General features: G+C 47.9%; 1 protein-coding gene across 2 annotated transcripts; it reads left to right on the top strand.

The window, feature by feature from the left end:
- The first annotated feature begins 27,522 nt into the window (after window positions 1-27,522).
- Window positions 27,523-68,971, top strand: LOC119977662 (kelch-like protein 24). Of its 2 annotated transcripts, none has more exons than XM_038818827.1 (7): window positions 27,523-27,782; window positions 37,547-38,442; window positions 40,276-40,460; window positions 44,030-44,148; window positions 47,503-47,691; window positions 64,814-65,002; window positions 68,428-68,971. In XM_038818827.1, the coding sequence occupies exons 2-7, from the start codon at window positions 37,568-37,570 to the stop codon at window positions 68,614-68,616; spliced, it is 1,746 nt and encodes a 581-aa protein (XP_038674755.1). In that variant the 5' UTR covers window positions 27,523-27,782; window positions 37,547-37,567; the 3' UTR covers window positions 68,617-68,971. The 2 variants fall into 2 exon arrangements, with proteins under 2 accessions (XP_038674755.1, XP_038674756.1); XM_038818828.1 differs by having other exon boundaries at window positions 27,523-27,878.
- Window positions 68,972-72,089: the final 3,118 nt, after the last annotated feature.

The following is a 72,089-nucleotide window of genomic DNA, read 5'->3' as shown; positions in this document are numbered from 1 at the left end:
GCCATCGGGTACAATAGAGGTGACCCCGTAGAAGGATTGAATAAGTGCAGGCAGAAGAGATCCGAACACCCCACAGCATTCGCAGGAAGGCTGTGGATTCAGTTCAGCGCAGTTTTCGGACAGCTAGATAGAGCGCATTTAACCCGCGAAAACATGGTTAAGTGGACGCGCACAATTATCTCACACGCAACAGAAGCAGGACAGAGCGCTTGCAATAGTTACGACCCCTCAGAAGAGGCCCATAACGAAAAATGGGTCCTGAAAAGATTGTCCCGCGCTTGGGAGCAATCGCTTCAGGGAAAAGGAAAAGTTAGATCCCCAGAAGAGGCTCAGGCTGCTGCAGATATCCAAGCAGTCAGAGAGCACCAGAAGCCCGCATGGGTAAATGAAGGCAAGAGCAGCCCACAACAGAAAGGACAGGAATGCTATAACTGTGGACAGTTAGGGCATTGGGCAAAAGAGTGTAATGCACCCCAGCGATCTCAGAGAGGCCAGCAGACAGGCACTCTGAACCGCAGTAAAGCAAAACCCATCCACAATGTAGCAGTACAGTCAGGACCCACCAATGTGGACGAGACGAACTGACGGTGTTCGGGCTCCCCCACTTGGGTCTGTGACACACTATGGGCCTCATCAGGGAGGCCCGTAGTCACAGCAAAAGTCAAAGGGAAGCCCATAGAGTTACTGTGGGACACAGGAGGATCCCGCACCACCATTAACTCCACAACCACGGCACACTCAGACACGTGGCCGACCACCTCCACCATTACACTTAGCGGGTTCACCGGACACTCGCAGCAGGGACATATCACAGCACCCGTAGCGATCCAGCTAGGGAACATTAGCACAAGGCACCCCGTAGTTCTAGTAAACCTTCCCAGGACAGCAGAACACATCCTGGGGATAGATTTTATGAACGCTCACAGCTTGTCGTTCGACCCAGTGAACCAGTGTGTCTGGCGAATGGCTAGATCAGACAGAGCCCCAGCCACCCTCACAGTAGGAGACTACGCTAATCGGATTAGCGCAGTGGGAGAGTACTCATTCGACCTGACTACACTCCACACCGACCGACAAATTAAGGCCCTACTAAACAAACACAGGACAGCATTTGCAAGTCACCGTCATGACTGTGGCAGAATGACTGGACAAGTTCATGTTACCGGACAGGACCCCCGACCGTAAAAGCAATATAGATTTCCCCTCGAGGCCGAGGTGGAAATAGAAAAAGTTATAGGTAGCTTGTTGGACCAAGGTGTACTGAGAACGGTAGCCTCCACCAACAATGCCCCTATTTGGCCAGTGAGGAAGCCCGATGGATCATGGCGTCTGACCATCGATTATCGGGAACTCAATAAAGTTACCCCCGCAGTAGCCCCAACGGTAGCTACTAGTCCCGAGACCATGCTCAAACAGGGTCTCAACGCCAAGTACTTCACGGTATTGGACATCAGTAATGGATTCTGGTCAATACCATTGGCAAAAGCGTGCCAATACAAATTCGCATTCACTTTTAAAACTCAGCAGTACACGTGGACATGCCTCCCACAAGGATTCCACAATTCACCCTCCATTTTCCACCGACAGCTGGCAAGTGGATTAGAAAAATTTTCCCGACCCGAATGTCTGGTACAGTATGTAGACGACCTACTACTGCAGACAGACACAAAGGCAGAGCACATTTCGCTTCTGGCCGAACTCCTGGAACTCTTAACTGAAATTGGCTGTAAAGTTAACCCGAAAAAGGCCCAAATATTGGAAAGTAAAGTGATGTATTTGGGATCAGTCATCACGCACGGCAAACGCGAGATCGAATTCAAAAGAATTGATTCGATTGTCAAATTGCCCCTTCCCCAGAATGTTTCAGCCCTCCGGTCGTTTTTAGGACTGGTTGGCTATTGTCGGAACCACATAGACGGATTTGCGACAAAAGCCGCCCCACTTTCAGACCTCCTTAAGAAAGGAGCCCCCTGGGAATGGCTTCCGCAGCATACAGGCGCTGTGGAAGAGTTGAAACGAGCCCTTAGTGCAGCACCCGCGCTGCTAGTCCCCGACCAACTTTCCCCGTACGCAATCGAGGTAGCTAGCACAGATCTAACCCTCTCGGCCGTGTTGCTTCAGGAACGGCACGAGCAGCTAAGACCAGTGGCTTATGCCTCCCGACTGTTAGACCCGGTAGAACAAGGATTTTCAGCCTGTGAGAGGCACCTCCTTGCTGTCTTCTGGGCAGTACAGTATTTCTCATACATCACCGGACTAAACCCCATCACCATTCTAACCGAACATACACCCACACAGCTACTACTAGACGGTCGACTGAAGGACGGTTCAGTTAGCCAGATTAGGGCAGCTAGGTGGACCCTACTTTTACAAGGACGGGACATTACTGTAAAACGGACACGCACACACACATACTTAGCAGACAACCTCCAATACCCCGGACAGCCCCATGACTGTGAAATTGTAGCTCCCCTGCATAACACAGGACCCTTTTTAGCAAAAACACCCCCCAGGAAGATAGGGAACCCGAAACAAAGCCCCCAGCCCACAGACACGTGTGGACCCTTGAGGATTTATGTAGACGGTTCCTCCACAGTTTTAAATGGTGAGCGTATCACAGGATGCGGCATCTATGTAGAGGACGCGCAGGGGCGCGCTCTCGAAGAGATAGCTCTTAAGTTACCAGGTCACTTAGGCGCGCAGGCAGCAGAGCTAGCAGCCATAGCGTACATAGTGGACCACCCCGATTCTTTCCCCAGCCCAGCAGACATATATTCAGACAGCTTATATGTCTGCAATAGCCTAACAGATTTTCTGCCCCTGTGGAGGACACGAGGTTTTGTCTCCGCAGACGGAAAACCCCTTCCATCAGCCCCCTTACTCCAGCATATCCTAGAGAAAGCGAAGGACAGGACCTTCGGCATTATAAAAGTTCGCAGCCACCATAGGTCATCACCCCCTGGGAATGTAAAAGCCGACGCATTGGCTAAGGCAGGTTCCAGGAGAGGACACTTATGGACCCCCCCAGCTAGCGCACCAGCTAGCGCCCCTGTGAGCGCAGTACAAGTCTCACAAACAGAGGTTAAAGATCTCGTGGCAGCACAGAAACAGGACGGAGGCCTCAGGGAGGTTTTCAAGGGAAACTTTGTGCCTGCGTACGAGCACTTTAAACACGCACTGACCACACATGAGGGTGTGATCATTAAGGACCAACTTTATGTGGTCCCACAGCAGGACAGGAATCAGATGATTGCCTTGTTCCATGACGGACACGGGCATCAGGGAATTGATGCAACAACGAGGCACCTCAGGCAACTCTGTTGGTGGCCTAATCTCAGGAATGATGTAACGCACTACATAGAGAATTGCCTGATTTGTGCTCAGAATAACCCGGAGCGGTATTCTAAGAAAGCACAACTTCGGCATACTCGCCCAGTTAACGGCCCTTGGACAAACCTCCAGATCGACTTTATAGGTCCATTGCCCCCTTGTCGGAATGGCTATAAATACGTTCTGGTGGTGATAGATACCTTTACCAAATGGGTAGAGGCATTTCCCTCACGAACAAACACAGCTAAGACAGCTGCAAAGATCCTGACCCACCACATCTTCACGAGATGGGGTTTACCCCGAAGTATCGATTCGGACCAGGGATCTCACTTTACAGGACGGGTCATGAGGAACGTCCTGACAATATTCGGTATAAAACAAAACTTTCATATTGCGTATCATCCACAGTCCAGCGGGATTGTGGAGCGCATGAATCGGACCCTAAAAACGACCCTTAGGAAAATGGTTCAAGAGAATAATTCCACATGGGATTCAGTGCTCCCATTTGCACTTATGTTCATAAGGAACACTGTCTCCACATCTACAGGATACACACCACATACACTCATGACCGGACGCCCTATGAAAGGTACAGAATTCCTTTTAGGACTGGACATGACAAGCCCCGAAGTGACGGCCCTCACACATGAAAAGGCAGTTAAAGATCTAGTTGAGACTGTGAGGTCTGCACAGCTCGCAGCCGCAGTCCAGCTAGGGAAACGCCGACAGCAACGTACTGCCTGTTTCAATAAGACCGTCCACACCACAGAATTCCAGGTTGGGCAACAGGTAATGTTATCTGTTTATAACCCCAGCAGTTTTTTGGCTCCAAAATATTCCGGTCCCTACTCAATTTCGGACAAAATTAGCCCCTCCGTTTACAGGATAAAGTATCCTAATGGGAAGACCGCGTGGTTCCATATAAACCAGTTAAAGGCATATGGAACACAGGCCAACCATGCCCACCATGTCCTGCTAGACGCAGCAGAACACTTCACCCCGCCCACCAGAAACACTTTTCCACCATCCCCCTCACAGACCAGTTCATCAACGGACTCGCCCACGACTCCGCCCACTGACCACAACAGACCACGCCCCGACACGCCCACAAGCTGCCACAGCAGAGACAGCAGGACTGACACTGACTCTGAAGACAGCGACACCACACAGCCATACAGCCCACATTGCACCAACTACGACCCCGACTCCAGTGACCCCATGGAAGTCACCTACCTCAAATATCCAGAACCACCACCCGACCCCGACTACCCCGACAACACACTCGACACTACACAATGGCACAGGGACAATTTCTACAGACTTGTCCGCAATGACGAGAGTGACCCCCGGTCACACAATTCCAAAGTTGCATGCCTGATCCACACAAGGGTGTGGGATCCGGGAGAGCAGGACGACACGGTGTCTGACTCCCGACACGGCAACCCCTTTGTGACCCTGTTCACAGAGGCAGAATCAAAGTGAGGTGTCCAGATGATGTAAGATAGGAATCGTTTGAGGGAAACGATGTCCTTTCTGATGGAACCTGCACGTATGTTTGTCTTCGTTTTATGTTTGTTTGTTTTCAGGAATGTAAATGTTTCAGTTGGAGGATGGACATCTTCTTTTCAGCTGAAAAGATTGTGACCACCTCACATACACGTTAGCTTGTCTGCCGAAACTTTTGAGAACTTCGGTTTGATTGGAGATCTTTTCCAAAGTTGTAAGGCCACACGCCAAATAGTTTATCTGCAGATATCTCTGAGAACTTCAGTGATGTCCTCAGTTGGAGCATCTTGGCTCCCTTGGTTTTTTTAGGTGCCCCTCTATTCGGCGAAATAGAGGCTGCAAGTCATGGTCAATACATTCATACCCGTTTCTTTCCAGGTTACTCAGGCAGTGGACAAACGGCACTGAGGACCCGCCCTGTCTGAGAACCAACCCTTGGTCAGCCAAGCTCGGGTATGGCACAGCACGCCCTACCCGGGGATCCCATCCAACTCGTACCCGTCGCGGCCCATACGCAACTCATTCGGATGTTTATTTCAAAGTTTGTTTTCATTTTACGTTAGGTAGCCCTTCGGCCACCATCCCACATGCTATTTACATCCGGGAACATTCGGATGGTAAATCAGCAAAGCCTGCGAGACGGCTCGCAGAAGGAAGGATTGTTAGGTGTATGCTGGTCTTTAAATTCGCTTTTTGAAAAAAAAATGAGGGGAGTCACAGGGTGTGACTTAGCCAGTCATTTTAAAGGGTCAATTGGGTTTTGAAAGACAGATGCACTAACAAGTAAAGGTCTTAAACTGTGTATTGACAGATACTGTGCTTGATCCCAAAGGTTTCAAAGGACGAGACAGAGGTCGAAGCCAGGATTGTCAATACCGGAGGAAGAAGGAAGAGAAAGAAGAAGAACAACAAAAGATGATGGAAGCCCACTTATTACTGTTTAATGTCATATGTATATGTGTGGAAACAAGACACGTTTCCCCCACAACCCCCACCGTAAATGTTTCAATTACAGCAAACCCCCAGTGCTCAGCTCTGATCAGCGAGGTTCAGACCTGGTGTACTAAATTCATGACGTGGTACTCCATGTCCTACATAATCGAATCACTGTTGGTGATCGCGATCCTCATCATCCTAGTGCAGACCCTCAGGTTGAGGAAATGGAAGAGGAGAGCCTCTCGTTCCAGCACCTCACCCATCTATAGAGTTCAATCCCCCATCTTCGGATTCCACTAAACCCCTCAACCCCTCACTGATTACAACACTCTGTAAATAAAAATTCAGCCATGTATTATATTGTTCCATACTCGACTGCCGAGTTGGGAAGTGTGATGTTGTGGTGTGAATGGTTAAGATTTTAGAGTGATTAAATGTTTAAGTTAAGGTTAAGGTTAATAGTGATAGGTAGAGGTTCCCAGTTGTAGTAATGCATGTCCCTTTGACATAGGGCCAAGTAGAAATGTTAGTTAAAAAATTTTTTCTCTTCTTCCCATAGTTTAGAACAGAGTAGAACAGGAACTGGCAAGAGGTCAGAACACAAGGAAGGCAAAGTACATAGGTGATCCTTCACAATAGTATGATTGTGAGGATCACAAGGAGGGAATGTAGCCATGCTGGCCACGCAAAATGGACACTGAGCCAAACTAAAATGGAAGGCAGCAGGGAAAGCCTGTTTAGTAAGAACAGACAGCCTGCTCTCAACTAATTAGCATTTTGCAAGCAGCAAACCAGTTTTCTGGCCAGGTGCAGATCTCCAGGCCAAAGGTGTTAATGGCAAAGCGCTTAACATCCTGATGAGGCGGCCCAGATCCAGACACACACAATGGCAACATTTCCATCTCAATGTAGCAGTTAATTGGTGGAGTAGACAGGATGGCACCAGAGTAACAAATATCGAAACCACCCCCCAACATCGAGGAAAGCCCCGCATTGGAGGATTTCGAAGGTAGCCGTTTGGAAACGTTCCAATCGGTACCGAAAGGTAGAGCCCGCCTAGAAGGGGGCAAGGACATTAGAGAGGGGTATAAAAGCAAATCCCCCACAGAGCCCCGGTCTGTTAAAACCCGTGCTCCGGCTCTGACTGACATCTTGCATCCTGACTCCAGCCGTTGAGCACCAGCCGCCGAAACCGTAAGTTCAACGCTCGCTACGCGATCCAAGCCCACTAGACTCCCAAGTACCAGAACGCTTGCTGAAGGCTGCAGACAAAACCAGGACGAAGGCCTCGTTCTCTGACCTTGCCTGTTCCTGTTAGATAAGTATTCTGTTCACTTAAGTTTAGTTATAGCTTAGTCTCTTAGTGTGTGCATGAGTATTTATTATAACTGTATAATAAATATTGATCGTTTGAACTTTACTAATCGGTGTATCGTCTTTATTACTTTGAACTTGACCTTGGAATACTTGTGACGTTGCCTATACGGCAACTGGCGACTCCAGAGCTAAATAATTACATAGAACAGAGCCTAGTAGTGTTAAGCACACGTCGAACTCGGAGGCGTGTTAATACACTCCAATAAACGCGTTTTACGCCCATAGTAAAACGTGCAACACCAGGTACGTCACTTGTGGGGCCAGAAAAACACATTTTTCCCTTTTTAGCCGTACGCCTGCCTTTGCGAAACGCCTGAGCACTTCCTCCAGGTTCCTTAAGTGTTCCCTGTTTGTCCTACCCGTGATTAAGACATCGTCCAAATAAATCGCCACCTGCGGTAGTCCCTGCAGAATATTTTCCATCATACGCTGGAATATAGCGCAGGCTGATGACACTCCAAAACATAGAACATAGAACAGTACAGCACAGAACAGGCCCTTCGGCCCTCGATTTTGTGCCGAGCCATGATCACCCTACTCAAACCCACGTATCCACCCTATACCCGTAACCCAACAACCCCCCCTTAACCTTACTTTTTAGGACACTACGGGCAATTTAGCATGGCCAATCCACCTAACCCGCACATCTTTGGACTGTGGGAGGAAACTGGAGCACCCGGAGGAAACCCACACACACACGGGGAGGACGTGCAGACTCCGCACAGACAGTGACCCAGCCGGGAATTGAACCTGGGACCCTGGAGCTGTGAAGCATTTATGCTAACCACCATGCTACCGTGCTGCCCAAAAGGTAGCCTAGTATAACGAAAAGGGCTCTTCAGGGTGTTGATCGTAGCGAACTTCTGGGAACCCTTGTCCAGTTTTAACTACAGGTAGGTGTGGCTCATGTCTAGAACATAGAACAGTACAGCACAGAACAGGCCCTTCGGCCCTCAATGTTGTGCCGAGCCATGATCACCCCACTCAAACCCACGTATCCACCTGCCAATTTGGCATATAGGTCGTCTATTTTCGGGATTGGGTATTTGTCCAGCAGTGCGTATTTGTTTACTGTCTGTTTGAAATCTCCACAGAGACGTATCGAGCCGTCTGGCTTCAAAATTGGTACCACCGGCACTGCTCATTCCGATAATTGTACTGGTCTGATAATACCGTCGCGCCGTAACCTTTCTATTTTGTCATCTACTTTCTTCCTTAATGCAAAAGGTACCGGCCTGGCCTTACAACATTTCGGAAGGGCTTCTGGGTCCATGTGCAAAGTTGCTTTGGCGCCTATGATTTCCCCCAAACCTTCCTGGAAGACCTCCGGGTATTTTTGGAGTACTCCACACAACTGCCCGCTTCCACTCTGGAAAATTTTCATCCAATCTAATTTTAGCTCTTTCAGCCAGTTCCGTCCAATTAAGCTCGGTCCGGAGCCCTCTACTATCGTCAACGGTAATCTGAGCAATTGTTTCTCATATTCCACAGGTACATGAGTCGTGCCTCGAACTTCCAGGGGTTCCCCCATGTAGGTTTTAAGTTTCGTCGATGTTTTTGTTAGGGTTAGTGGCTGGAGTCCATCTTTGATTTTTCTAAATGCTGCCACTCCCATTACTGATACGGCCGCACCCGTGTCTATTTCCATTATTGTTGGCCGCCCGTTCGCCCGTGGGGTAATCCTCGGGAGGCAGGAGTTCCATCACCACACCAATATTTATTTACAATAACGATGTTACAGGAGCAGCTACAAACAGTGCTGCCAGCAGTCCAGTCAACTTAAGACTGGCTCACAAAGCCTACACAGATGATTATATGGGCCCCCTCAATGAGCTATCGTTGAGGGAGTTCATACTCCAATTGGCCAACCAATAAAGCTAATTGGAGTTCATTACAGATCCCTACTGTGCAGACAAGGCCATTCGGCCCATCAAGTCTGCACCGACCCTCCGAAAGAGCACCCTACCTAGGACCACTCTCCCACCCTATCCCTGTAACACCACCTGACCATTTGGACACTAAGGGGCAATTACCACTGCCAATTCTTCTAACCTGCACATCCTTGCACTGTGGGGGGAAACTGGAGCACCCGGAGGAAATCCACGCAGGCACGGGGACAATGCGCAAACTCCACACAGTCACCCAAAACCAGAATCGAACACGGGTCCCTGGCACTAAACATTGAGCCACCCTCCTGCCCAGAATGTCTTCCACCTTCACACCTCACTTGCAAGTGCATGTGTCCTTGTAGTGGAATATGGATGCCAGGGTATCGTGACCAGTGCAGAAGGTCTTTGTCTTTATGGCCATCGTGCATCAATTGACCCTGGCCAGCCAGCTCAGACATTGTTGCAATGAATGATTACTGATGGAATTAGCATGCTCCAGGATCTCAGTGTTGTTGATCTTGTCCTGCCGAGATGTTGTGGATGTGCCTGAGACAGTGAAGGTGGAAACTGTTCAATCTTTTCCCCTGCCTGGAGTTGTTGTCCAGGTTTCACCACTGTTGAGGAGCGTGCTGAAGATGCAGTGCTGGTGGACAGTTGTTGCTATTCCACAATCTCTTGGTCAGCTTGGCCACAGAATAATAATATTAACACTGCAATGAAGTTACTGTGAATATTCCCTAGTCGCCACACTCCAGCACCTGTTTGGGTACATATAGGGAGAATTTGGAATGTCCAATTCACCTAACAAGCACGTCTTTTGGGTCTTGTAGGAGGAAACCGGAGCACTCGGAGGAAACCCACGCAGGGGAATGTGCAGACGCCCTACAGACAGTGACGCAAGCCGGAATCTAACCTGGGACCCTGCAGCTGTGAAGCAACAGTGCTAACCACTGTGCTACCGTGCCATGTATGTGTTGATTTCAGTATCAAGTGACAGATTGCTGTTTATTGTGAAGTCCAGATTTGTAAACCTATCAACAACCTCCTGCGTAGTATTGTCACTGCGGATACATGGTGGTATGGCAGCATCCTGGGCCATATGTTTCTGACTTTACTACTTACTAAACTCCTAATCTCTATGTCATTGGGAATTTTAGACAAATTATTCAAATGTGTTATTGGAATCATTAATGTATAGTGAAGAATTGAGGTGTCAGCAGAGATTCTGGTGGGACACTTCTGTCTCAGTTACACAAATTGCTTTTTCGTAGTGCAGGACTTGAGTATTGCTGAAAAAAATAGATATTCTGTCGAAGCTTTTTGCCTTGCACTTACCGGGACTGATTTGTAATAGTAAATATTCTAAAGAGATTGACGATCAGAGTTCACTTACCAACCAATCAGCATTCTCTTCTTGTGCAGTCTAAATTGTTCACTTTAGAATTTATATTCGTGCAAATCTGATGAGTGCAACATGAAAAGCTTTGACAGCATTTTTTTTTCAACAAAATTGAAGCAATTCGAGTACAGACCTTTATCCCTACAATCTCTTTACTACCATCTTGCCAATCTGCTAATCAGGTCAATAATTTGCTTTCACTTCCATTTGTTTCAGTTTTAGCTCTTCTATGGAACCTTATCAAATACCCTTTGGATTACGTATAAATGATATCCAAAGATAATTGCCTTTCTCATGTTTTAATTCATACTCAGAAAAAACAGATACATTTGTTACACATAACCTTTCCTTTACAAATCCATTTTGATTCATCATTTCAGCCAATCTTTGATTGTAGAAACCAATATGCAACATGAAAGTTTAAGGGAGATGTGCAAGGAAAGTTTTTACGCAGAGGGTGGTGGGTGCCTGGAACGCTTTGCCAGCGGAGGTGGTAGAGGCGGGCACGATAGCATCATTTAAGATGCATCTGGACAGATATATGAACGGGCGGGGAACAAAGGGAAGTAGATCCTTGGAAAATAGACGACAGGTTTAGATAAAGGATCTGGATCGGCGCAGGCTGGGAGGGCCGAAGGGCCTATTCCTGTACTGTAAATTTCTTTGTTCTTTGTTTAATATCATCCCAGGGCCTGGTTTAGCTCACTGGGCTAAATCGCTGGCTTTTAAAGCAGACCAAGCAGGCCAGCAGCACGGTTCGATTCCTGTACCAGCCTCCCCGGACAGGCGCCGGAATGTGGCGACTAGGGGCTTTTCACAGTTACTTCATTGAAGCCTACTCGTGACAATAAGCGATTTATATTATTATTATATATTATATAATATACGCTGGACTAGCTTGACCATTGTTTCCTCTTTCTCTCCTGCACCTATGTTTTCAATGGAGGCCGAAATTGTTTTTTTTTATGACTTCCTTCCAATGAAAATTGGACTTGTCAGCAAGTTTAGATAACGTTGTTATAACTATATTCAAACATTTGAGGCAATAAAATGTAAACAAGTTCAGGTTGAAGGTTTAGTTAATACTGTCTGCATAATACTGGTGAGAGCAACTTAATGTGGAATTAACTTGTATTGGATGACGTAAACCATATTCCCTGGAATCTGTGCACAGACAGGGGACAGTGAGTTACGTTTTTGCTCAGCATGCCTTTCTCAAGTTTTCTACACCCACAAATCAGCAATTATTTGCATTTTAAGCTTTCCGCTTTGAGTAATTTGCATTGACAAAGGTATTAAGATCTCTCCTCCCATTGTGGAAACCAAAATAAATAGCGGTGATAGGGTTAAAATCCCTCACAGCTTCTCGCTAACTTACCCTGTACCTCCAAACTTCCACATTTTATTCGTGGAAGTGGGAATTCCAGAACATTCACACCAGCGGAGTGTGAAAAAGTTCACTCTCTGTTCTTAATTTTGTCTCGTCTTTCCTGCACATCTCTCTTTGTTGGGCTGACCTGTCCGTTTGAGGGACAGCAACGATAACTCCTTCACTGTCGCTAGGTCAAAATCCTGGAACTCCCTCCCCACCAACATCACATGGATGCTGGCTTTGAAAGCAGACCAAGGCAGGCCAGCAGCACGGTTCAATTCCCGTACCAGCCTCCCAGAACAGGTGCAGGAATGTGACGACTAGGGGCTTTTCACAGTAACTTCATTTGAAGCCTACTTGTGACAATAAGCGATTTTCATTTTCATTTCACTGCAGCGGTTCAAGAAGGCGGCTCAACACCAGCTTCTCAAGGGCAATTAGGAATGGGAAACAAAAGCAGGTCTAGCCCACATCCCATGATGCATTTAAAAAAAAGGTTTGGTGTGGGGCGGGGGGGGGGGGGGGGGGGGGCAGCATATAGCGCAGTGGTTAACATTGCTGCCTATGGCGCTGAGGGCCAAGTTCGAATCCTGGCCCTGGGTCACTGTTCGCGTGGAGTTTGCCCATTATCCCTTAATTAGAAAAAAATAATTGGCTACTCTAAATTTATTTTTAAAAAGCTTGGGGTGTCTGCCCACAATCCAGACTGAGGGGTGGGGGTAAGGCTGTAGGGGGGGGAGGGGGGGGGGGGGGAATGAGACCGAGAAGTGTGTAAAGGGTCCGATGGCAATCAGTTTATTGATAATGAATGGAAATTGCTTATTGTCACGAGTAGGCTTCAATGAAGTTACTGGGAAAAGCCTCTAGTCACCACATTCCGGCGCCTGTTCGGGGAGGCTGGTACGGGAATCGAACCGTGCTGCTGGCCTGCCTTGGTCTGCTTTAAAAGCCAGTGATTTAGCCCAGTGTGCTAAACCAGCCCCGGGTTTATGCGGGTGAATTACATACTGGGGATGATGTCTGAATCCCTGGAAGGCACAGTCCACCGTTTCTTGTGATCGAACAGAAAAGTTAGGACTGTTAGGACTGTTTTCTTCTGGGTTTCTTTGAAATTGCTCAGTACTAACCCAAAATCAACACGGGTAGTGGGCTACCAAAACTAGTTTTGATTGATAAATTATGTTGCAATTCATCTCACTGATATCTGTATATTCCATGATGCAAGCTAACTGAAACATTGTACCTGGCCCATGGATGATTACTGCCACACTCTAATCACACATAAATGGAATGATGTTTACAAACACTGGAGAAACGTGAGGCGATCACAGCATCATGATCAATGGAATCCACCTAACCGGATATGACAACCCTCCTGACAACATGGAAACGGAATCAATGGAATGTGGCTCATCAGGAACAATCCATGTCAATGATAATAAAAACAACAAGCCAGGCAGCCAGGGAAGGATTTTGCAAGAGTTCGTTGTGATATGTTCCTGTGGTTGCATATCCCACATAACATATCAAATAATTTGGGTGCCTTACAATTTTATTGTAACCAATTTTTTCCTGGCCCACTTGAAGTTCATCAATGTTGTGGAACGGCGTAAGGTAGGGATGTGTGGTGGTGTTGTGCTGGAGTGATGGAACACCGGCTTTCCAGTATATTACACCCCGGCTCGTTGTGACCCAATGGATAGAATGTTCCCGCCCCCCACCCCCCACAAGTGTCAGGCTTAGTCTGAAAACCGGGACGTAGTCTCCGGCTGCGCATCCCTGTTTTCTCTCCGGATCTTGAGCCTCTCCGAGTTTAAAAAAACAAATGAGTGTGCGGAGTTTACACCGCCACTCTGGCAGGGGTGGGGCCTGATTGAGCGGCCGAACAGAACTGAAGATCAAGCAACCCCCGCCCCCTCTCCACAATCACCACCACAGATGTTCCCCTCCACCAACTGGTGTTCCCCTCTTCTCCCCCCACCCCCAATCCCCACTGCACATGCATCAGGGTTTCTCCCCCCACCCCACCGTGTGGAAGTATTGCCATGTGTCCACTACCTGCTCTACCCCATTTACCCCATGCCCGGACGTTGCTCCCACATTGGGCTCGACGTTCCCATCCCCTGCTCATAATGGGAAAGCCCCCCCAACGCATGAGGTACCTCAGAGGATCCACCCTGGCACTATTGTTAGCACCTCCCCCCTTGGCACAGGTTGGCACAGTGCCAACCTCTGCCAAGGAGCCGTGCAAGGGAGAAGAGGTGGGACGCTGTCTGGGCATGCCCCTCTCCCCCTGAGGGCTATACTTAACTTTGCTCCCTCGGTGGGGGGGGGAGGGGGGCAAACCCAAACCCAAACCCGTAGACACATTGATGCCTTCACGTAGCTGCACGTCAGTGAGGGTTGAATATTCTGTGAGAGAGGCGGTCATGTGGTGGGGGTGGTGCTGGGTATTGCATTCAAGCATTCCTAAAATGAGGCACTCACCCTTAGTGGGCGTGACCTCACGGGTGGGGGGGGGGGGGGGGGGGGGGGGGGGGCGGGAGGGGCGTGGAAAATCAGGAAATGTGATTTTCCGACCGTGTCGGCGCACCCCCCCCCCCCCCCCAGAGCGCTAACACGGGCTCAAAATCAGCCCTTCTGGGTAACGCTCTTCTGATTTAGAATGTCATGGGTTCAAGCCCTGCTCTTAAGCACAAGATCGAGCCTGGTACTCACCGTGCAATTCTAAGTGAGTGCTGTCTTTCAGACGAGGTATTAAACCCGGGGCACCATCTGCCCTATCAGCACACTGTGAAAGTGTTTTTCGAAGCTGAGTTCCCGCTAGTGCCCTGGGCAATGTTTATCCTTCGACCAACGTCGCTAAAACATGTTATCTGGTAATTCCCCCATTGCAGTTTGTGGGGTCTTGCTGTATGAAAGTTAGCTGCTGCATTTCCTAAAACACTGCAGTTTAAAAAAAAAACAGTCCCGGGATGTGGGTGTCGCTGGCCAGGCCAGCATTTATCGTCCGTCTCTAATTGTGCTTGAGAAGGTGGTGGTGGTGAGCTGCCTTTGTCAGCCACTGCAATCCATGTGGTGTAGGTGCACCCACGGTGCTGTCAGGGAGGGAGTTCCTTCACTGTAACTGGGTCAAAATCCTGGAACGGCCGATATTTTTCCGAGTCAGGATGGTGAGTGACTGGGAGGGGAACTTACAGATGGTGGTGTGCCCATGTATCTACTGCCCTGGGAGAGGTCGTTGGTTTGGAAGGTGAAGGCGGTGGGACAGGACATACCCAGGAATGGTGATGGTGCTGTCTGGGACATTATCAGTAAGGTATGATTCTGTGAGCATGACTACATCAGACTGTTGCTTGACTCATCAGTTAGACAGGCACCAGCCCCATATGTTAGTAAAGAGGACTTTACAGGGTTGACAGGACTGGGTTTGCCATTGTTATTTCCATTGCCTCGATCAATATCGGTGGTCTGTCTGATTTCATTCCTTATTCCAATTTCTGTGACATTTTGATACAATTGAGGTGAGCTTTTACAACAATCGACAATGATTTCATGGTCATCATTAGCCTTGTACAGTAGTACCAGGTTTTTATTGAATTCAAATTCCATCACTGCCCTTGCCATGAAGGGTAAGTTATTCTTCACAAATTTCCTTGAGTTCTTTGAGAACGCAACAAGCAAGGTTGATAATGGAAAACCTGTGGATGTGGTATATCCAGACTTCCAGAAGGGGTTTAATAAGACGCCACATAAAAGGTTGGTCCAGAAGGTGAGATCACAGGGGATGGGGGTAGAGTACTAGATTGGATTGAGAATCGGCTGACTGACAGAAAGCAGAGTCGGGTTAAATGGGTCCTGTTATATTACGTGATTGTAATACGTCGTTACTCTTTGCTTACTTCCAGAACCCAGAACTCCCAGTTTGAGGCCATTCACTTTCAGAAACAAATCCAAATCTTTTCTAAACATTGAGAGATGAGGAAGACTGGAAGAGCAAAGGGATTTTTAAAAAATTAATTCAAGGATGTGGGTGTCACTGGCGAGGCTAGCATTTAGAGTACAGAAAAGGTTTATCAGGATGTTGCCTGGTATAGAGGGTATTAGCTATGAGGAGCGATTGAATAAATGGAGGCTGAGGGGCGATCTGATGGAAGTTTATAAAATTATTAGGAGTATAGTATAGATAGGGTGAACAGTTGGAGGCTTTTTCCCAGGGCGAAAATGACAATTATAAGGAAGCACAAGTTCAAGGTGAGTGGGGGAAAAGTTCAGTGGAGATGTGCGGGGGGGAGGAGTGAAGGAACAGAAGGCAGTGGTGGCCTGGAATGCACTGCCAAATGAGGTGGTTGAGGCAGATATGGTGGCAACCTTTAAGACTTATCTGGATAGCACATGAACAGACGGGGTATAGAAGGATACAGGCGGTTGGTCTAGATAGGACACGTGAATGGCACAGGCTTGGAGGGCCGACGGGCCTGTTCCTGTGCTGTATTGCTTTTTGTTCTTTGTTCTTTATTGCCATCGCTTGTTGCCCTTGAGAAGGTGGTGGTGAGCCGCCTTCTCGAACCGCAGCAGTCCATGAGGTACTGGTACACCCACGGTGCTGTTAGGGAGGGAGTTCTGGGATTTTGACCCAACGGCAATGAAGCAACAGAGATATCCTTCCAAGTCAGGATGGTGAACGACCTGGAGTGTCCATGTACACAAATTAATAAAAGGTGAGACATCGACAAAAGGTAGTCGAAAGGTGAAATGGGACCTTTATCTAAAGGAGATTGGAACAAAAAAGTGAGGATCTGATCTTCAGATCTAGAGAAACTTGTTCAGACCTGGAGAATGTGTTCAGTTTTTTGTTACTGAATCTCAGGAAATATACACATTTGTGTGGTACAGAGCACAATCACAGGAGGGAAACTAGGTTTAAAAGGTTTTGAAAACTGGTTACATAGATTGGTTTGTATTGCTTTGAGTTTAGAAAATTGAAGGGTGATCTAATGATGAATTTAAGAGGTCAGATAATGAAAAACTATTTTAGTTTCCTCAAAATTAGATCGAGGCCGTTCAGAAGTGAAGTCAGAAAATGAAGTGAAATCCGCGGAAACTGAAAGCTTAGAATCCATAGAATCCCAACAGTGCATACGGAGACCATTCAGCCCATTGAGTCTGCGGCGACCATCTGAAAGAGTACCTGCCCTATCCCCATAATCCTTTATCCCCACCTAACCTGTACATCTTTGGGCACACTAAGGGGCAATTTAGCATGGCCAATCCACCTAACCTGCACATCTTTGGACTGTGGGAGAAAACCGGAGCAGCCGGAGGAAACCCATGCACACACGGGGAGAACGTGCAGACTCCCCACAGACAGTGACCCAAGGCCGGAATTGAACCCGGGCCCCTGGCTCTGTGAGGCAGCAGTGCTAACCACTGTGCCACTGCACCGCCCAAACTCGCAAAAGCTTGTACATGTTGACACTTTCACGATTGAAGATAAGGTTATCAAACGGTGGGTCAATGGAGTTGTAATTTTATAAGTTTCATAGGTACATAAAGAGGAAAAGATTGATAAAAGCGAATGTAGGCCCTTTACAGTCAGAAATGGCTGAGGAACTAAATTCGCACTTTACTTTGACCTTCACAAAAGGACATGAATAATGTACCGGAAGTTCTGAGAAGCACAAGTTTAAGTGAGGAGCTGAAGGAAATTAGCATTAGTATTGACATGATTTTTGGCAAAATTAATGGGATCGAAGGTGGACAAATCTCCAGGCCTGATAATCCGCATCCCAGAGGATATAAGGAAGTTGCCCTCGACCATAGGTGGTCATTTTCCAATATTCTTTGGACTCTGGAATGGCTGCTATATATTGGAGGGTAGCAATTCAAAAATGGAGGTAGAGAGAAAACGGGGAACTAGGGGATTGTCACTGTAACTTCATTGCAATGTTAACGCAGTGGTATAAACAGACAAAGTCAGCATGGATTTATGAAAGGGAAATCATGCTTCACAAATCTACTGGAATTCTTCAAAGATGTCACGAGTAGAGTTGACCAGGGAGAACCGGTGGATGTGGTTTATTTAGACTTTCAGAAAGGTTTTGCCAGGGTCTCACATCTGATTAATATGTAAAGTTAAAGTGAGTGGGATTACGGATAGTGTCTTGAGATGCTGGTTAGCCAACAGAAAGCAAAAAGTTGGAATACATGGATCGGTTCCCAAATGGCAGGCAGTGACTAGTGGGGAACCGCAGGGATCTGTGATCAGATCCCAACTGTTCACATTATATCTTAATGATTTTAATGAGGGAACTAAATGTATTGTTCTGGATTCTCCGATTTTGGAGCTATTTTGGGGAGGATTTGTGGCGTTTTATGTGGGAAAAAGCGGCGAGGCTCCAACACCGATCCTCCTACTGGTGACGGGCTCGCAGTCACGTCACGTTAAAACGCACGGCCTTCCTGATATAAATGGCGGGTCTGTGGCTGCGCATGTGCACGCCGACGACCATGGCGCCGTACAACATGGCGCCAGCCGTGCGCGGACTCGGCCTGCCAGATTGTGGTCCCCTCGCCACATCGGGCCACCACCCACCAGTCCCCCTCCCAGCCCTCACCGAAACAGCTCCCACCCAACTGTCCGCAGCCACCACGCCGGGTTCCTGACTGCAGAGACCACGGCCGGAATTCTCCGCCACCCGGGAATCAACGGGAGTGGGAATCGCGCCACGCCGGTCGGCTGGCCCCCTGCGATGATTCCCCGGCCCGCAATGGGCCGAAGTCCCGCCACTGTCAGGCCTCTCCCGCCGACGTGGTTTAAACCACCTCTGTGCCGGCGGGATTGGCGTTGCGGTCGGGCTCCGGGTTCCTGGGTGGGAGCGCGGGGCGATCGGACCCCAGAGGGTGCCCCCCACGGTGGCCTGGCCCGTGATCGGGGCCCACCGACGGCGGGCAGGTCAGTGCTGTGGGGGCATTCTTTTTCTTCCACAGTCTCCACCATGGCGGAGGCGGAAGAGACCCCCTCCACCGTGCATGCGCCAGTGGTGACGTCAGCGGCCGCCGACCGGCGAAGGCCTTTCGGCAAGCCCTGACGCTTGGTGGCGTGGCGCCAAAGGCAGTCGGCGGAGCGGGAGCCACTCCAGCGCGGGCCTAGCCCCTAAAGGTACGGAGAATTCCGCACCTTTGGGGAGGCCCGACGCCGGAGTGGTTGGCGCCACACCGCTACGCCGGGACCCCCCGCCCCGCCGGGTAGGGGAGATTTCCGCCCCACATGTCCCCCACGCGGCCAGGACGGAGGATCGGGGGATGGCCTTCAGGTAACTTCCTGAGCCCAAGCCAATGGCGTGCAGCGTGCTCCTCGATTATGCCGTTTTGGAGGGGGTAGAGCATCTGAAATAGGCGCCACCCCCGATTCGATCGTTCAGAAGGGATTCTCTGCCCAATCGAGCTTCGCGATTTCGGCGTCGGTAAGCAGAGAATCCCACCCATTACCTCCAAATCTGCAGCTGATAAAAAGGTGAACAAAGAGAACAAAGAGCAATGCAGCACAGGAACTGGCCCTCCGGCCCTCCAAGCCTGAACTCTGAGGAAGGTACAGAGACCCTTCAGCGGGATTTGGACAGGCTGAGTGAGTGGGCATATGCATGGCAGATGCAGTATAATGTGGACAAATGTGAGATTATCTGCTTTGATAACAAAAGTCGGTAGGCAGATTGAGTGGGTGCAAATTGAGAAAGGTGAATACTCAGCGAGACCTTGGTGTCCTCGTGCATCAGTCGCTGAAAGTAAGCGCGGGTACAGCAGCCAATAAAATAGGCAAATAGCATATTGGCTTTCATAGCGAGAGGATTTGTGTGTAGGAATAGAGATGTTTTACCTCAATTGTATAGGGCATTGGTGAGGCCACACCTGGAGTATTGTGTGCAGTTTGGTGTCCTTATCTGAGGAAGGATGTTCTTGCTATGGAGGGAGGGCAGCAAAGGTTTACCAGGCTGATTCCTGGGATGGCAGGACTGTTATATGTGGAGGGACTAAATCGGTTAGGATTATATTCATTGGAGTTTAGAAGAGTGAGAGGGGATCTCATAGAAACTCATACAATTTCAAACCGGATTAGACAGGGTAGATTCAGAAAGAATGTTCCCGATGGTGGGGGAGTGCAGAACTAGGGGTCCTGGTTTGAGGATAAGGGGTAGACCTTTTAGGGCTGAGGTGAGGAGAAAGTTCTTCACCCAGAGAGTGGTGTATTTGTGGAATTCACTACGACAGAAAAGTGAAAAAATGTTTTCCAAAGTGAAAACATTGTGTAATTTCAAGAACGAATTAGATATAGCTCTTGGGGCTAAAGGGATCAAAGGATATGGGGGAAAGGTGGGAACAGGGTACTGAACTTGATGATCAGCCATGATCATAAGGAATGGCGGAGCAGGCTCGAAGGGCCGAATGGCCTCCTCCTGCTTCTATTTTCTATGTATGTTAGTACAGATCAGCCATGATCTAACTGAATGGCAGCAGAGCCTTGAAGGGCTGAGTGGCCTACTTCTGTTTTGAGGTGAAATAAAGATTTCCAAAGGGCAGATTTTGCTCCCATAATAACATTTGGTAATTTGAGAGTGCTAGGTGCTCAGTATAGCATGCTTGGGATGAACAGGAGGTTTGGGGCCTACAGCTCCCAAAGATCTCCACCACAGGAGGTTTTCCTGGCCTCCTGTCAGTCTGTTGTTAAGTAATTGCTAGAGGTTGATGGCTAGGATTAGTCAACAACTCCATTCTCCATCCCTACAACCACACCTAGATCCATCAAGAACAACCCTATTCACTCACTATCCACCTCTCAAAGCTGCATCTTAAATGAGGAAAGTGTCGCCACAGTTGAACTGTGGGGAAATGAGGCAGCCATTTTGTGCACAGTAAGCTCCCACAGCCAATGATGGGAATGTGCCCAAATGATCTCTTATTGATGATGTTGGTTAAAAGATCAGCATTGGCCAGGACACTGAGAGAGCGCCCCAGTTCTCCAAAATTGTGCCATGGGATCATTTATATATCTGAGAGGGCAGATAGGGTCTGGGTTTAACCATCTCAGTCAAAAGACAGCACCTTGGAGCAGTGGCGTGCAGAGGTCTGGTGATGCCCGGGGCAAATCTTGAGTGTATGCCCCAAAGACTCAAGTATAAGGCCTAATATACTGAGAAATATTGTGAGAAAGGAAAACATTTTGAATATATAAACACAGATGAAACATGAAATAAACGCTTTATTCGATTTTAATATAAATCAATCAAATTTATTAAGTTCTTTTCCCCAAATGATACCTCCTGTCACAAAACACCTAAACTACTTCACTTTTTACATCAGCTGTGAGAAATTCTTTTTCAATGCTTATTAAAGCCAGGTTGGTCAGTCGCTCCTGTGACATAGAAGACCTCAGATATGTTTTTATTAATTTCAGTTTTGAAAATGACCTTTCACAGCTTGCGACTGAAAATGCGATTGTAAGCAGTAATCTGTATGAAACACACAGCGTCGGAAAGACATCCCTCCCATACTGCAGTAAAGACTCCAGAGCATCTTTAGGATCAGGGGGAACTCTATTCCCTCCAGCTCGAAGGAGCATCACAAAATCAATAATTTTGTCATATAACTGAATTGCAACCACATCATTGTCATAATAATTTGCAAAGTCTGAACATTCCTTTTTTAATTTCTCTCTTTCTTGTTCATCTTCAATCACTCCTGAATTCAAGTTCAGAAGAAAAGAAAATCGGTCACTGAGTCTTTGAAGACGGACACTGCGGTCTTCAATTTCAGTTTTTAATCTGTTCACAATCTCTACCATTACTCTATTCATTTCTTCTTGTGCCGTCAGTCCACTATCTCTTGCTGACTCTCCAGGCATTATTCTTCTTCTCCTTGTTCGTGCAATTGGTATTCCCCAATTTTGACAATATTCATTGGCTAAATCTATTGCATTGTGGATAATTTCGTCATTCTTCAAATTCAAGATATGAATAAGTCCTCTCAGATCACAAGAAGCTTCATGGAACCCCATTTTCGGATCCTGCAAACGTTTTGAGACTTTATCCACTGATGATAAAACTGAGTACCAAAAATTTAATAAAGCTATAAACGGGAACTGTTGAATAGAGTTCAGTAGCGATCCTGGATCAGATTTAGTTTCCCTTGAAAATTCTCCTTCCAGCAGGTGTTGAAGGCTTGCAATAACGTTGTCACACTCTTCGTGGATTACTTGCACAGCATCATGGCTGGAACTCCATCTTGTGTCACACTGTCTTTTCACAGTCCGAGTGACAAATGATTTTAACACTTCCCAACGAGAAGTAGATGAAGAAAAAAAAGTAAAGAGTTTTTCTAGAATGCCAAAAAATGTAACAACAACAGGTTGCACCTCACTTGCATGGACACAGGACAAATTGAGGCTGTGGTGCTCGCAGTTCACAAACACAGCTTTTGGGTTAACTTCAAGAATTTTTTGTTGAACACCTCCTCTCACTCCAGCCATAACTGCTGCGTTATCATATGCTTGACCACGACAGTCATTCATGGAAATTTTGTCTTCTTCCAATTTTTCCTGAATTTTATTTACCAGGCTGACTGCATCTTTCTTGTTGACTTGAAAAAATCCCAGAAATGTCTCCTTTATTTCTACTTTTCTGTTTTCATCAATATGAACGTAACGCAGAATTTCAGAAACCTGATCTTCATGGGCAATATCTGGAGTTGAATCCAGCATTATGCTAAAATATTTTGCGTCCTTAATTTCGGAAATTATATTTTTCTTGACAGTTTCACCAAGAAGATTGATTATTTCGTTTTGAATTCTGTTGGACAAGTAGGTGACACTTTTTGGTTTCTCTTTCCCTCTCTGCAAGTGTTTTGCTAAGATGTCATCATATTTGGCCAAAAGTCTGATTGTTGCTAGAAAGTTTCCTGTATTTTCACTGACTGTCTCCCCTGGCTCTGATAACCCAGATATTCCTTCTCCTCGATGTCCACGATAGGCCAGATTCTGTTTTGCCAGAAAGGATATAACCTCGACAATCCGTTCAGTTATAGCTTTCCATCTTTTCTTTTCAGCAGACATTTGCTGTTGAAGTTTAGCATCTATCGTAGTTGAATGATGGAGTCGAACTACGAGGTTCAGGTAATCCCTCATGTGAGCTCTATGAGAAGGGCTTTTTTCATGGTCAGGTATTGTTGGATTTAATTTTCTCCAAGTGGCGAAACCGTCTTCCTTTCCAAAGTTTAACACAGACGACAAATGCTCCTTTGAAAACAAAAAGCAAACAAAACAGTAGCATGCTTTCCGATATGGAGAGTATAACAACTATTTTCTCTCCACAATTTCTCCGTTTGTGGAAACTTTATCAAACCACTGTTTGGAAAATGATCTCCCATCCTTCTCAGCAAATGGACCACTTTTATTCTGATATCTTTCAGGGCCATGTTGTAATATTGTCATCTTCAAATGATCTGGAATCGGTTTCTTCAAACAGCCAAAATCGCTTCTTTGCAAAAATATGCAAAAATCTTCTTTATTTTCTTCACATGGATCATCATCCTGACAACGAGACTGAGGAGAGAGAGTATTATGTTCTGACCGAGCTGAATCCGTATCAGAAAAATCCTTCTCTGCACCCACATCATCTTTTACTTCTCCAGGTTCTCCTACTTCTTCTTTACTTCTTTTTATCCATGCATCTAATGCCCCTCTTTGATGGGACTCTTCTTCGACTCTGGCCCTCTTTTCTTTCCTGTTCTGTGCTCCACTCGGTTGTACACGAAATACTCGTAACATTTCATTTTCTATCTCAAAAACCGTAAGACGCATGAGAAAATGGGAAGAAAATGGTAAACAATCGGTCAGTTGCAGACGGATAAACCATATTTCATTTCTTTGTTCCTTCGTATCAAATTATTTCACACTGATTCTCCACTGATAATTTTGTGCAATTTATATCATAGACTTGCAAATTAGTGGTATCTGTATTCGAATATTAGCATGTTAAGGAATAAATGTCTCCTATTCGGAGATTAAATGCCACAGCAGTCCTCTGATCATCCAGGCTTCACTCTTACTACATCCCACGTAAATATTTCATTAAATATCGCCAAAAAACCTATAAAAACTGTAGTTACACCTGTTCTAGAGCTATTCACTGACATGAGTAGGTAAAAGAACTAATCAAGATGCATTTAAAGCTGAAGAAAAGACGAGTTATGACTCGAGGAAACGCAGGAACGAACAGCCATGTCTGCTTGTTGCTTTTGATGGTTGCACCACATACATCATCCGCATGCGTGTGGGGGGATGGGGAGAAGGACCATTTTCTCTAGACAGAAAGGGTACACCATGTTAAAGGAATAAAGGGCTAACAACTGCCTCTGCAGTGTGGTGAGCCTCCAAAAATTGATTTATCACCGCTGAAATTTTAAAATTACTATCTTATTTCCTTCTCTGGGGCAGCGCGGTGGCCTAGTGGTTAGCACAACCGCCTCACGGAACTGAGGTCCCAGGTTCGATCCCGGCTCTGGGTCACTGTCCGTGTGGAGTTTGCACATTCTCCCCGTGTCTGCGTTGGTTTCGCCCCCACAACCCAAAAAATGTGCCGAGTAGGTGGATTGGCCACGCTAAATTGCCCCTAATTGAAAAAAATAATTGGGTAATCTAAATTTTTTTTAAAAATTAAAAAAAAAAACAAATTAAAAAAAAATTTTTTTTTTCCTTCTCTGATTGGATGCCCCCATCCAATGGATGCCCGGGGCCAATGCACCGTCGGCCCCCCCCTCTGCACGCCACTGCCTTGGAGAGGGTAGTGATCCCTCAGTACTGCACTGGGTAACATGCTCATGTTGTTAGATTGGGGATTTGAAATCATGTCCTTTTGACCGAGAGTGCAGCCTATTGGCTCAAAGCTAAGACTGGAAAGGGTTAAATATTGTGCTGGTGTCTTCAGTTCGAGTCATACCCGGCACAAAGGAAAATGGCTGTGGTGGTTGGAGGTCAATCATCTCAGCTCGAAGACATCACTGCAGGAGTTCCACAGGGTAGTGTCCTGGGTCCGACCATCTTCAGCTGCTTCATCAATGACCTCCCTTCCATCATAAGGTCAGAACTTTTTTTTTTTTTTAATTTAGAATACCCAATTCATTTTCCAATTAAGGGGCAATTTTAGCGTGGCCAATCCACCTACTCTGCACATCTTTGGGTTGTGGGGGCGAAACCCACGCAAACACGGGGAGAATGTGCAAACTCCACACAGACAGTGACCCAGAGCCGGGATTCGAACCTGGGACCTCGGCGCCGTGAGGCAACAGGGCTAACCCACTGCGCCACCGTGCTGCCCATAAGGTCAGAACTAGGGATGTTTGCAGATGACTGTACAATGTTCAGCACCATTCGCGACTCCTCAGACACTGAAGCCGTCCATGTCCAAATGCAGCAAGACCTGAACAATATCCAGGCTTGGGCTGACAAGTGGCAAGTTATGTTTGCACCACACAAGTGCCAATGACTATCTCCTACAAGAGAGGATCTAATCATCCCCCTTGACCGCCAATGGCATTACCACCACTGAATCTACCACAATCAACATCCTGGGGGTTACCATTGATCATAAACTGAACTGGACTAGCCATATTAATAGTGTGGCTACTTAGAGCTGGTCAAAGGCTGGGAATCCTATGGCAAGTAACTCACCTCCTGACCCCCAAAGCCTGTCCACCATCTACAAGGCACAAGTCAGGAGTGTAATGGAATACTCTCCACTTGCCTGGATGAGTGCAGCTCCAACAACACTCAAAAAGCTCAACCATGGGCAGCATGGTTAGCATTGCTGCCTACGGCGCTGAGGACCCGGGTTCGAATCCCTGCCCTGGGTCACTGTCTGTGTGGAGTTTGCACATTCTCCCCATGTCTGCGTGGGTTTCGCCCCCACAACCCAAGGATGTGCATGTTGGGTGGATTGGCCACGCTAAATGGCCCCTTAATTGGAAAAAATAATTGGCTACCCTAAATTTAAAAAAAAAGAAGCTCAACCATCCAGGACAAAGCAGCCCCCCTTAATTGCTCCCCCTTCCACAAACATTTAACCCCCCCCCCCCCACCGATGAACAGTGACAGCCGTGTGTACCACCTACAAGATGCACTGCAGTAACTCACCAAGGCTGCTTAGACAGGACCTTCCAAACCCATGACCACTACCAGCTAGAAGGACAAGAGCATCAGCTACCTGGGAACCCCACCACCTGGAGGTTCCCCTCCAAGTTACTCACCACCCTGACTTGGAAATATATCGCTGTTCCTTCACTGTCGCTGGGACAAAATTCACGGGTGGCCGGAGGGGAGGAGGGAGGGGGATCCTATAGGCCTCCAAAGAGCGAGAGAAAAAGAGGATCGAATCAGCAGCAAAGTCAGGGAGACGTGCAAGAATTATAGGACGTGATTCAACTCAATGGGAACAAAGTGCCATAGCGATGTGTTTCCTGGTACTCGCACCGGCGGGAGAGACAAGGCTATACAACACCACTCACATTAAATAAGGGGCCTCAGCTGAGGCCGCACCCAGCCCCGTTTTCTCTACTGAGGAGCCCAGCTCGCCAGAAAGCCTCAGCGTAGCGAGAAAACGGATCGCCATTTTTAAATAGTGCCCCAATCTCCGAAGCCCCTGACCCCCCCATGCACTATGTGAAGGGGATAGATTACAACACCTTGGGTACTTCAGGAAACTGCACATTGAAGTGAGACTCGCTGTCTCGCTGTAATATGCACATTTGCTAAAAAGTGATCCCACCCACAATGGGTGGGATTTACAGCGCAATGTCTCGCGAGATCTCTTAGCTCACGTGAGCTGTTGCGAGCCGGGTAGATCCGGGGAGCGGGGTCCTCTATTTTGTATTGGCTGCTCTGAGCCGCGGCGACTGCTTTTCCGGTGCGGCATTGCGTTGGGTTGTGCCGATAGTGTCCAAAGGTGTGCCGGTTCGGTGGATGGCCATGATCAATGTGCGAGGTTACAGGGATAGGGCGGGGGGGAGTGGACCTACATCGAGTGCTCTTTCGGAGGGTCGGTGGGTGTCGCTGGTTAGGCCAGAATTTATTGCCCATCGCAAGTTACATAGAAGGTAGGAGCAGGAGGAGGCCTTTTGACCCTTCAAGCCTGCTCCACCATTCATTACCATCATGGCTGATCATCCAATTCAACAGACTAATCCTGCTTTCTCCCCATCGCCTTTGATCCCATTCTCCCCAAGTGCTGTATCTAGCTGCCTCTTGAATATATTCAAAGTTTTAGCATCAACTACTTCCTGTGGTAATGAATTCCACAGGCTCACCACTCTGTGTGAATGATGTGGAGATGCCGGCGTTGGACTGGGGTGAGCACAGTAAGAAGTCTTACAACACCAGGTTAAAGTCCAACAGGTTTGTTTCAAACACAAGCTTTCGGAGCGCAGCTCCTTCCTCACCTGGTTGCCCTTCCGAAGGTGATGGGTGAGCTGCCTTCCTGAACACGCGGCAGCCCCTGAGGTGCAGGTACACCCACGGCGCTGTTAGGGAGGGAAGTCCCAGGACTTGATGGGCCGAATGGCCTCCTTCTGCACTTCAGGGATTGAAAGAGAGGCACAGAGGGGAGCTGTATCCAGGACCAAATGGGGTTAGGTGGATTTGGGAGGGCAGAGTACCCCGAGAGGGAGGAAATGCAAGAGAAGGGATTCTTAAAAACGAAAGCCAATCCCCACATTCCTGATCATGAGGATCTTCCAGAACAAATGTCAAATCACAGGGTGTCTCCAGGAAACAATGATCGGAGCAGCGCCAGGGAGGCGGAGTGAGCGGTGACTGATGCAAGCACCGCTGGGGTCACATTTATAAACAGAACTGGCTGCAAAGAGCGAGGATTGCGGAGTGGGGAGTTTGTGCACAAGGTTTCCGCACAGGAGGATTCAGGCATAGGAGGTGAGTCACAGAGAGAAGCGGATTACAAACGGGAAAGGTTCGCAAACTGGAAGGACATCGGCACCTAGCCGTGTTGGTCAATTCCACTGTCAATTGGTAAATTTCGCTACCGTTCTCACTCCTACTTTTGTTACACTTTTCTGTGTTCAATAGAGAGCAATGAGACCGAAACTTTATTAGAATGATTCTTTAAAAAAAAAGCCATTTCCTTCACCCTATGTCCATTTTAAAATCATTTGCCATTTAAATTGGTGCTGAAGTGGTTGGGGGCTGAGGTGTGTGTGGTGGGGGCTGATTCTTGGAGGAGAGAGGCGTCAGATGCAGAACATTAACTGAAGTGGAATTCGGTTTGCCAAGCTTAACCTTGTCAGTCTGTTGCATTTTCATATCCGCATTCAACCGGCTAGGTTAAGATAATTGCCTGGTGTTTGTTTTTTGAGTGTCAGTGTTTTGTGTGTGTGTTCAAATGTTCTGCTCAGTACCAGTCTCTGATCGAGCAGACAAAAGGACGAGATGGAGCTTTTTCTCATGTGTCATGCTGTCATCCAGCTCCCTCTTAAGCAGACTGCCAACCTGGTCCAACTTCATTGTCTAGGGGAACAGGGCCACTGACTCCTGTGCCCACCTCATCTTCTAACCAATCCTGTTACTGTCTGGGTCCCAGCCCTGATCCCTATCCAAGATTAATCCTCCTTTTGCTGAACAGTGATAAATTAGCTGCTCGGTTTCCCTCACTCCCCCCTTAACCCCAGGCCTGGCACCGATTCACAGAGTCTGACAGCTGAAGGCCAACAATGGTGTCACTCGCCCATTTAGTTTTTTAACACAAGTGTGTCTGTGCCCCTGAGAGAGTGGGTGGCAGAGCTGGTGGTGGGATTGGGAGGGGGGGGGGGGGGGCGCACAGGGAGAGACTTGTGAGGCCCTCTGTCAGCAGTTCTGTTGTTAGCCGTGGGTGACGGTGGCACAGTGGTTAGCACACTCACAACTCGAGGGACCCGGGTTCAATTCTAGCCTCGGGTGACTGTGCGGAGTTTACACTTTCTCCCCGTGTCTGCGTGGGTTTGCTCCGGGTGCTCCGGTTTCCTATCAACAGTCCAAAAATGTGCAGGTTAGGTGGATTGGCCGTGCTAAATTGCCCTTAGTGTCCAAAGATGTGCAGGTTAGGTGGGGTTACTGGGCTACTGAAATGAAATTAAATGAAAATCGCTTATTGTCACAAGTAGGCTTCAAATGAAGTTACTGTGAAAAGCCCCTATTCTGGGGATAGGATGGAGGTGTGGGCTTAAGTTAAGATTTAGGTTTAGATAAAGGATCGGGATCGGTGCAGGCTGGGAGGGCCGAAGGGCCTTTTCCTGTGCTGTAATTTTCTTTGTTCTTTGTTCTTAAGTAGGGTGCTCTTTCTAAGGGCAGGTGCAGAGTCGATGGGCCGAATGGCCTCCTTCTACACTGTAAATTCTATGATCTATGAATGGGCAGTCAGCAGGTTGTGGATTACCGCCCCCCCCGCCCCCCCGGGTTGGACTCCTCCCCCATCCCGCCAATTCCAGGTGACTTCAGTACCTACTCCAGGGTGACACTCTCAGTGAATACTGAGGGACCTCCACATTGTTGGAGGTGCTGCCGTTCAAATGAGACCCGAAATGGAGTCGCCGTCTTCCTGCCCAGGTGGATATAAAAGAACCTTCCCAATCGTTGTGGAAAAGGGAGACATGACGTCGAAGCTTTCTATCTTGCACCCGTCAGGACAGATGCAAGAATGCCAAATTTCAAAAGGAGCAACAATTTCCGCTGCATGAGAAAATGGTGCTGATTGGCTGGCAAGTTGACTCTGATTGCTCCAAGGTGTTGCCATGGAGAATGCACGGTATGGAGTGAATAAATAAGGAGAAACTTTCCTGCGGCAGAAGGGTTGATAACCAGAGGACACTGATTTAAGATAATTGGCAAAAGAACTAAAAGAGAGATGAAGAAAAAAATGTTTATTCTTCCATAGGATGGGGTTGTCAAGGCCCGCATTTGTTGCCCATCCCTAATTGCCTTTGAACTGGGTGTCTCGCTCGGCTATTTCAGCGGGCATAGAACATAGAACATAGAACAGCACAGAACAGGCCCTTCGGCCCTCAATGTTGTGCCGAGCAATGATCACCCTACTTAAACCCACGTAACCCGTATACCCGTAACCCAACAATCCCCCCATTAACCTTACACTACGGGCAATTTAGCATGGCCAATCCACCTAACCCACACATCTTTGGACTGTGGGAGGAAACCGGAGCACCCGGAGGAAACCCACGCACACACAGGGAGGACGTGCAGACTCCACACAGACAGTGACCCAGCCGGGAATCGAACCTGGGACCCTGGAGCTGTGAAGCATTGATGCTAACCACCATGCTACCGTGAGGGCAGTTAAGAATCAACCACGTTGCTGTGGGTCTGCAGTCACATGTAGGCCAGACCGGGTAAGGACGGCAGATTTCCTCCCCTAAAGGACATTAGTGAACCATATGGGTTTTTACAACAATCGACGATGGTTTCATGGTCATTAATCTTTTAATTCCATATTTTTATTGAACTCAAATTCCACCATCTGCCCTGGCAGGATTTGAACCCAAGTGCCCTGGGTCTCTGGATTAATATGCCACTGTTTTTTTTAATACTGTCTTAGTAATAAAATTTGTTTTAATCTACCATATCCTTATTGTGTGTGAAATCACTCCTGGAGAGAGGTAGCCATTCCTCACACAAAATTCAAATAAAACATTCTGCCCAGTATCCTAGCAACTGTTGGGGTCTGGTCCAGGATCATCGCCCTTGATATTCAATGGCATTACCATTACTGAATCCCCCGCTATCCTGTGGGTTACCATTGATCAGAAACTGAACTGGTCCCAGCCATATAAATACTGTGGCTACAAGAGCAGGTCAGAAGCCGGGAGTTCTGAGGCGAGTTGCTCATCTCCTGACTCCCCAAATTCTACAAGGCACCGGAATGTGATGGAATGCCATCCACATTCCTGAATAAGCCCAGCTCCAACAACACTCAAAATGTTTGACACAGTCTAGGGCAAAGCGGCCCACTTGATTTGCACCCCAGCCAGCATCATTCCCTCCACCAATGACGCACAATATCAGCCGTGCGTACCATCTACAAGATGCATTGCAGCAACTCACCAAGGCACCGTTGACAGCACTTTCCAAACTTCCACCCTCCACCACCCAGATGGACAAGGGCAGCAGATACCTGGGAACACCATCACCTGCAAGTTCCCCTCCAAGCCGTACACCATCCTGACTTGGAAATGCATCGCCGTTCCTTCACCATCCTTGGGTCAAAACCCTGGAACTCCCTCCCTAACAGCACTGTGGGTGCACCTACACCGGATGGACTGCAGTGGTTCAAGAAGGCAGCTCACCACCACCTTCTCAAGGGGCAATTAGGGATGGGCAATAAATGCTGGCTTTGCTCACATTCAATGAAGGATTAAAAGTAGCCCGACCAAAGAAGCAGCAGAGAATTGATGGGCTGAATGGCCTCCTTCTGTTGTGATTCCATTTGATGATGAGAAGTGTGAACGCTTCATAAATAATGTGACAAAATTGCTATTTAATTGAAAATCTTTGCTCCCGAGTTCACCAGTAACATGAAAATTAAATTCCAGCTGCAGACCAAGGCAGCAATAACAGTGTTGTGCCCCTAATAAATAGAGCGATGCCACTGCCTGATTACATCTGCAGACAGTGATAGATTTTCTGACTCATAATCGCTGTACAGTGAACAGCTGTGGACAGAGCTTTGCTGGTTCATTTCTGACTGACATGTCAGCCTACCCAGATTGAGTGGGTCCCGTAACAAAGCAATAAGCCCAGAACACATTTGGCAGTCAGGGATTGCATGTTTAAATTAGTGAAAGATTCATTTGGGCCAATGTAGGGATATAAAGGACAACAACCTGCATTTATATAGCACCGTTCCCATAACGAATAGGTCCCAAGTCAATTCTCGCGAATGTTTCCAAACAAATGTTGACACGTCCGACACAATAGGGTAGGGGACCGGAAACTTGGGTCAAAGGAGTAGGTTTTGAGGAACGTCTTGAAGAAGTGGGTGAGGAGCGGGTATGTGCATTATGGGATGGTTGAAATGTTGGTTTTTTTGGTTAATGTTTGCATTTTTCTGTAATCTGTAACTGTTTACAATGCCACAAAATACCTCAATAAAATTGTTTGTTTAAAAAAAAGGAGAGGTTTTTCACCTAAGCTCGAGATACACTTTCTTTACCTGGAGGTCTTTGGAGGCTGAGTTAGGTTTCGAATGAGTGGATTTGTCTGTGGAGGGAGGCATGCACCATGAGACCATTATCCTGGCCTTCCTTTTGTCCTCGGAGTCCCTACTCTTATAGAACATAGAACATAGAACAGTACAGCACAGAACAGGCCCTTCGGCTCTCGATGTTGTGCCGAGCAATGATCACCCTACTCAAACCCACGTATCCACCCTATACCCATAACCCAACAACCCCCCCCTTAACCTTACTTTTTAGGACACTACGGGCAATTTAGCATGGCCAATCCACCTAACCCGCACATCTTTGGACTGTGGGAGGAAACCGGAGCACCCGGAGGAAACCCACGCAGACACGGGGAGGACGTGCAGACTCCGCACAGATAGTGACCCAGCCGGGAATCGAATCTGGGACCCTGGAGCTCTGAAGCATTTATGCTAACCACCATGCTACCGTGAATGTTTGCTGGTCTTCTCTAAGTGAATCTGGGGAATAATGATTACTCTGCGCTGTGCTGGATTCTGGGCTGTGTTGTGTCTTGTAAAATATCCTCTCCGGATTAATGGTCGGAATTCTCCTGCTGTTCGCTGGCGGCAGGATTCTCGGGTCTCACCAGAAGTGCCCCCCCCCCCCCCCCCCCCCCCCCCCCCCGGACCCGGGAGCGTGGGGTAGTTTCAATGGGAATTCTCATTGACAGCAACAGGAGCACACAATTCCACCGCCAGCGAACGCAGCGCTGATTCCCGCCGACGAGATACGCAAGGATGGGAGGTCGGAGAATTCCACCCAAGTTAGACTCCCAAGTTGCAGGGATGGGTGGTGGTGATGGGGAGGGGCGGGGGGGGGGGGTTGCTAAGAGAGACATTGGGGGGGGGGATCTCATTCAAAAGCACTCGGTGCCTAAGGGTGGGGGCGGCGGTCGCTCTGAGTTCTTGCTGCTCACCCCTCCCGACATCACTTAACGCTGGCCTGGATTGTAATGATGGTACTTGGCCTCAGGTGAGTGTGGTACCAGCAACAGATCGCACTTCATCAGTGGCACTGCCATTAAATAGAGCTGCCGGCCTCTGATTGGGTGGGACTCCCCGGGTCCTTGATCCCAGGGGAGGCCAGGCTTAGTCCTCTCAAATGCCTGAGTGGCACTTAAAGTGGTAGGCGCTCCCTCAAAGAGGCGACGCAGAAGAGACCCCCCCCCCCCCCCCCCCCCCCCCAGACCCACCCCTGTATAATCCGGCCCAACGTCTCTGGTCAATGGCCCTTGTCAGTTCGGGAGCTGATGTAGTTCAGCAAGCACACGGGCGGTGGGTGATATGGACTTGGTGAAAGTTGGTATATCGATAGCACAGTTATGAATGAGCTCAAGTTTACGGAAGGTGAAAAATGGGGGGTTTTCCAGGAGAATATTGGCAAGAGTCAAGCCTAGAAGAACCAAAGACGTGGATGAGGATTTCAGCAACAGATTGCCAATGTCTTATCAATTACATTGTTAATTTTGTTAACGTCAATTACATTGTTGAGGTTAATAGAAACCGGTGATGGGTACTAATTGTCTTTGAGTGCATAAAAATAGGTTTTTATTAGATTATTTTTATTTAATATACTGGTTTATGAAAATAACATGTAAATAGGGGACTGCTGGGACACTGGGCTGAATTGGAAAGAGCTGTGAGACGGAACAAGTCAGTAAATGCTCTCAATAAAGAAAAACTCAGTGTCTTAGTTTCGGCTTCAGCAACTGGCATGGAACCTGTTAATACAGGTGACCTGGGGCAGGAGGAGAGTCTGGCTATGTTACAAACACTCTCCTTCATGTGCATTTGATCTTTGCTGATTTCACAACGTGGGCTCATAGCCAAATCAACTTCATGTTTTACGTGGTACTCGATGTTCTTTTCTAGTGGGGGGAGGAAGCGTGGATGAGCTGAGGGATTTCCGTGTCCATTATTTGGAGGGCACGAATAAGTAATCAGTTAAGAAAGGTGAATGGAAAGTCAGTGTTTACCTCGGGAGGGCTGAAATACAAACGGGTGTAAGTTATGCTTCAGTTGTCTAAAGCTTGGGCCTGGTCAAATCTGGAGCACTGTATTCTGTTCCATGTACCGTGCTTCACCAGGTGAATACTGATCTTGGAGGGGGTAAAAGCCAGCTTCGTCAGAACGATCCTGAGGTTAACGGTTTAAATTGTGAGGACAGGTTGCATGGACAGGGCAGGAGTACAGAAGATTCAGGTTGTTTGCAATGATTTATGGATTAGAAAGCAATTTCCTCTGGTGGGGTGATCTGCAACAAGGCGGCATAACCTGAATTGGGCCAGTCAGGGGCAATGTCAGGAAGCAATTCTGTGATGAATATGGGCATTTCAGATGTAGTGTATTATAGGTATTTGGTGCTGTAAGGGTTAATATCCTGGGTTAGAGTGTGTTTGACTGCTGTGGTCATGTTTTAAAGAATCCTGGTTTGAAAGGTTGGGAGCCAGGGATGCAACTAAGGCATTGTAAAAAGCTTGGGCTAATGCAGTTTGTTTGGATTAAGGGGGGGTTCCCTGAGGAGTTACTTAGATTTCAGCTTGGTACGGCGACGTAGTTACTGAGTGGAGCTAAGGTATCAGGCATTTTGCACAGCAGCAGTGTTTTCGTTGTGAGTTGGTTGGAGATGTGAACAGAAGTCATACGTCTCTGTTCAGTTAAAAGATATGCCTGTAGATAGATTAGCAGTTTCTGTCTAAGCAGTTCAGACTTGTCTGATTAGCAGGTGAGCTGAAACGAGCTGAAGCAGCTTCGGAATAATAATAAAAAATTGCTTATTGTCACAAGTAGGCTTCAATGAAGTTACTGTGAAAAGCCCCTAGTCGCCACATTCCGGCGCCTGTTCAGGGAGGCTGGTACGGGAATTGAACACGCGCTGCTGGCATTGTTCTGCATTACAAGCAAGCTATTTAGCCCACTGTGCTAAACCAGCCCTAAGAAATAGAGCCAGATTTCTTGCATGGTTCTGACAGGAGTCAGGTCTTTTCTTTAAAGCAGTGTCAAAAGACATCTCTGTAAAGCAGGTATTCCTGAGTGCTAATGGTAATGAACAGTGGATTGAGGGCTGAGATGTTTGTTTTGTTGTTTGAGTGGGAATAAAGATAACAATTAAGGGTTATTGTGTCGCTGTACTGATTAGCATTGTTTAAGGGGTAATTGTAAACTATTTTCTGGTGTGATGTTATAGATATTTTAATACTGTGTTAGTAATAAAATTTGTTTTAATCTACCACGTCCCTATTTTTCGTGCAATCACTCCTGGAGTGAGGTATCCTTTCCCCACAGTCTTACAAAATAAAAATAAGATATTGGGTTTTCTGTCCAGTGTGCTAGCCACTGTTGGGGCCTCATCCAGGATCGTAACAGTTCAAAAGAGGGGAGTGGAAATCTGGCACTCTCTCGCCCTGAAAAATGTTGTTGAGGCTGGTGGTCAATCGGATATTTAAAAGAAAAGAACAAAGAAAAGTACAGCACAGGAACGGGCCCTTCGGCCCTCCAAGCCCATGCTGACCATGCTGCCCGACTAAACTACAATCTTCTACACTTCCTAGGTCCTAACCCTAACTCTATTCCCATCCTATTCATGTATTTGTCAAGATGCCCCTTAAACGTCACTATCGTCCCTGCTTCCACCACCTCCTCCGGCAGCGAGTTCCAGGCTCCCACTAGCCTCTGTGTAAAAAAACTTGCCTCGTACATCTACTCTAAACCTTGCCCCTCGCACCTTAAACCTATGCCCCCTAGTAATTGACCCCTCTACCCTGGGGAAAAGCCTCTGACGATCCACTCTGTCTATGCCCCTCATAATTTTGTAGACCGCTATCTGGTCACCCCTCAACCTCCGTTGTTCCAGTGAGAACAAACCGAGTTTATTCAACCGCTCAAAACTGAGATTGCTAAATTGTTGTTGGGCAAAGGCTTTAGGATATTAGGGGTTACAGAACTCGAAGGGTAGACGGAGTTGAGATACACATCACACAGGATCTAATTGAACAGGCCAAAAGGGGCGGGTGGCCATCTGTTCCTCTATTCCATTGATAAATGAACATGTCACCTCTGGGACCAAAGTACACTCATTTGGAAATGGAGCTGTAGGAAGTTTTAATTTTGGGAGAACAAGTGATGATTAATACACAACTGGATTGCACACCAAGCTGGAATGTACACCTACCAGTGCCTGCAGCAAATTCAGGCTCTGTCGAACCAATCCTTGTGATCAATAGATCAGACAGAGGACACTTTCTTTATAAAAGGTGGCCTACAAGACAGAAACTATTGGGAATCTTTCCCGCTCATGCTGTGAGATTGTGTTGAACAGCCACACTCTGTAAAGTTAAACACAGTAGGAAAAAGTAGGTTGGAAGGGGAGAGAAAGAAGTGGCAAAGCGATGCTGTGGGCGGGCTTTTATAAACCTTTATAGATTGTAAGGAGAAGAGGAGATCGAAAGTAAGGCTCACATTTATATAACGTCTTTCACGATCGTCAGAGGCCTCAAATTGTCTGACAGCAGCAATTCCCAAACTGTGGGTCAGGACCCCCGATGGGGTGGCAGAGGTCACATTGAGGTTTGCGACCTCCTCCCTCCTCTGAGGCGGCATTGATGACCGTGGAGAGGAGATGACCCTTTGCGATTGTTTTAAATTTGGCATTCTTGCATTTGTCGTGATGAGTGCAAGACAAAAACTTTGACAGCATTTCTCTCTTTTCAGCAATATTCAAATTCTGTGCCACCAAACAACTGATTGAAGATAAAAACAAAATACTACAGAACCGGTTTTGCAGAAGAGTCACATTAGACTCGAAACGTTAACTCTGTTTCTCTCTCCACAGATGATGCTGAGTTTATCCAGCTTTTTCTGTTTTTATAGCTGATTGAAAATCAAAAGAGCCAAAGGAAAATTGTGCAGATGTCTTTTAAACTCACTGAGTTGTTGTGAATCTAGAAGGCGCCCTGAAGGTGTGGTAGAAACAGATTCAGAAGAACCTTTCGAAAGAAAGTTGGAAAAATACTTGAATGGGTAAAAATATTGGATTGGATTGGATTTGTGTATTGTCACGTGTACCGAGGTACAGTGAAAAGTATTTTTCTGCGAGCAGCTCAACAGATCATTAAGTACATGGGAAGAAAAGGGAATAAAAGATTAGAACGAGTATAAGTTAAGTAAAAAGTGGATCTGTTGGGGAGAGCTCGCAGACAGTCGCCTCGCCCCAGCGCCATCTTCTGACGAAGCCATAGGGCTAAATACAGGGAAAGAGAAGGGAATCAAGCTGCTTGGATAGGTCTTTCAAAGAGCTAGCACAGGTAAGATGGGCTGAATGGCCACCTTAGGTTCTTAGTGAAAGACATAGGAACATCTTGGGGGGGGTTTAAGAGTATCTCGTGAGTGGGATTGTTAATTATCCCAATTAACCGGAGCAACTTTACTCATTACATATATTTCAATTGTCTAGGAAGGAAGATCGTTCCAGCCAATGATGGGATTCGGAAGCACAGTTCCAGAACACACAGAAAGAGAAACACAAATAGCCAACAAAACCCCTACCACAGATATTAACCCCAAGACATGCCACGCTGAAGATGTCTTAAGCAACCTGAACACTTTTCGTAAAAGCAGACTCTTCACTGATATTGTGCTTCGGATTGAGGGGAATGAGTTTCACTGTCATCGAGCCACACTCTCTGCTAACAGCGTCTACTTCCGGGGAATGTTTAGCAATGATCTCCAGGAAAGACAACAGGACACAGTGGACATCAAAGGGATCTCTGCAGACGCCATGGATTGTGTGATAGACTATATGTACGGAGGAAGGGTGGACATCCGAGAGGACAACGTCCAGAGTCTGTTGGAGGCGTCTGACCTTTTCCAGGTCTCAGCTCTCCGACAAGGTTGTGTGGAGTTCTTGGAGAACCAGCTGGCCCCTTGTAACTGCTTGGGTTTCTTGAGTTTTGCCAACCTCTTCTCCATCCAAGCTTTGTCCGAGAAGAGCAAAAGGTTTCTCCTGGAACGTTTTCCGGATGTGATCCAGCATGAAGAATTTTTGCAATTGTCCAAGGATGACCTGTGCGACCAGTTGACTAGCGACTTCTTGGCTGTTACAAAGGAGGAGACCGTCTTCGAAGCTGTGATGCATTGGGTCCGCCATGATGTGTCCAATAGGAGACGAGCGCTGAAAGAGCTGTTAGAGCGAGTTCGAATTCCCTTACTGGATCAGATATATTTTGTCGAGAAAGTTGAAACAGATGAGCTTATTCTGAGCTGTAAGGAATGCTTGCCCTTGCTTCAAGAAGCGAGGAGGTATCATATCTTTGGCAATGAGATAATGTCTCCAAGGGCCAGACCAAGGAAGTAAGTTGGATCTTTTTGTTAAACACTTCAGCCTTGGCTCAATGCATAGAATCCCGGTCAGAGGTCATCTGTTCAATCCCCCCCCCCCCCCCCTCCTTCAGTCCAACAGTCCCTTGAGCACATAATACCAACATTAGGAGAGTCAGTGCAGACACAGAGAGCAAAATGCCATCCTTCTGTGCTGTAATAATTCTGTGATTCTGTGTGCGTGCATGAGGAACAATGTCATAATGATGTCACTTAGCGAGAGAAGGTGAGTGAGAAGTGACTAAGCAAGGAGCTGTAGCTATGTTCTGGTCATGGAGGAATCAGAGAATTTATAGTGCAGAAGGAGGCCATTCAGCCCATCGGGTCCGCACTGACCCTTGGAAAGAGCACCCGACGTAAGCGTACGCCTACACCATATCCCCATAACCCAGTAATCCCACCTCACCTTTTGGAGACTAAGGGATAATTTATCATGACCAATCCACCTAATCTGCACATTTTTGGACTGTGGGAAGGAACCGGCGGAAACCCACGCAGACACGGGAGGAAGTGCAAACTCCATACCGACAGTCACCCACAGCAGGAATCGAACCCGGGTCCCTGGTGCTGTGAGGCAGCAGTGCTATCCACTGTGCTACCATGCCCCTGGTGTTCTGTAACCCTTTGTACAGTTAGTATTGTAAATAAAATAGTTTCGCAGGAAAGACCATTGCCTCCAGCAAGATCTATTCCAGAGATCGGAAACCAACGTGTCTAACCGTAACAGACCGTCTTTTGGGCGAGACTTTACGCGAGATCCCATCTCCTCCTGCAGGCGGACGCTAATGAATCCCGAGGCACTATTTTGAAAAGAAGCAGAAATGTTCTCAATTTATCCCTCAACAAACATCGATTGCAAACCAGGTATCTGGTCATTGCACCATGTTACTGTTTGTGGGAACTGGCTATGTACAAAATTAATTGCAGCAGTTTCTGCATGGCAGTACTGGTTATAATAATAATCTTTATTGTCACAAGTAGGCTTACATTAACACTGCAATTAAGTTACTGTGAAAAGCCCCTAGTCGCCACATTCCATCGCTTGTTCGGGTACACTGAGGGAGAATTCAGAATGTCCAGTTCACCTAACAAGCACGTCTTTGGCCTATGGGAGGAAACCGGAGGAAACCCACGCAGACACGGGGAGAACGAGCATACAGTACACAGACAGTGGCCCAAGCCGACAATCGAACCTGGGACTCTGCCGCTTTTAAGTAACAGTGCTAACCACTGTGCTACCGTGCTGCCCGTTAAATTACATTCCAGAAGTACTTAATCCGCTGCAATATGCTATGTCCCGAGGACATGGCACTCTGCAGCACACTCCGGCATGTGGGAAAGCAGGTTCACCTGAGCTGGGGTCCGTCACAGTGGACAGAGTAGACAGGGGGGGGAAACTGTTCCCACTAGGGCCAAGGATCGAGAATGTAAGGGAACAAATTTAAACTAATTGGCAAAAGAAACAAAAGCGATCTGAGGAAAAGCTTCTTCACGTAGCCCGGGTTAGGGCTTGGAATGCGCTGTCTGAGGTAGTCATAAGGAAGTTAGAAGGCAATCCTGAAAAGGAAAAGTTTGCAGGGTAACGGGGAGAATGGCACTAAGTGAATTGGCTCACTTGGAAAGCTGGTGCAGACACGATGGGCCAAATGGCCTCCTTCTGCACCAGAACACGTCTGTGATTTTATATGCCAGGTGGTGTGTTGCTCCTGTACCCATTTCATGGATCAATAGAGTTACGGTGAGCAATGCTGTGACGATACACCTAGAAACCTAACCTTAACCGCAGAGGCTTTTCTTTTTTCTCAGGTTCATGAACGTCGCAGAAGTTATCGTGATGGTGGGAGGCTGTGATAGGAAGGGTTACACTATGCTGCCGTACACCCAACAATACAATCCAGGCACTGGCGAATGGGCACACCTGACCAAGATACCAGACTACTCAAAATCTGAGTTTGCTGTGTGTGCCTTAAAGAATGACATCTTCCTCTCAGGTCAGCAACAGGAGCCTGGGCTCATTGTGCCTGGGTGTGGCAATCTGTGTCATTGTGCCTGGGTGTGGCACTGAAATGTGAATGTGTGGGAACGCAAGTATGTCTGTATGTAAATGTGTGGGCACATGGGAGTGTTACATGTAAATGTGTGGGAACATAGGAGTGTTACATGTAAATGTGTGGGAACATTGGATTGTGTTTGTATGTAAATGTGTGGCAACATGGGAATGTGCTCGTATGCTAATGTGTGGGAACATGGGAATGTGTCCCTGTGTAAATGTGTGGGAACATGTACATGCATGGGAACATGGATGTGTGTTTGTATGTAAATATTTGGTAACATGGGAATGTGTGTGTATGCAAATGTATGGGAACTTGGGAATGTGTTATATGTAAATGTGTGGGAATATGGGAGTGTTATGTGAAAATGTGTGGGAACATTGGAGTGTGTTTGTATGCAAATGTGTGGGAACATGGGAATGTGCTCTGTGTAAATATGTGGGAACATGTACATGTATGGGAACATTGGACTGTGTTTGTATGTAAATGGGTGGGAACATGGGAACGTGTCCTGTGTAAATGTGTGGGAACATGTACATGCATGGGAACATGGGAGTGTGTTTGTATGTAAATGTTTGGTAACATGGGAATGTGTGTGTATACAAATGTGTGGGAACATGGGAATGTGTTCTGTGTAAATGTGTGGGAACATGCACATGTATGGGAACATGGGAGTGTGTTTGTATGTAAAATAATGGGTTAATGGGAGTATGTATGTACGTAAATGTGAGGGAATATGGGAGTGCAACTGTATGTAAATGTCTGGCAACATGGGATTGTGTTATATGTGAGCGTGTGACAACATGGGAGTGAGTTATTTGTGAGCGTGTGGCAACATAGGAGTGTATTACATGTGAGTGTGTGACAACATGGGAGTGTGTTATATGTGAGTGTTGGACAACATGGGAGTGTGTATCTATATATAAATGTGTGGGAACATGGGAGTATGTCTCTATGTAAATTTGTGGGCACATGGGAGTGTGTCAGTACGTAAGTGTGGAAAACGTGGGAGTGTGTTTGCATGTAAATGTGCAGGAATATGGGTGCATTTTTATGTGAATGTGTGGTAACATTGGAGTGTGTCTGTGTGTGAATGTGTGAGAACATGGGAGAGTGTAAATATAAATGTGTGGGAACATGGGAGTGTGTCTGTATGTGAATGTGTGGGAACTTGGGAGTGTGCGTATGTAAATGTGTGGGGTCATGAGTGTGCTTGTATGTAAACGTGTGGGAATATGGGAGTGTCTGTGTAAATGTATGGGATCATGGGAGTATGTCTGTATGTCAATGTTTGGGAACATGGGAGTGTGTTATATGTGAGTGTGTGACAACATGGGAGTCTGTCTGTATCTAAATGTGTGGGAACATGGGATTGTGTTACATGAGAGTTTCCAATAATAAAAATCTTTATTGTCACAAGTAGGCTTACATTAACACTGCAATGAAGTTACTGTGAAAATCCCCTCGTCGCCACATTCCGACGCCTGTTCGGGTACACAGAGGGAGAATTCAGAATGTCCAAATTACCTAATGTGAAATCACTAGTTGAGTGAGTTGTCAGTCAGCTCTGCCTCAGTTGGTAGAAGTCTTGACTCTGAGTTACAAGATTTGGGATTCATGGCCCACTCCAGGACTTGAACACAAAACCCCAGGCAGGCACATCAGCACAGTCCCGAGACAGTGCTGTACTCTGGGTTTCTGTCTTTTAATTGATATCAAAGTACGGCTCTGCCTGCCCTCTTAGGTGAAGGTAAAATTACCTATGGCGCTATTTTGATGAAGAGCAGAGGGGTTCTCCTCGCCATACTAGCCAACATTTATCCCCCCGGCAACATCGCAAGAACACCGCTGCTGTCTGCGCTGACCATAGAGCCATTGGCGATGGCTCTCAGGGGGTTGGCAGAGTGGCAGGGGATAATGAGGGGACAGAGGGAGCATCAGGTGTCGCTCTGTACCGATAACCTCTTGCTGTATGTTTTGGATCCGTTAGAGTATGGGAAGGATTATGGGCCTGTTGGGGAGGTTTGGAGGGTTCTCGGGATACAAGCTGAATGTAGGGAAAAGCGAGGTTTTCCCGGTTAATGAGCTGGGGCAGCGGGCTAATTTAGGGGGGATGCCATTTACGGTAGCGAGGGATAGGTTCAGGGAGGGTCCAAGAGGTGAAAATGAATATTCTGCCGAGGTTCTTGTTTATCTTTCAAGCCCTCCCGATCTTTAGACCAAAGGCCTTTTTTCGGAAAGTGGACACGATCATTTCTGACTTTGTATGGGCGGGGAAGGTGCCGAGGGTGGGGAGGACCCTGCTACAGAGGCAGCGGGGGGGGGGGGGGGGGGGGGGGCAGCGAATGTGGACAAGGTGCGGGGTTGGTGGGAAGGAGAAGGGCTAGAGTGGGTTAGGATATAAGGGGTCTAGTTTGAGGGCTATGGTGATGGCAGCGTTGCCAATGGCTCCGAGTAGGTATTCAGAGAGCCCGGTGGTGCAGTCCACGGTGAAGATATGGAATCAGCTGAGGAGGCATTTTAGAGTGGAAGGGATGTCGGTGCTAACACTGCTGTGCGAGAATCATGGGTTTGAGCTGGGGATGGATGGATAGTGTATACAGGAAGTGGAGAGAAGTGGGGCTGGTCAAGCTGAGGGATCTGTATTTGCAGGAAGGGTTTGCCAATCTGGAGGAGCTAAGGGAGAGGGTAGAACTGTCGAGGGGGAGTGAGTTCCGGTGTCTGTGACCTCCTCTTGTGCAAGAATGAGCCGGATACAGTTTAAGGTGGTGCACAGGGCGCATATGACTTGGGCGAGAATGAGTGGGTTCTTTCAGGGGGTAGCAGATGAGTGTGAGAGGTGTGGGCGGGGGCCAGCGAATCATGCGCACATATTTTGGGTTTGCAAAAATTTGGGAAGATTCTGGCGAGAGTATTCGCGGCCTTACCCAGGATAGTGGAGGAGAAGGTGGACCCGGACCCTTTGGTGGCGATATTTGGGGTTTCAGAGAAACCGGAGCTCACGGAGAGGAGGAAGGCCGATGTCGTGGCCTTCACCTCTCTGATTGCACGGCGGCGAATTTTGCTGGAGTGGCGGTCGGCATCGCCACCGGGGGTAGCAGCATGGTTGGGTGATCTGTATGACTTCCTGCGGTTGGAGAAGATAAAGTGTGAGTTAAGGGGCTCTTTAGCGGAGTTTGAGGAAAGGTTTGTGACCGTGTTTGGGGGGCTGTGCGCCGTAGGAGACGGGGCGGGGGGGGGGGGGTTGAAAAAGGGGCAAAATCTGTACAGACTGTATAGTAGATTGCTGGGTGTTTATTCGCTGTAACCTGTTTTGATACATGTTTGTAATAAAATACATTTTTTAAAAAGACATTGCAAAGAGAAACAGATTATTTGGTCATTATTACATTGAGGGTTGTGGGAGCCTACTGTGTGAAATTGGGTTTCCAAAACTACTACTTTGGCTGTAAAATGTTTTGACACATTTGGTGGATGTGCAATTAATATCGTGTGGATTTCCTTTCTAGGTGGGAACCTGTACAGTAATGATGTGTGGATGTATAACTCACTGCTCAATATCTGGGTCAGAGTGGCTCCTTTAAATAAAGGAAGATGGCGGCACAGAATGGTGACACTGCATGGCCAGGTAGGGACTGGACAGAGTGACATACTGACTAGACATTGTTCTTAACTAATAGCTGCCATAATTTGGTAGCAGAAGTGTTCATTACTGATAATCCCTGGGGGGGATGATAATGGCGTGGTAGTAATATCAGTGGATTTATAATCAAGGGGCCCAGGCCACTGTGCTGGTGATGCAAATTCAAATTCCACCACGGTGCTAAATCTGGAGTATAATAATAATAATCTTTATTGTCACAATTCGGCTGACATTAACACTGCAGTGAAGTTACTGTAAAAACCCCCTCGTCGCCTCATTCCAGCGCCTGTTCCGGTACATTGAGGGAGAATTCAGAATACCCAATTCGCTGAACAAGCACGCCTTTCGGGACTTGTGTGAGGAAACCAGAGCACCCGGAGGAAACCCACGCAGACACGGGGAGAACATGCAGACTCCGCACAGACAGTGACCCAAGCTGGGAATCGAACCCGTGTTCCTGGTGCTGAGAAGGAACAGTGCTAACCACTGTGCTACCGTGCTGTCCTCGTCCCAGTAATTGTCGCCAAAACCCATCTGGTTCACTAATGCTCTTTAAGGAAGGAAATCTGTCATTGTGGTTTAGCCAATATGTTACCAATATGGACCCACGTCATTGCATCATAGGATTCCTACAGTGCAGAAGGAGGCCAATCAGTCCATCAAGTCTGCACTGACCCTCTGAAAGAGCACCGTACCCACACCCGCTCTCCTGCTTTATCGCCGTAACTCCATCTTACCTGCACGTGCCTGGGCAGTAAGAGGCAATTTAGCATGGCCAATCCACCTAACCAGCACATCTTTGGACAATGGGAGGAAACTGGAGCACCCGGAGGAAACCCACGCAGACACGGGGAGAACGTGCAGACTCCGCACAGTCACCCGAGGCTGGAATTGAACCCGGGTCCCTGGCGCTATGAAGCAGCAGTACTAACCACTGCGCCGATGTGCTGCTTGAAACTTACCTGTTCCAAATAAATATTAAGTCCGGGATTCGCCTCCAAACAATTGCCACAAGGGTGGCGAGGGGTTCCTACCTGTGAGGTGGGGGTCGGGGGCTTGTGCTGGGCTGGTGGGGCGCAGGTGGAGGACGTTCCTTGGGATGACACTCCTTTTGCGGCGCTCCCCATCTGCAGCTATTCAAACCATTAAACAGTCAGTCGGTATGTAAAAGTTAAAGTTTTCTCATAATAAAGTGAAAAGGTGCTTATCTGTACCCCTGTACTATTTAAACAGTCATTCATTATCTCATAATCACACATCAATAATAATAAAGTGAAAGTGTTCTTATTTGCACCCCTAAAGCCTTTAAACAGTAAGTCAGTAAGAAATAACATTTTCTCATAATAAAGTGAAAGTGATCCAATTTGTACCACTAAATCCTTTAAAATGTCTGCCAGTATGCCAAGTTTAAAGGTCTGTAAGATGCAGTGAAAGTTTTGCTTTTAAATTGATGGAATTCTTAGAAGTGGTTTTCACACAGTCAATTTCATTGCCTTTTGAAGCATTGAGGTCAGTATGTATGGCTAGGAGGCTCAATGCTTTGAACTGGATTGTTTACATTGAATTTCACACTCCATTGCCTACTAAAAGCATCGTGATTGACAGTTCACTGAAACTTCAAAGTGATGAATCAGATTGTTTATTTGTGTAGCTCTGCAAGATCCATTAAGTCAGATAGCAGCTGTTTCTCTAACTGCATTTATTTTAATCAATCTGCCTATTTGTTCTACTGCTTCATAGAAAGTGAAGGGGCAAATCCTACAGCTGTTCTTTCCTTGAGAACAAAGAGGCAGATTCATTAAATCATTTTGGTTAAAGAAACAGCTGCTACTCTGAGCATCCCGTGTATTGACAGACATTTGAAAGTGTTTTGAGGTACAGATGGGATCACTTTTTAAAATCAGTAAGTGGGTGGTGAATCTTTAGAGTTCTCTCCCTCAGAGGACGGCGAAGGCTCAGTCAATGAGTATGCTCAAGACTGAGATTGGCAGGTTTCTAGATGTAAGAATAATAATAATCTTTATTAGTGTCACAAGTAGGCTTACATTAACACTGCAATGAAGTTACTGTGAAAAGCCCCCAGTCACCACACTCCGGCGCCTGTTCGGGTACACAGAGGGAGAATTCAGAATGTCCAATTCACCTAACAGCATGTCTTTTCTGGACTTGCGGGAGGAAACCGGAGCACCCGGAGGAAACCCACGCAGACACGGGGAGAATGTGCAGACTCCACACAGACAGTGATCCAAGCCGGGAATCGAACCCGGGTCCCCGGAGCGGTGAAACAACAGTGCTAACCACTGTGCTACCCTGCTACCCCATTATTGCAAGTATCAAGGGATAAGGGGATAGTGCAGGAAAATGGTATTGAGGTGAAAGATCAGCCATGATCTAACTGATTGGTGTGGCGGGGACGAGGGGCCGAATGGCCTGTTTCTGCTCCTATTTCCGATGATTGGCTGAGTGAAGGATGATGCCATGTGAGTTGCCTTAAGGGAGAAAGGGAGGAATAAGAACATGGTGATCAGGCAGAGTCAACATGGTTTTGTGAAAAGGAAATCATGTTTATCCAATTTATTGCAGTTCATTGAAGGGGGTCACATTTCTGTGGATAAAGTGAATGGACTGTATTTAAATTTCCAGAAGGCATTTGCTAAAGTTGCACATCAAATGTTATTGCAGAAAATAAATGCCCATGGTGTCGGCTTAACATGGGGCGGGGACGAGGGGCCGAATGGCCTGTTCCTGCTCCTATTTCCGATGATTGGCTGAGTGAAGGATGATGCCATGTGAGTTGCCTTAAGGGAGAAAGGGAGGAATAAGAACAAAAAATTGAAGTTTCACCAGATGGGACCCTGTTGACCAAAGCATTGAGGGCCATTGCCATCCTTTGTACCGACTGCTTTGTTGCTGTGCATAGCTCGTCACACATGACCATTGAAATAATTTTTTTTTTTTTTTTTTATAAATTTAGATTACCCAATTATTTTTTCTATTAAGGGGCAATTTAGCGTGGCCAATTCACCTACTCTGCACATTTTTGGGTTGTGGGGGCGAAACCCACGCAGACACGGGGAGAATGTGCAAACTCCACACGGACAGTGACCCAGAGCCGGGATCGAACCTGGGACCTCAGCGCCGTGAGGCGGTTGTGCTAACCACTAGGCCACCGTGCTGCCCTGACCATTGAAATAATTGACACGACTGTATCAGATGCCTTCTGAAACTGGTCATCTGTAGCAGTTCAGCTCAAATTCTAAAATAATGCCTGAGACCTTTGAGGGAGAGTGAGGTGAGACAGATTGGCACTGACTGATTACACATCTCCTTGTTTTTTAGCTATACGTTGTGGGTGGTTTTAACGGATTCAGCAGGATGTCCAGTGTTGAGTGCTACAATCCGTACTTGAACCGCTGGTCCTACACTGCACCTTTACTGGAGGCCGTGAGTTCAGCAGCAGTTGCCGCCTGCTTAAGCAAACTCTACGTGCTAGGAGGGGCGGTCAGCAATCAACTAAACTCCAACAAGGTAAGCAAAGAGACTCCCTACTTTCTCTCCTGGAGGCATAAAGGTTACGGCCACTATATGTGTCTATAGCCTTGAGTGGTGCCTTAAATGTTAAACCATCCCAGGTGAATGTCAAACTTCCCACTGCACAAAGAGAAGAATAGTTCTCTCCGGTGTGCTGGCCAATATTATACCCTCAAATAATGTCACAAAAGAAAAACAATCGTCCAGTCATTATTGCATTGTTGTATGTGGGATCTTGCTGTGCACAAATTGGTCTTCCAACGTAACAACAGTGAACTGCACTTCAAACGAACCACATTCTCAAACTTCAACACACTTGACGATGCAGATAAGTCTTTAGTCAACGGAAATTCCAAACATCTAACGGATTTTACTTGACAATCCAGATTCTGTGATGCCCCCAGAGATTTTAGAGTATTGTACATCACCACTCAGTCCTCCTCTGTTGAGTCATGTTTATATATGCTACGATGTCTTGAGTTGTGAAAAGTGCTATTGGAATGCAAGTCTTCCTTCCCACCCAACCATTCCTCTGCCCCTGCCTTCAGCCCCTTCTACCCCCATTCCCTGGCCAATATTGGCTACTGGTTCCACTCAATTTTAAAATTCTATTTTTTCTGTTAGCATTACTTCATAGCCTGACTCCTGCCCATCTCTGTAACTTGCTCCAGCCCCATGACCCTCTGGGACCTCCGTGTTCCTCCAATTCAGCTCTCTTGCTGTCTCCAACTGCAATCTCTCCACCATTGATGGCCCTGCCTTCAGCTGTCAAGGCCCTAAACCTCTTCGCCTCTTTCTTGTCTTCTAAGACGTATTCCCCTTTGACCAAAACCAGGTTGGTAGAGTGGGCAGATAAATGGTGGATAACGTTTAATGCATACAAATGTAAGGTGATACATTTTGGGAAGAAGAAAATGAGAGACAATATAAAATACGGAGTATAATCTTGAGGGCTTCAGAAGCAAAGCGACCTGGGTGTAAATGTGTATGGATTATTGAAGGTGGCAGGACAGGTGCAGACAGCAGGAAACTGAGAAAAAAATCATGGTGATCAGGCAGAGTCAACATGGTTTTGTGAAAAGGAAATCATGTTTATCCAATTTATTGCAGTTCATTGAAGGGGGTCACATTTCTGTGGATAAAGTGAATGGACTGTATTTAAATTTCCAGATGGCATTTGCTAAAGTTGCACATCAAATGTTATTGCAGAAAATAAATGCCCATGGTGTCGGCGTAACATATTGGCGGGGATCATAAAAACTGACAGTAAAAGTTCCTAGCGGTATGTGTAGAGAAAAAGGATTGGTGAAGACAAATGTATGTCCCTTACAGTCTGAAACAGGAGAATTTATAATGGGGAACAAAGAAATGGCTGACCAACTATATACAATACTATATTCTGTCTTTACAAAGCGGGACACAAATAACGTACCAGAAATGTTGGGGAACACAGTGAGGGGGGACCTGAAAGAAATCAATCACAGCACCAGGGACCCGGGTTTGATTCCAGCCTTGAGTGACTGTGTGGAGTTTGCACTTTCTCCCAGTGTCTGCGTGGGTTTCCTCCGGGTGCTCCGGTTTCCTCTCACAATCCAAAGATGTGCAGGTTAGGTGGATTGGCCATGCTAAATTGCTCCGTAGCATCCAGAAGGTTAAGTTGGGTTGCGGGGATAGTGTGGGGGTGTGGGCCTGGGTAGGGTGCTCTTTTGGAGGGTTGGTGCAGATGGGCCGAATGGCCTTATTCTGCACTACAGTGATCCTATGATTAGTAGAGAAATGGTGTTGGGGAAATTGATGGGATTGAAGGCTATTAAATCCCCAGGGCCTGATAATCTACACCCAGGGTACTTAAGGAAGCAGCTCTAGAAATAGTGGATCCATTAGTGGTCACCTTCCAATATTCTATAGACTCTGGAACAGTTCCTACAGATTGGAAGGTAGCTAATGTAACTCCACTATTTACGGTAGAGAAAAAAACCAGGGAATTATAGACCAGTCAGCCTGACGTTGGTAGTGAGAAAAATTCTCGAATGCAATCGCAAAGATTTAACAGCAGAGCAGTTGAAAACAGTGGCAGGATCAGCCAGAATCACCCTAGATTTACGAAAGGGAAATTATGCTTGGCAAATCCACTGGAATTCTTTGGGGATACAACTAGTAGAGCTGATGAGGGGGAGCCAGTGGTTGTGGTATATTTGGATTTTCAGAAGGCTTTCAACAAAGTCCCACATAAGCGATTAGCGTGTAAAATTAAAGAGCATGTGTCGGGGGGTAGTACATTGAGATGGACAGAAAACTGGCTGGCAGATGGGAAACAGAGTCAGAATAAACGGGTCTTTTTCAAATTAGCAGGCCGAGACTAGTGGGGTACCACAGGGATCACTGCTAGGGCCCCAGCAATTCACAATATATATTAATGATTTAAATGAGAGAACTAAATGTAATATCCCCAAATTGGAAGCTGACACAAATCTGGATGGGAGGGTGAGCTGTGAGGAGGATGCAGAGATGTTTAAGTGTGATTTGGACAAGCTGTGTGATTGGGCAAATGGATGGCAGATGCTGTATAATGTAGATTGGCCTGATTAAATTGTTAGGTGGGGTTACGGGGATAGGGTAGGGCCTTGGTAGGGTGCTCTTGGGTTGGTGCAGATGGGACGAAAGGCCTCATTCTGCATTGTAGTCATTCTATAATCGCTAGCACGGGGCGATGGGGTTCTGAGGACATAGTGGGATCAGGCTATTGAGGTGGATGATCAGCCATGATCATAATGAATGGTGGAACAAGCTGGAAGGTCCCGAATGGCCTCCTCCTGCTCCTATTTTCGTTGTTTCTATGGATAGAAGATTGATTAGTTAACAGGAAACAGAACTGGCATAAATGGGGTTGGCAGAACAGGATGAGTGGTGTGTCACAGGGCTCAGTCCTGGGGCCTCCACTGTTTACAATTTATATAAACGACTTGGATGAGGGGATTGACGTGTAGGTTGTTAAATTTGCTGACAAGACAAGGATAGGAAAGTAAGTTGTGAGAGGACATAAGGAGGCTACAATAGCCGTAGATAGAGTCAGTGAGTCGGCAAAGACCTGGCAACTGGAGTATAACGTGGGAAAATGTGAAATTGTCCATTTTGGCAGGAACAATATTGTTATCTAATTGGCGAGAGATTGCAGAGCTCTGAGATGAAGAGGGATCTGGGTGTACTAGTGCATGAATCACAAAATGCTAATGCGCAGGTAGGGCAATTAATTAGGAATGTTAATAGAATGTTATTGTTGCTGTGAGGGGAATTAATTACAAAAGTGGGGAGGTTGTTCTTCAATTGTACGGGGCACTGGTGGAACCACAACTGGAGTATTGTGGGTAACAGGGGTTGCCAACCTTTTCAGGCATGATGTGACAAACGGCGCACTCACACTTTTTCACCTGAATCGCTCGTTAACACCCACAATGTAGTGGTGAACCGACAGTTGGCAAACGTACACAGGGGTGCGCCACGGTTCAGCAATCCGCTACAGATGAAGTGTCTCCTCTTTGAGCGATCATTCATCCTGCGTGCTAAGTTTAAATCAGCATTCGGACTGAACTTCTGTTCAATTCAAAGCCATTGGGTGGGAATCTCCATTGGCTGACGGCGAAATTGCGAAACGCGATTGGGCAGAGAATAGGATCCGATACTAAAATAGCGGCAGGGGCCGATTTGATGCCAAATCGCTATTCTCCGTCACCTCGACAGCGGTGCCAATGTGGTCCAGTAAACACCGTTTGCAAATCATTAGCGGGCCTGACCCGATATTCTCCAGGGCCTCCGCAATGCTGCGCCTCCGGTGGGCCGAGTTCCCGATGGCGCGGTTCACTTGTGCTTTCAAACATCTTGAAACCGGCGTCGTGGCTGCTGATTGAGAGAAAGGGGGTACGGAAAGTGTCCAACATCACCTTGGTTTGCTGACGGTTGTGCCGCAGGCCGGGGACTTCTGCCAAGGTTGGGGAGAATAGCAGGGGTGGCCAGGAGGTGGGCTGTGGGGTTGGGGTGGACGGGCACGGAACACCATTGCAGCAGCCGGCAAGGCAGTCATGCAGCTGTGCATGGCGTCTGTGAACACGGGTCAGATAGATGACCCACAAGCCACCGGGGTGCCGACACATCAGCTGCGTGGGCGCGCTGCAGCACAACCAGTGCCACGTTATTGGCTGGGATGAGTGTGTGTGGGGTGTGCGATGCGTATCTGCGGCTGAAGCTTGTCAGCCTCCCGAGTATCAATCGCAGATCCGGCAAACACCGCACCATTTTCCATTGGAATTGATTGTGTTCCACATGGCGCCGGTGCTAGCCCCTCCGCAGTCGTTGAATCGATCCAGGTGCGGCACCAGTTTTGCTACAGTGAAAGTCCGCAGATTCTGCATCGGTGTCAGCACTTTGGGCTGAATTCTCCAATCAGCGATGCTGAAATGGTGTTGGCCGATTGGACGGAGAATGCGTATCGACACTGGAATCGGGGGCGGTGCCGTTTCTCCGATGCTCTGCCCTCTCAAAAACAAGGAGTGTGCCGCTTGCCGTCAGGCCGGCCTCAGGACGTCACCTGAGGCCCCCCCCCAGATGCTTCACCCTCATGGGCTGAGTCCCTGACGGCATGGGGCGCGTGTCCTCACAAATTTCAGGGACCACCACATTTGGGGGCTGGGGGGAGTGCGGGGAGCCATTCTGCTGGCAGGGGGGGAGCTTGGGCAGGGGCTAGGGAAACTGGTGGTCCGGAGGTGGCGGGGGGGGGGGGGGGGGGGGGGGGGGGGGGGGTGTTACCGGGGGGGGGGGGGGGGGGGGGGGGAGTTTTTGGCAGGCCGGGTCCACGCACAGCCAGTGCCATGCTGCACGGCACAGCCACGGCAGGCCGCCACCATGCACATGCGTGGCCATGGACCCGGCCATTCTGCGTCCGTATCCGCAGGCACGGCTTGGCTGCTGGCCCCCCCATCGGGCGAAAGATCAGTGCGGGGGCAGCGCAGACTTTTTGGTCATAAGACCAGACAAATCCTGCGGACGTAGCCACAGAATCGGAGAATCCAGCCCGTGTCTCAGGAATGGAGAATCCAGCCTATATTCACTGCAACAATAATTACTGTTACAATGTTAATAGGGATTAGGCAGGAAGATGCACCAATCAGTGCCAACCAGAAAACAAGAAAATACATCTTGTTGCACTGTATGAAAACAACCTTTCTTACATTTACCAAGTTAAATGTCAAATCTAAACACCAAAGTTAGTTTATTGTAACACATTGTTCATGCTTGTAATTGCGAGATGTGAATTTATTTTCACACTCCTTATCATTTATTTGCTCCCCTTTAGCAACACATGGTTTCCATTGATATCTTTGTGTTACACTCTGCAACTCTGTTCCATACACCAGCTGTGTGCTAAATGAGAGCAATATATTTAGTATTAGATAATAACTACATACTTTATAATTTGGGCACTTCAATGAGGGGGGGGGGGGGGGTAATATCAACATAAAGTCTTATTGTCACTATTAGATTGAAACATTTCTATTTGTCAATTTATGATGCCTAACTGCAGCACTCTTTGTATTAATCACAGAATTATAGAATTTACAGTGCAGCTTTCTGGACACTAAGGGCCAATTTAGCATGGCCAATCCACCTAACCCGCACATCTTTGGACTGTGGGAGGAAACCGGAGCACCCGGAGGAAACCCACGCAGACACGGGGAGAACGTGCAGACTCCGCACAGAGAGTGACCCAAGCCGGGAATCGAACCTGGGACTTTGGTGCTGTGAAGCAACAGTGTCAACATTATACAACACACTGGGCGGAATTCTCCGCTCCCGGGAAAAATCGGGAGGGCCGTCGTGAACTCAGCCGAGTTTCACGACGGCCTCGGAGGCCGCTCCTCGCCCCCTATTCTCCCCTCACGGCGGGGCTAGGAGCGGCGCTCCGTAAATCTCTGCCGCGGGGGCGTCGCGCAGAGAATGAGCGGCCGGCGCGCCTAATGACGTTAGCCGCGCATGCGCAGGTTGGCCGGCTCCGACCCACGCATGGGCGGCTGACGTCACGACGCTGACAGCTCGAACATGCACGATGGCTATCTTTCCCCCTCAGCCGCCCCGCAAGACGAGGCGGCTTGATCTTGCGGGGCGGCAGAGGGGAAATAGTGCGTCCGATTGAGACACCTGCCCGACAATCGGTGGGCACCGATCGCGGGCCTGTCCCCTCCCGAGCACAGTCGTGGTGCTCTTTCCCCTGTGCTCCCCCCACAAGCCCCAAATGGGCATATCTCACCCGTTTCACGACGGCAGCGACCAAGTGCGGCGAGCGGCGATTCTTCCGAGTTGGGGGGGGGGGGGGGGGGATCGCGGGGGGCCGCTCGGGGGGCGTGAATTTTGTCGGGGGGCCCTCCCGCGATTCCCCCACGCCGCGTGGGATCCGCACGGAGCGGAGGAGCGCGCCCACTATCTTAATTGTGAACTGAGTTCTCTATTGCTTCATGAAGGTAGATCAAGAGTGCAAGGTTCAGCAGATATTTGGAATGAAGTGCCCCACACCGAAAATCTTATACGCCGTAGCTTGTATTAGGCAGCACAGAACATAAAATAATCAACGTTTATTATATTTGATATTAGCCAGAGGGGAAATGAGGCTATGAGAAGTCGCAAAGTTATCTTATTTTGTAGTTTTCCCAGGTTGTACTTTGTAGTAAAAATAACAGAAATGGAGGAGCAGTCGCTATTTCTCCAGCGTATTCTCTCCGTTGAGAATTTTGCTGCCTCGCCCAACATCACTTTTTGGTGGCAGCCATTGATCTAACACGTGGTAAGGCCCCGCCTTTGGCCCTCCCCTAAACCCCCCTTCCCCACCTCGGGTCCGGCTGCACAGCCAACAACCTCGACCTTACCCCCTGACCCCCGCCCCCTCGGGCCAAAACTACGCCTGAACAAAATCCCGCGGCTTCACAACGCAAACTGCAGCCGTCACTCCCTTTCGACTTTCAGAGAAATTTCTGTGTATGGCTGAGAAATAACCGGCATGACTGCGTCCCCTGTTGAAGGGGTCCTGCGGCGACGGTTGGGGCTTGTCGGGTGGTTTGATGCAAGGGCACGTGTGTGGGATTGCAGGTGGACACAGCACCCTTCTCTCAGCACACCAGTGTGTTGTGGAGCTGCTGTTAGGAACTACGTCCAATATCAGTCTCTTTATTTAAGGAAGAACGTAAATGCATTGGAAGAAGTTCAGAGAAGGTTCACTAGACTAATATGAGGAATGGGTGGGTTGTGTTGTGAGGAAAGATTGGGTAGGTTAGGTTTGTATTGGAAGAGTTTTGAAGAGTAAGAGGTGACTTGATGGAAACATTTAAAATCCTGAGGCGCCTTGACAGGGTGGATGTATAGAGGATGTTTCCCCCACGTGGGAGAATCTAGAACTAGGGGGTTTAAAAATAAGTTGCCCATTTAAGGCAGAGCTGAGGAGAAATGTTGTCCTCAGAGGGCCGTGTTCTACCCTCCCTGGACCTTTATTTCCCAACAAGGCAGCGGGAAAGCAATCTTTGAATATTCTTAAGGCAGAACTAGATTGCTTGATAGCAAGACTGGGTGAAAGGTTATTTGCGATTCGGGTTCAGCAGAATGTTGAAGGTTGAGGTTACAATCCGACGATCAGCCATGATTTCTTACTGAATGGCGAGAGCAGGCTCGAGGGACCATGGGACTCCTACTACCTGCTTGCTCCAATTGGACGAGGAGGCAGGATGCCAACCAGATTCTTGTTTTATACCACATGGCATTTACCATTTAGACCTTTTGTCTTGGAGACCTGCACGCCTGAGGGTCGCGCTTCATCACCAACAAAACCCCCCCCCCCCCCCCCCCCCCCCCCCCCCCCCCCCCCCCCCCCCCCCCCCCCCCCCCCCCCCCCCACCCCCCCCCGGTGTGTGGGCTGCTCGATTTCAGTCCCTCAATTCACCGGGACCATCCTCTGGGCCGTTTTATGATTTTAAACCCAGCCACCTCCACCTGTCCTCCTGACTCTGCAAGTCTGCCCGGTTTTGATGGCCACAGGTACCGTTTGGACGGTGCCGGGTAAGAGAGTGGTGGCTGTCCAGGGAGGCTAGTACTGACCGCTCGGGGAGGCCAGTTTTGGCCAGAAATGGAATTAGATTCTGCCCTCACTCAGATCCTTCCAGTCAGGTGCAGCGAAGCCCAAGCTGCAGGCACAGCTACCAAGAGGCTGAGTAGAATATCAATACAGGACAGTCCAGCAGGAATTTGGGGAAAAAAGGCATTCAAACGTGCCGGCGTGGGCACAAGAGGAGCGGGGCAGTTGCCGAAAACCCATGAACTGTTACATCGGGTCTGCCATCAAAGTTTTAAGAAGCTGTGAAAGCCCTTGGAATTTTTGGATGGTTTATCATCGAGTTGGGAATGGGAAAATATATATCAAAGATCAGGGCATGGCCTGTGCTTTCTGTAAAAGGTGAAACGCCGAGCGCCTCATCTCTTCAGCCCTTCCCAACCTTCCTCCTAACTCGATGGTTTGTGGGCCCTAAGCCAGCCCCTTCCCAACCTGCTCCGCTCACTACTATGGGTGTTAATGCGAAGTTGCACCACATTGCCGTACCCTGTGAAAAACTCTTTCTGCTCCACCTCATCAATATCATGAGGCAAGTTCCCGACAAATAACTGATGACTGTTTGGGTATCAGATTGACCGCGGTGCTTCTGTATCCTCCTGTTTATTCTCCATGTGCACTGACACACCCCGCTGATCCCGAACCTGATGATCATGAGGCCCGGTGGGTGGAGTCTACACCTGAATCTGGTGTTGCCTCCAGCCAGGGCTGAGGTGTTGGGGGTTTGACGACTTGAGGTGGAATTCCAGTGGTGGGAACAATCCCACTCGCGGGAAGATTCTTACTTCTTCCTGAAGCCCAGGAGGACATCTTGAATCCTCAGCTGGAACGGCTGCTGGATCGTCTGGCTGGTGGGGAGGTTGGAGATTTTACATCAGGACCCTCAGCATTTTCTTCCTCCAATACAGGCTCAGAATTTGTCCCATGTCCCCTCCTGACCTCAGTCCTTTCTCGATGGTGATTGAGAGAGTGAGAACAGCACGCGTACATGGCGTGCGCAGACGGTGGAAACCCCCCCCCCCCCCACAACCGTCCCCAACCTTTTCACTCCCGAAAAACCTATCCGCACACTGGGTGCAGAGAGAAGGGAAACCCTGGCCAGCCCACTTCCAGCTCCCACATTTTCATATAGAGACATACCTAGAAAGCAGGAGCAGGCGGAGGCCATTCGGCCCTTCGAGCCTGCTCCGCCATTCATCATTATCATGGATAATTATCAAGTTCAATGCCCTAATCCTGCTTCCCCCCCCCCCTTCCCTTGATCCCTTTAGCCCCAAGAGCTATATCTAATTCCTTCTTGAAATTACACAATGTTTTCGACTCTACTACTTTCTGTGATAGTGAATTCCACAGATTCACCACTTTCTCGGGGAAGAAATTTCTCCACACCTCAGTCCTAAAAGGTTTACGCCTTATCCCCAAACTATGACCCCTAGTTCTGGATTCCCCCACCATCGGGAACATTCTTTCTGAATCTACCCTGTCTAATTCTGTTAGAATTTTTAAGTTTCTATGAGATCCCCTCTCACTCTTCTAAACTCCAATGAATATAATCCTAACTGACTTAGTCTCTCCTCGTCTGACAGTCCCGCCTATCCCAGGAATCAGCCTGGTAAACCTTCGCTGCCCTCCATCCATAGCAAGAACATCCTTCCTCAGATACGGACACCAAACATCACACAATACTCCAGGTGTAGCCTCACCAATGCCCTATACAATTACAGTGGAACATCCCTATTCCTACAATCAAATCCTCTCACTATGAAGGCCAACATACCATTTGCCTTCTTTACTGCCTGCTGTACCCGCGCACTTACTTTCAGCGACTGATGCACGAGGACACCAAGGTCTCGCTGAGTATCCACCTCTCTCAATTTACACCCATTAAAATAATAATCTGCCTTCCTATTTTTGCTACCAAAGCGGATAACCTCACATTTATCCACATTATACTGCATCTGCCATGCATGTGCCCACTCACTCAGCCTGTCCAAATCCCACTGAAGCATCTCTGCATCCTCCTCACAGCTCACCCTCCCACCCAACTTTACGTCATCCATAAATTTGGAGATAACGCATTTAGTTCCCTTGTCCAAATCATTAGTATATCATGTAAAAGGTTGGGCTCCGAGCACAGATCCCTGCAATACCCCACTTGTCACTGCTTGCCAATTGGAAAAAGACCTATTTATTCCAACAATTTGCTTCCTGTCTGCTAACCGGCCTTCTATCCATCTCAAGACACTACACGCAATCCCATGCGCTTTAACTTTATATAGTAATCTGCTGTGTGAGACCTTGTCGAAAGCCTTCTGAAAGTCTAAATAAACGACATCCACCATGTCTCTCTGGTGAACTCTACTGGTTACATCTTTGAAGAATTCCAGTAGATTTGTCAAGCACGATTTCCCTTTTATAAATCCATGCTGACTTTGTCTGTTTATACCACTGCTTTCCAAATGCTGTGCTACGAAATCCTTGATAATGGACTCAAGCAACTTCCCTGCTACCGACGTTAGGCTCACTGGTCTATAGTTCCCTGTTTTCGCTCTGTCTCCCTTTTTGAATAGCGGGGTTATATTAGCAACCCTCCAATCTGTAGGAACCATTGCAGATTCCAATTAATTTTGGAAAATGACTGTCAATGGGTCTATTTCTAGGGCAACTTCCTTAAATCCTCTGGGATGTGGATTATCCAGCCCTGGAGATTTATCTGCCTTCGATCCCTTTAATTTCCCCAAACCATTTCTCTACTAATACTCATTTCCTTCAGCTCCTCACTCCAAATTGTGTTTCTCAGAACTTTCGGTACATTATTGAAGTCTTCCTTTGTGAAGACAGAAGCGAAATATGAATTTAGTTCCTCAGCCATTTCTTTGTTCCCCATTATGAATTCCCCTGTTTCTGACTGTAAGGGACCTACATTTACTTTTATCAATCTTTTGTTTTTACATACCGACAGAAACTTTTACAGTCAGTTTTTATGTTCCCCGCTAGCTTACTTTCATATTGTATTTTCCCCTTCTTAATTAATCCCTTGGTCTGCCTTTACTGAATTTGAAACTGTTCCCAATCCTCAGCTCTATTGCTTTTTCTTGCTAATCTGTATGCCTCATCTTTGAATCTAATACTATCTCTAATTTCCCCTCTCAGCAATGGTTTGGCCATGGTTCCCTTCCTACTCTTGCACTAAGTAGGAACAAATAACTTTTGGAGTTCACCAAGACATTCTTGCCATTGCCTGCCCACCGTCCTGCCTTTCAGTAATGTTTCCCAAACCATCATAGCCAGCTCATGCCTCTTACCATCATAGTTACCTTTATTGAGGTTCCGTACCCTAGTCATAGAATCAACTACCTCACTATCCACCATAATAAAGAATTCTATCATGTTATGGCCACTCGTCCCCAAGGGTTCTCTCACAATTAGATTGCCGTCTAATCCTTTCTCATTGCACAACACCCAGTCCAAGGTAGCCTGTTCCCAAGTTGGTTCCTCAACATACTGGTGCAGAAAACCACCCCATATGCATTCCAGAAATTCCTCCTCTATTCTCCTGTGACTAATTTGACTCACCCAATCTAATAATAGGTGTCTGTAATCTTTGAAGAATTCCAGTAGATTTGTCAAGCACGATTTCCCTTTACAGACACCTATTACAGACACCTATTATCACAGATGTTCCTTTATCACATGCATTGCTGATTTCCTGTCGAATGCTATTCCCAACATTACCACTGCAGTTTGGTGATCTGTATACAATACCTACGAATATTTGTTTGCCCCATGCTTTTTCTTAACTCAACCCATACAGATCCCACATCATCTCTGCTAATATCTTTCCTCAAAATTGTATCAATATTTTCTTTAATCAGCAATGCAACTCCACCTCCTTTTCCTTTCTGTCTGTTCTTGCTAAAAACTGAATAGCTCTCAATGTTTAGTTCCCATCAAAGAACAAAGAACAAAGAAAAGCACAGCACAGGAACAGGCCCTTCGGCCCTCCAAGCCTGTGCCGACCATGCTGCCCGTCTAAACTAAACTCTTCTACACTTCCGGGGTCCGTATCCCTCTATTCCCATCCTATTCATGCATTTGTCAAAATGCCCCTTAAATGTCACTATCATCCCTGCTTCCACCACCTCCTCCGGCAGCGAATTCCAGGCACCCACTGCCCTCTGTGTAAAAAAAACTTGCCTCATACATCTCCTCTAAACCTTGCCCCTCGCACCTTAAACCTATGCCCCCTAGTAATTGACACCTCTACCCTGGGAAAAAACCTCTGACTATCCACTCTGTCTATGACCCTCAGAATTTTGTAGACCTCTATCAGGTCGCCCCTCAACCTCTGTCGTTCCAGTGAGAACAGACCGAGTTTATTCAACCGCTCCTCATAGCTAGTGCCCTCCATACCAGGCAACATCCTGGTAAATCTCTTCTGCACCCTCGCTAAATCCTCCACATCCTTCTGGTAGTCTGGCGACCAGAATTGAACACTATACTCCAAGTGTGGCCTAACTAAGGCTCTATACAGCTGCAACATGACTTGCCATTACATATACTCAATGCCCCGGCCAATGAAGGCAAGCATGCCGTATGCCTTCTTGACCACCTTCTCCACCTGTGTTGCCCCTTTCAGTGACCTGTGGACCTGTACATCGAGGTCTCTCTGACTGTCAATACACTTGAGGGTGCATCTATGGTCACCTTGGAGCCATGTCTCCGTAATCCCAACTATATCATATTCCTTTACGTCTATCTGCACAACCAATTCATCCATTTTATTTTGAATGCTTCAAGCATTCAGGTACAAAATCTTAAGGCTAGTCCTTTTAACATTTCTTGTGCCATCCCTACTATTTCTACAATGTCATCTGATTCTGGCCCTTAATTCCTAGTCTTATTACTTTTTAAATTCTCCTTGCAGTGTTTTTCTCTTGTTCTTGATTCCCCCTGCTCTGAAACATAGGTTCCCATCCCCCTGCCTTATGAGTTTAAATCCTCCCCAACCGTTCTAGCAAGTACCCCACAAGGGTCTTGCCCAGGTGTGTAACATCCAGTTTGTAGAGGTCCCATCTCCCCCAGAACCGCTCCACAGTGACCCCAGCCACCACTCCAGCTCCGAAACCCGGTCTTGCAGCTGGGGACCCTTCTGTTGTGTGAGGTACACTGGTCTAACACAGACTGCAACTGGATGCAGTTTAGATCAGAAAGATACTCCAGACCTTGAAGTTAGTTCAATCAGGTTTATTGAACTAATAGCGCAGTTAGCACAGTTCTCTGTGAGTTCGACTCTCTGCTAACTTAAGCATGGTTACTCTGTCTGACTGAACCAGATTAGCTCTTAGCCACATAGTGGAGGTGTGAGATTGTAACAACACCCTTGACTGACTCTCTAGATGTTCATCAGTGGAAAGAGGCGGAGTGTGAGTGCCTCGTGTCTTTTATAGTCAGATCCCACCCCTGAGTGTCCTGCCTGCTTATTGGTCATGTCCTGTTCTCTGTGTCCATTAGCTGCTTGTCTGTATATCATTATGTGTGTGTGCCTGCATATCATGACACCTTCCTGCCAGCTCGGGGTCTGCTCCACTAGACATAAACACATGGTCTGTTTTAGTTAAACCCAACTCCTCAGCTCAGCTCCAGTCACTTCCCCCGCTCATGGTGGCCAGGACCTGGGCCTAGTCGGTCTCTCTCTAAATCTGCTTCTGAAACAAAAAGGCAAAAAAGGTTTTATTAGTTAGCTCTGCTGCTTTGCACTTTTTAATGATCATTGTTATTGCTTTGACTTTTCTTTCACTGGACTAGATCTCTGTTTTCTTTATACCTGATTTTTAAGAAATGTCATGTTGTGCCAAACCTGGGGCTGGATTCTCCATTTTGGAGACTAAGTCCCCATGCCGGTGTGAAAATGGTGGTCTTTTTAATGCCAGGAAAACTGCCATCAAAAGGCCACCGATTCACCATCTTGTTGGGGGCCAGCAGGCAGCTGGCGTAGAACTCGCAGCTCGAGCTGCCGATACGGCCCCCAGCACGTCCGGGTCAGAGGCCGCGCATGCGCACGGCGGCGGTCTCCAGCGGCCGTGTCATGCTCCATGGTGGATTCAGTCCTTGGACCTGGATCGCCAAAGTGGTGCCCCCCCTCCCCTCGGACGCTTGCGCGACCCAGACCGCCTGCCAACAGAGCCCCAGCCCCGAATGAAGGCCCCCCCCCCCCCCCCCCCCCGATGGGCCCTCCCCCGACTGTGGCAGCCCCAGATTGAGTCCGCAGTGGCCTGAGGCGGTGGATAATCAGCGCAGTGTACTCCGAGAGTAAGCCGCTTTCCAGGGGGCGGAGACTGTGCCGCTCTCAGATTCTCTGCCCCATCGCCGAACGCGATTTTGGGGTCTGCGAGCGGAGAATCCTGACCCAGATCTCAGGCAGCAGCTGCTGCTGAAGGGAACTGAAAGGCTGACCAAAGTTTAATTGCTTTTTGGGGACTGAGCAAAGGGGGTTATTTTTGCTCCAGTAGAAACAGGAAGTGTTGGAAATGCTCAGCACGTCTGCCAACGTCGGCCAAGAAGGAAACATTCAAAAAATTCATCTTTTTTTACAGAATGCGTATGTCGCTGGTTAGGCCAGCATTTATTACCCATTCCTAATTGCCTTCAGAAGGTGGTGGTGAATTGCCTTCTTGAATAGCTGCAGTCCTTGAGGTGTAAGTACACCCACTGTGCTGTTAGGGAGGGAGTTCTGGGATTGTGAAGGAACAGCGATATATTTCCAAGTCAGGGTGATGAGTGACTTGGAGGGGAACCTCCAGGTGGTGAGGTTCCCAGATATCTGCTGCTCTCGTCCTTCTAGTTGGTAGTGGTCGTGGGTTTGGAAGGCATTATCTAAGGAACCTTGGCGAATTTCTGCAGTGCTTCTTATAGATGGCACACACGGCTGCCACTGTTCGTCGGTGGTGGAGGGATTGAATGTTTGTGGAAGGGGGAGCAATCAAGTGGGGCTGCTTTGTCATGGATGATGTTGAGCTTCTAGAGTGTTGTTGGAGCTGCACTCATCCAGGCAAGTGGAGAGTATTCCATCCCGCTCCTGACTTGTGCCTTGTAGATGGTGAACAGGCTTAGGGGTTTCAGGAGGTGAGTTACTCATCACCGGATTCCTAGCATTTGACCTGCTCTGGTAGCCACAGTATTAATGTGGCTGGGTCCAGTTCAGATTCTGATCAATGGTAACCCCCAGGATGTTGATTGTGGAGGATTCAGCGATGGTAATGCCATTGAATGTCAAGGGGCAGTGGTTAGATCTTCTCTTGTAGGAGATGGTCATTGCCTGGCACTTGTGTGGCGTGAATGTAACTTGCCACTTGTCAGCCTCAAGCCTGGATATTAACCAGTTCTTCCTGCATTTGGACATGGACTGCTTCATTATCTGAGGAATCACAAATGGCGCTGAACATTGTGCAGTCATCCGCAAACATCCCCGCTTCTGACCTTATGATGAGAGGAAGGTAATTGCTGAAGCAGTGGAAGATGGTTGGGGCCTAGTGACTCTTCATCAGACCTACCGCAGATCGTGGACTTGGAGCCTTGACTCTATTTCACTCTCTACATTTCCAGCATTTCCTCTTTATATTTCAGGTTTCCAGCATCTTCAGCACTTTGCTCTCCTGTTGTATGCTCCATGCTGGGTATTCAAAAGTGTGCAATTTAAAATGTTAAAAAGTTTCAATTTGAAATGAGGGAAGAGAATCACAACGGCTGGAGTATTCTGACTGCAGTGTTTCTATTAACAAAGCCCACTTGTTTGGATAGAAATAGCAAAACATTGCAGGTGAATTTGTTGATGCTAATTTAATGGAAGTTTTTAATTTTAAACTTGGAATTGAAGCCAGTTCAATTGAATATGTCACTGTTCATTCAAGACATTCTCAATCGTGCTTGGGATTGTTGATTGCGGTGGTTGTGAGGTTCGAGTCATTTTCATGCTGCAACTTGGTTAACGCTTAAAACCTAGTTTGAAGAAGGAGAGTTAATTATTTAACATGAACGACCAAATTGTGTGCAATTATCTGACAAAGTCAACCCTGTAAAGTGCATCTTACTGAAACCTGGGCCGGGATTCACTGAGCCACCGCGGCACCATCGTGCTCGATGCAGGGGCGGAGAATGGAGCGTCTGACCCGTGATTGGCTGTGGACTGGTGAATCGCCCGTCAGCCGTGTGCACGCGGTCGACGTGGTGCCGGTCGGGAGCCATTGAAAGAGACCCCCTCGGCGATTCTCCGCGATCGACCGGCAGAGATCCGCCGAGTCCCGCCGGCACGGTTCCCGTACGATTTTACCCGGCGGGAGCTCGGCATCGCGGCTGCGGGGGCTGTCCTGGTGAGGGGGCGGAGGAATCAGATTCCGGGGAAGCCTCCACGAAGGCCAGGCCCGCGATCGGCGACAACCGATCGGTGGGCACGCGCGCTGGCCCGCTGTAGGGCTCTGCCATGTCGCACGGGGGCCGGCGTGGAAACGGCCGCCGCGCGCATGGGTGGACCCGCGGCCGGAAGCGCAGGGCCCCGTATCGGCAGCAGCAGCAGCTGCAGGGAGCACGGCAGGGCTCTGCTATCCCCTGAACTCCGGAGAATCACTCCGGACTTTTCAAAAGAAGTCTGGAGTGATCGTGCCCGTTTTCCAGCGGGTGTGGGGACATAGCCCCATTTTTGGAGAATCCTGGCCCTGAACTTTCACTGGGCTTTATTAATAGAGGGATTGAGTGCACAAGTCCAGAAATTTTGCTAAACCTATAGAAAATGGTGCAACCACATTATGACCAGGGTACCCAAATCTGGATACCCAAAGGATATGAGGGGGAGGGGTCAAGGTTCGGGATAAGCGACCCAGAAACAGGAGAGTCAGCAGCACCCTTGATTTCTCTCCCTGCCCTGGCTATTTCTAATGACTAATCTTACATGTTTGTATATAACGGTAAATGTCTCTTTTGCAGGTCCAGTGTTATGATCCAGTGAAAAATGATTGGACACTTACATCCTCAACACCTTTTTCTCAACGTTGCATCAATGGAGTGACCCTGAATGACGTAATTTATGTGATTGGAGGACTCATGGAGTGTATGTATAAATATGACCCAATACAGGACAACTGGACAGTGATGGATAATACTCCAGGACCTCTGGTAAGATCACGGAACCTGGTCGAAGCCATTGAATGTTCAGCATTTCCTTTCACTGAAGGCTTTATTCCGTTTAGTTGAAGTTTCAGAGTCTCTTCAGATCTTTCGGCTGTAGATCATAGATCATAGAATTTACAGTGCAGAAGGAGGCCATTCGGCCCATCGAGTCTGCACCGGCTCCTGGAAAGAGCACCCTACCCAAGGTCAACACCTCCACCCAATCCCCATAACCCAGTAATCCCACCCAACACTAAGGGCAATTTTGGACACTAAGGGCAATTTATCATGTCCAATCCACCTAACTTGCACATCTTTGGACTGAGGGAGGAAACCGGATTTCTGAAAGGAAACACAATTTCTGAAAGATTTCTATGTCATAGAATTTACAGTGCAGAAGGAGGCCATTCGGCCCATCAAGTCTGCACCGGCAGGTGGAAAGAGCACCCCACACCTCCACCCTATCCCCGTAAACCAGTAATCCCACCTAACCTAAGGACAATTTAGTATGGCTAATCCACCTAACCTGCACATCTTTGGACTGTGGGAGGAAACCGGAGCACCCGGAGGAAACCCACGCAGACGCGGGGAGAACGTGCAGACTCCGCACAGACAGTGACCCAAGCCGGGGAATCGAACCTGGGACCTTGGAGCTGTGAAGCAAATGTGCTAACCACTGTGCTACTGTGCCGCCTTGTGGAACACTAACTGAATAATAATACTAATAATCGCTTATTGTCACACGTAGACTTCAATTAAGTTACTGTGAAAAGCCCCAGGTCGCCACATTCCGGTGCCTGTTCGGGGAGGCTAGTGCGCGAATTGGACCCGCGCTGTTGGCCTTGTTCTTTATTACCAGCCAGCTATTTAGCTCACTGTGCTAAACCAGCCCCTAACTTGCCCTCAACATCCCTGTGACTTTCCTGAGGTTGCTATATTTGCACTTTAAATATGAACTAAACTAAAAGTTAGAGCTGGCACTTAATGGTGTAAGGACCCTTCAGTTGACGAGGTTATCCTCCTGTAATGCCACTCTTCCTCGAAGGCCCGGACAGGGAATAGCTGAAAATGTGGGGTCTAACTCATGCATGTCGTAAGTCGTTACATATAATTACAGAGACCCTCTTGAATGGGGAGGCGGTGGCAGTGGAAAAGATAATCCGGAATTAAAGGGTGAGACCATGAAAATGAATGAAAATCGCTTATTGTCACGAGTAGGCTTCAAATGAAGTTACTGTGAAAAGCCCCTAGTCGCCACATTCCGGCGCCTGTTCGGGGAGGCTGTCACGGGAATCGAACCGCGCTGCTGGCTTGCCTTGGTCTGCTTTCAAAGCCAGCGATTAGCCCTGTGAGCTAAACTTTTCACTAATGTCCTTCAGGGAAGGAAATCTTCCGTCCTTACCTACATGTGAGGCCGGAGCGGGAATTCTCCAGAGGTGGGATTCAATGGTACCGCCGGCAGCGCACCCTCTCCTGTGGGTTTCCCATTGACAGTGGCGGGAATGAAGAATCCCACCGCTAGAGAACATAGCAAGATCCTTGGCCAGCATCGCCTCAAACCACAATGCAAAACTGTTTTGAGCTGAAGGCTGATAGTAATAGTCTAACGAATGGAGCAAAGTGCCTACTCCAGCAAGACCTGGACAAGTCGTGCAATTGCGATAAGTTCACTATTGCCGGGTCATGTACATTCCAGTGTCAATTCCTATCTGGACATGGCCAGGCGACATGGGCAACGATCGTTAAGAGGTTGATAGAAATGTTCCATGTCAAGGGTTACTGGAAGCCCAGAAATTCAGAAGGGCTCGGTTTTGTCATATTTGCAAAGGGCCCAACACCGTCTTGATCTCATTGCTGTTTGTGGGATCCTGCTATGTTTACGTTGGCCACCTTATGCCCAAACTTTCAACAGTGACAACACCTCAAAAGTACGTCCATGACACCTTGGGGTGGCCTGGGGTCATGAATGGCGCCACGTAAACGCAAGTTTTTCTTGTCATTCTGCTGTGGTATATCTTATAGTTACAAATCCTGAATGTCAAGGAACACAAGTTGGACACTGTCCAAAGCATTGTCCCCGTAGAGTCCTGGAAGGTCCAGTGTAGATAGTCACATGGTCTTGGCCAGGATTATGACAAAGGGGAAAAGTTACAATTGACTTTTGTCATCATAGAATCTACAGTGTAGAAGTAGGCCATTCGGCCCATCGAATCTGCACCGGCTCTTGGAAAGAGAACCCTACCCAAGCCAACACCTCTAGCCTATCCCCATAACCCAGTAACCCCACCCAACACGAAGGGAAATTTTGGGCACTAAGGGCAATTTATCATGGCCAATCCACCTAACCTGCACATCTTTGGACTGTGGGAGGAAACCAGAGCACCCGGAGGAAACACACACAGACACGGGGAGAACGTGCAGACTCCGCACAGACAGTGACCCAACGGGGAATCGAATCTGGGACCCCGGAGCTGTGAAGCAATTGTGCTAACCACTGTGCTACCGTGCTGCGAGGAGGGGAAAATAAAGGAACAATAAAAGTAAAAGTTTTGAGAATAAGAATTGGCAAGTCATGTTGCAGCTGTATAGAACCTTAATTAGGCCACACTTGGAGTATAGTGTTCAATTCTGGTCGCCAGACTACCAGAAGGATGTGGAGGCTTTAGAGAGGGTGCAGAAGAGATTTACCAGGATGTTGCCTGATATGGAGGGCATTAGCAATGAGGAGAGGTTGAATAAACTCAGTTTGTTCTCACTGGAAAGACGGAGGTTGAGGGGCGATCTGGTAGAAGTCTACAAAATTATGAGGGGCATAGACAGAGTGGGTCGTCAGAGATTTGTCCCCAGGGTAGAGGTGTCAATTACTTGGGGGCATAGGTTGAAGGTGTGAGGGGCAAGGTTTAGAGGAGATGTACACGACATGTGTTTTTACACAGAGGGTAGTGGGTGCCTGGAACTCGCTGCCGGAGGAGGTGGTGGAAGCAGGGACGATAGTGACGTTTCAGGGGCAACTTGACAAATACATGAATAGGATGGGGATAGAGGGATACAGACCCCGGAAGTGCAGAAGATTTTAGTTTAGATGGGCAGCATGGTCGGCGCAGGCTTGGAGGGCCGAAGGGCCTGTTCCTGTGCTGTACTTTTCTTTGTTCTTTGTTCCAACCAGCCAGGACTCCCACTGCTGATTGTTGTGGACCGTGGGTGGAGACAGTATGGTGCCCCAAAGTCAAACTCCCGGCATTTGAATTGCCTACTTGTACGTGACAAATCACCGCTTGGGTTGGCAAGCTGGCCGATGTGGACCGATACCAGAGCAGCAGCCTTTAGAGATGGGGTGCCGGGGCAAAATATTGGGAGTACAGAGACAGAAAGTACAGGAAGTCTCAGACAATGAATAAATAATTATCTCCACTTTTATTTATGGGACGCAGGAGAACTGTGGGCTGACGGTTTGCAACGGGATGATTTATGTTCTCGGCGGGAAGGACAACATGGCGGAAGGCACAGATGGAGTATTCTGCATCGACCCCACCACTGCAAGGCTAACCCACGTTTCTACCATGCCACAGTATGCCAGCTACCATGGCTGCGTCACCATTCACCAGCATGTGAGAAGATAACAAGTGGACTGTGTGGTGATTTTGTTTTAATATGCTGGACACTTGAAGTTGGATGTAATATTCTTTCACTTAATATTTTTCCCCTTCTGTTGCATCTGAAGGATATGGCAGCTTGGCAAGAGACGGAAAATGTAATATGAATGAGTAACTCCTGTCTCACCTCTGTCAGATAGTGAGCCAAACACCAACCCCTGGCCCATCACTGATAGACACTGACTTAAATAGAAGCTCCTGGGCCATGATTGATGGACACTGACCCATAGAGATCACCCTGCCCATCACTGATGGACACTGACCTATAGAGATCCCCCTGCCCATCACTATTATACACTGACCCACAGAGAATCCCCCCCCCCCCCCCCCCCACCCCCGGCCTGGCCCATCACTGATGGACACTGACCCATGTAGAAAGTCCCGGCCCATCAGTGTTCCACACTTACTCATAGAGATCCCCCTGGTCCATCACTGCTGTACACTGACCCATAGAGATCCCCCTGGTCCATCACTGCTGTACACTGACCCATAGAGATCCCCCTGGTCCATCACTGATGGATGCTGACCCATAGAGATCCCCCTGGTCCATCACTGTTGTACACTGACCCATAGAGATCCCCTGGGCCATCACTGTTGTACACTCACCCATAGAGATCCCCCTGGGCCATCACTGTTGTACACTGACCCATAGAGATCCCCTGGGCCATCACTGTTGTACACTGACCCATAGAGATCTCCTGGGCCATCACTGTTGTACACTCACCCATAGAGATCCCCCTGTCCATCACTGATGGACAGTGACCCATAGAGATCCCCCTGTCAATCACTGTTGTACACTGACCCATAGAGATCCCCCTGTCCATCACTGATGGACGCTGACCCGTAGAGATCCCCTGTCAATCACTGTTGTACACTGACCCATAGAGATCCCCCTGTCCATCACTGATGGACGCTGACCCATAGAGATCCCCTGTCCATCACTGTTGTACACTGACCCATAGAGAACCCCCTCCCCGGCCCATCACTGATGGATGCTGACTCACAGAGATCCTCCCTGGCTCATCACTGATGGACGCTGACCCATGGAGGAGGGATGGGCTGTCATTGGCCTGTCAAATATATAATTGGCATAAATTGCAGTGGGTCTTCCCGGAAAGAGGTGACATGAGGCACTCCAACCAACGGCTGAGACTTCAGTTAACGGCACAAGATTCTGGTCAGGGTCTCCTTGCTAGTTAATGGATTTGGCTTGAGACAGCCAGTAACCCATTCTGAACAAACATGCCAGTCCCCTTTATCACATTCCTATTGGTTACAGTGCACAGAGCTGCCCTGCTCCATGTACAGGACAGAAGTTATGTCATTCTCTCTCAGTTCTGCTGATGACTAACTTATTCTAAATTTAATTTCAGACTGTTTCCTCAGGATACATCTTCTGTTTGTCTTCACTTCCCTTTTTGCCCAGTCAGCCTGCTCCACTTCCTGATTATCTATTGGAGTCAAAGGTCTTCGAGGTGAAACAGGGGACATCGCCATTGTAAGAACCGACATCCCAGCATGCCCATGTTTCAACTCAACCTTTATTCTAAATATCCAATGAATAAACACTGGGGGATTCCCAGATATTCCCACTGATCCACCACGTCTGTGCTGTTCCACTGGGGGGGGGGGGGGGGGGGGGGGGGCATTTAATGCCTTGTCCCGTGGCAGTTTTGATGGCAGTGGGAGGGCAGCATTTAATTGGGCAGGAGGGTGGCAGGTGGGAACCCTGCTGCCTTTGAAACCCTGTCCCCATTAATTCCATGGCAGGAAGGCTCCTGGAAGTCCCGCTGCCAGTTGAGGCCCTTCAACTGCTGAGGCCCTAGGTTCTGGAAAATCTTTTTGCCTCCCTCGCCTTCTCTAAGACATCCCTTAAATCCTAACTCTTTGACTGAGTTTTCATGTTCATTTTTGTATTCATTCAAGGATTTATAGGTGAACGATAATGTCCAACACTCAGCTGCTCACCCCACCCCACTCGCACTGAGACAGGAGGAGGAGAGAATTGGCACTCCATGCATCACCTTAAATACTCACTTCCTCCACCACCGATACACAGTGGCAGCCGTGTGCACCATTCAAGATGCACTGAGGCAAGTCACCAAGGCTCCTTCGACAGCGCTTTCCAAAGCTGCAACTTCTACCAACTTCTACCAACTTCTACCAACTTCTACCAAGGAGAGCAGATTTTTAAAACTTCATTTACAGGCTGCGGGCGTTGCTGGTTAGGCCAGCATTTGTTGTCCATCCCTAGTTGCCCTTCAGAACGGCGGCAGTCCATGTGGTGTAGGTACACCTACAGTGCTGCTAGGGAAGGATGCTCCACAGAATGTTGCCCCAGCGACAGTGAAGGAACAGCGATGTATTTCCAAGTCAGGATGGTGAGTGACTTGGAGGGGAACCTCCAGGTGGTGGGGTTCCCAGGTATCTGCTGCTCTTGTCCTTCTGGATGGTAGTGGTCATGGGTTTGAAAGGTGCTGTCTAAGGAACCTTGGTGAGTTCCTGCAGTGCATCTTGTAGACGGTACACACGGCTGACACTGTTCGTCGGTGGTGGAGGGGAGTGAATATTTCAGGTGATGCATGGCGTGCCAATAAAACGGGTTGCTTTCTCTTGGATGGCGGTGAGAGTCTTCAGTGAGAACTGAAATTCTCTCTTCCTCCTGCCTCAGCCATGAGTGGGGCGGGGTGAACAGCTGAGTGTTGGGGGTTAGCGTTCACCAATAAATCCCCTCCCCTCCCAAATGCGCCTTTTTCTCCGGAGGAGGAGCAAACTGAGGCCTCACGAGATTCAACGATCCTGACACCGACTTCGACAGCCCAATATTATATTAAAATCCTGTGCCAAAGATTTGCGGGTCCTGATTGCCCTCACCTCTAACCGTCCCCTCACCCCCATCTTCCCGTCCCATCCCTTCCGCCCTCCCCGGCCCCCAAAAACACAGAAGGATTTGGAGACTACTCACCACAATTAACATGCACCCGTTGATGATAATGGCTCTTAAACAATCCGTCTCCTGCCTCAGTAATATACTATATATTGCAGAATTAGATTATAAGTGTACCTCTTAAAGCTGTGAATCGTGTGGTTGAGTAGAACACTGGGTGTGAATGGTCCTCTGGTATTTCCTTTCTCACTAACCCTGTAATGTGAACGCTGTATTTTGTTTTCCGGGTGAATTCTGGGCTCAGCTCGCTCAGTTACTCTCGTCTCAGTGCCTTCCCCAGTTGAGTTTGCCCTGCTCTTGATTTGCTGGGAAAGGCAGTCAAAGGGTGCGGGAGGGGGCACCATTGGAACAGGAGGAGGCCATTCAGCCCCTCCAGGCTGTCCCATTTCTTCAGTCAGGTCATGGCAATGTGCCTGCCATCTTGGATCCATAATCCGCCACTGACTGAATAATTTAAAGGAGTTGAGTGGATGAGGCCTGTAGTTAGGCCGCT

Source organism: Scyliorhinus canicula, chromosome 14 (assembly GCF_902713615.1).
Source record: "Scyliorhinus canicula chromosome 14, sScyCan1.1, whole genome shotgun sequence".
NCBI classification, from domain to species: Eukaryota; Metazoa; Chordata; class Chondrichthyes; order Carcharhiniformes; family Scyliorhinidae; genus Scyliorhinus; species Scyliorhinus canicula.
Note: the sequence above shows the minus strand (reverse complement) of the source record. Positions and strands in the feature narration are given on the sequence as shown.

Coding starts and splice junctions, on each gene's coding strand:
- LOC119977662 (XM_038818827.1), top strand. CDS start 37,568: ATGATGGGATTCGGAAGCACAGTTCCAGAACACACAGAAAGAGAAACA. Junction 44,149..47,502: donor TGGTGACACTGCATGGCCAG/GTAGGGACTGGA, acceptor CTTGTTTTTTAG/CTATACGTTGTGGGTGGTTT. Junction 47,692..64,813: donor ATCAACTAAACTCCAACAAG/GTAAGCAAAGAG, acceptor TCTCTTTTGCAG/GTCCAGTGTTATGATCCAGT.